The sequence below is a fragment of the Rutidosis leptorrhynchoides genome, chromosome 11, assembly GCF_046630445.1.
Source record: "Rutidosis leptorrhynchoides isolate AG116_Rl617_1_P2 chromosome 11, CSIRO_AGI_Rlap_v1, whole genome shotgun sequence".
In the NCBI taxonomy this organism is placed as follows: domain Eukaryota; kingdom Viridiplantae; phylum Streptophyta; class Magnoliopsida; order Asterales; family Asteraceae; genus Rutidosis; species Rutidosis leptorrhynchoides.
The window spans coordinates 404,142,072-404,214,160 of record NC_092343.1 but is presented as its reverse complement, the minus strand read 5'-3'; the positions used below and the strand labels follow the sequence as shown (position 1 = coordinate 404,214,160).

The window sequence follows — 72,089 nt, the reverse complement described above, 5'->3', positions numbered from 1 at the left end:
AAATGAAGAAGGTACTCCATATCACGAGCCGAACTTACCACCTAACGTCGAAGTGCTCGACCCGCTCACCGGCGAACCTGTTCGCAACACCGTTTATACCCTTTTTGCAAGAATTTTTCGTCTTGAGGCTACCATTAACGGAACTAGAGAAGATATCCGACCTTTACCTCACACTGATAACCAACCAGGGTTAGTAGAAGAAGTTAAAGAACTCCGAGCTCGAGTGTTAACTTTAGAGAGCACGGTACACAATTTGCAAGCACCAGCAGTATCACCAACACCAGTAACATCACCAGCTTCAGCACCAACGGTACCAGTACCACCAATAACCCAAGTTTCAACAATCCATGCCTCACCATCTCATTCTGCACCTCGAGTATAATCATCGTTCTACGAATCGTTCTACATCGATTATCTTCGCTCGACATGGCGATTATGTAATTTCTAAAGTTTTAGAGATTATGTAATCTAGTATTAACGGTAAATCAAATGAGTTTAATATCTTATTGACTCATTAAATCCATGATTACATCTGAAGAAAATATATATGCAAGTATATTTTCATAAAGATTGTAATTAAAATTCTTTTGTACAAACTGTTAATGGTGAAAATATTTTAACGGGTAGGTAATACCCGAGGAATATTTAGATTTCACATTAATCAGCTACACGGTACATTCTTCGAATCTGATTCAACGGTCATTTACTATCCTACTTACAATCACCGATATACATATCCGTTCATCACAGAATAACCATTTCCATTCAAATTTCATATTTGGATTTTTACCTATCCGAATCCAACAAGTGGCATAAAGAAGAAACATTGGACAAATTAAAAATTGTTAGAAACACACGAATTAACTAATTGAAAATCTGTTAAGGATTTCACGCTAACTGTTCCGGCTAACTGTTCCCAGCTAACTAATTAACATTTAATTTATCGCAATTTACATTCTCGCAATTTTTATTTCTGCACTGTCGGGACACATGTACAACAATACGTCGGATTAATTCTGAGACAACACGTTGTATAATGGGTCATGATATACATTTATTTATTTTACGCACTTTAAATAACGGGACACGTATACAAGGTTTCGACTTATCATATCGACCCATCTATACATATATTTCGGAACGACCATAGACACTCAATAGTTGACTATACAGGGTTGAGGTGGATTCCAAAATATATATATGGTTTGAGTTGTGATCAATACTGAGACCGGTGCACGGGTCACGATATGTATTAATTAATTCAAATATTATATATTTAATTTATATATGAATCTATTGGACCATTGGACAATCGAACTATGAGACTGCTAACTTTGGACAATTAAAATGAATCAAAAAGTTGATTATAACATATGAAACTAAACAATTCTTCAAGTTTGCCACTTGATTTCATCCTAAACCTCATTTGTACCTCGACAGTTACAATCCGCGTTCAAATCTTTCATAATCCTTGAAAATACCTCGGTCAAAAGGATGAACCAACCACATTTCATCTACGGAAGAAAAGATGTATACACCTGAAAAACTCTCGAACCCAAATTCATAATTTAACATGTATCCGTGTTGAATCTTTTACCATTTATTAGCAAAAACAACCTTAAGATTCCTTTCAAAGTAGCCAATTTTGTCACAGCTCCAACAAGTTAACCTCGACTTTTCAGAAAGGTTAGTCTCGATATATATATATACGTTATTCTTTCGCTGTCGTTACCGGAGAACCTTTTATATTCCACTATATTACCATCAGCGTTTAATCATCTACAAACACAAATCTCCTAAAACCACCTCGGTTTGATAACCGATGACCTAGATCCGTTAACTTTGAAAATGCTGACAAAGCAGCATGTTGTAGATGGTCTTAATGACCAAAAGTTGATGATAAAAGAAGGAAGTGTTAGGAACGCTCGATAGAAAATTTGGTACTGAAAACCGGATTGAGCAAACTGTGAATAAGACTCTGAACAAATTACAAGGACTAAACTTGTACATAAAGAATCATGACGATTCTGTAGCAACCACCTTGCTTCTGAATCTAAACCCTTACGAGTCAATCTTCATCATCATCCTTCGACATTAGAAATTCCAAGATATTACCATATCTTTCATTATAAATATCCTCAATATTTCTGAAGATATTTTCACAACTATCCTTATCTGAAATCATTTATCTCTTCGTAATATCTGCGTTACAATATAAATGAAACTGTGTTAGTTTCTAAATCCTTCGAGTTTAAAATAGGAATGTACTGAAGCAGTGTTGGGAACTGATGCATGAATTAGTATAATATAATGAAACTTGATCAACTTCATTATATTACAGTAAGTCATGTTAAGTTTCTAATGGAATGTGATGATTCACAGTACCATCATCATGTGCCATGTTACACGGCTTTTACATTCTATCTAATCTCCAAACATATCAGGAACAGGTCATCTTGGTAGTTCTATCTTTTTCAAGATATTTTGGTAATTTGACAAATCAAAATCATTCCAATACCATTTCTTTCTTAAAGCATTAGCTATGTTCATTCCAAATTTCATATCTACGAATTCCGGACCATTACTCGCTTGACTCGAAGTCGGGAAGAGAAAATGAAAGCATGAAGCTCCGAAAAATAATGAAGGATATAAAACCCAACAACCTCCCAGAAATTACAAACCGTGTATATTAATACGTATTGCAACGTAAAGACACGGGAAAATTAAAAACATTATAATTCCAAGGAAATAGTAGAAGTGAATAGATTCTTTTGGCGGCAGATGAAAGAGAAGAATGAAAGATATAAAAGTTAGAAGTATAACAAGAATCAGAACGGGATGGAGCATACTGACGAATGTTTTAAAGTATGGAGTGAGGGGGAAAGAATAGAAGGTGTGAGCTGTGAAAATAAAGAAACAAAGGGAACGGATTTATAGTGAAATGTCCGACAGAGAAATCGAAACAGATTGGCGCATTAAATCAAAGAAGATCATAATTTCCTTATTCGCCGAAGAATCAAATCTTTTAGATTTCCAAGATTTTCTTTTAAATCCCTTAAATTCCGGAAATTCACTGTGACTGCGTCAAAAGTTAAATCTCTATCTCAATCTCTTGCGACAGCTTCACTCGTACGCTTCACATAATCGAATTGTTTTACCACTATTACTAAATGGTGATAAAACTCTAGTTATCAATTCATATTCGTCATGAAAACATTCCTATTGTTAATTATGACAACCTCTGCCAAATTTCGGGGACGAAATTTCTTTAACGGTGGGTACTGTAACGACCCGGAAATTTCCGACCAAATTTAAACCTTAAACTCTATATGTTTTCGACACGATAAGCAAAAACCTTAATGTTGAGTCTAGAAAGTCTGAAATCTATATTTGGATGATTAGTTACCCTTTTGACAAAGCCTGACGATTCACGAACTATTATTTGCAAATAAGTGTGTAAGCATATAAATATAAATATAAACAGAAACATAGATATAAATATATATATATAATAACTTGAAATATATTAAAATGTATTATTATTAATATATAGATATTATATTAGATACATTTTATTTGTTATATTATTCTTACTACTATTATATTATTATAAATCATTATTATAATTAATTATAATGTTTAAGAGTATTATTAATAAAAGTATAGTTATTAAAAAGATTGATTATATAATAATAATAAAAAAATAGATATATATATACTGTTATATATAATAAAAGTACATACAGATATAAATATTATGAAACCGATTTTTTTTAGATAGATTATGTGAATTGTTTATTTATATGTCACCATTTGATTTTCTTTTATCTATTGTGCTATTAAACCCGTGAATTTGAAAACGCACAATATTATTGTATTAAGTTACTATGGTTGTTGGATAGTGTGTTTTGTTTGATCACAACTAAATCATACGGATATAGAATCCATTAAATATCATCAACTTGATATCATCTCTTTCTTTATATATTTATATATATATTAGGTACAAAAACCAAACACCCACATATATCAACACCCATTTTCCTCCTACAAATTAGATGAACCATCACCCATCTTCATGCTCTATTAATTTTATTTTTATCTCAATAACACGAACCCACAATGGTCTCTAAATTCCTCTTTCGTGAACCCACTTCTCCTTACACGATCATAACCCCAACAGAAAAACCACCAACACTCTACGATCACCCTAATCCATCATCATTGGCCATCTTGATCAACACCCATCTCCTTTCTCTCTTTCTCCTCCTTCGTGAAACCTCAATCACCACCACTGCATCCAACACCATCATTGGACGCAAGACCATTGCCTTCTGTTCCACAACAGTCTGAACAACATGCTACTACCTACACGTTCATTTTTTTTTTATCTGATCGAACTATTTATAACCTATTGCTACAACAGCCATTTATTCTTGTTTCCCGTCCAAAATGAAACCCACAAACCATTTAAAAATCTACAGCTGCGTATTTTATCTTGTGTATTTTTGAAACCGCTGCTAGTTTCGTTATATGTTCCTGTTCAACCTCAACCCAATTGCAACCTACATCATCACCTGGTATCATTACGTTTTATTCAAACACCATGACTACGACAACCATCGTGAACCCATCAACACCATCTAAACCGCCACCCATAACACCACTTGATATCTAACTCGATCACTAGCTATCCTATACTTTCTTTTTTTTCTTCTTTCGTGAAATCTTAAACCCAATTAAATAATCACCATAAACCACCGCTCTTCACCTTGAAAACCATGATCACTTCGAGCATCATTTAAAATCGTTAACACCACCTCTCCGCCATTACTGTTGTTGCACCATCATCGAAACCACAATAGTTTCTGCTTCCTGTTGCGAGCAGAATCTATCCAAAGCGCCACCTTTCGGTCATCGGTGCATTCAAAACAACCCAGAAACCAATATCTTTGTCACCGTTATTTATTCTTTGTTTTCCTATTCGACCACCACAAAAATCAAACACCAATGAAGAACCTGCAAATATACTGTTACTCTTTTTGTTTTAATACCGAACGATGGTGATTAAATAACGAAGGAAGATAGATTATGCTACAAATAGTGATGATTAAAAAAAATACCGAATGACGATGATGAATACGAATAGGAGACGATTAAGATTCTGAATAGATAGATATTAATGTTTAGCGAAAGTGTTGGACAGGATGTATACAGATAGGGTTTAACAACGACATCTGTTGTCCACTTGCAACATTTGATTTCTTTATTTATTCCATACACCGACACCTTCATACCCATATCATTCTACTTAGGCTTCCCGGGCCATGAAATAATCATCATCATAAACCTTTATGGGCCGTAAACCTTTTTGATGTAAATTGGGCTGAATCCTTTCATGTTTCTGTTGGGCCAAGATAATTAGAACGGGATATGTATATAACTGTGTTGCGGATAATATGGAAAAGCAGCTATGGTTTGATGGTTTGTGAGGGTGTGAGGGTAACAAAAGCACTCAGGATCGAATCTGGGCGTGGACTGTTCTTTTTGGACATTTTTCCTTGAGGTAGTCTATAGTTATTATTATTATTATTATTATTATTATTATTATTATTATTATTATTATTATTATTATTATTATTATTATTATAATTATTATGATCATAATAGTTAAAATTATAAGAAATATCAATTTCTATTAAAACTAATATTTTTATTATCATTTTTATTAAAATTATTAGTAGTAATAAAATTATCATTTTCATTATTAAAATTATCATTTATTATTATTATTAAAATTATTATTTTTATTAAACACATCATTATTATTAGGAATATCATTAATTTTATTACTACTATCATTATTTTAGTATTAACAAACAAATAATGTTTTGTTTTTATAAAACTATATTTAGTATATACATATATCATATTACATACTAATATGTTAAAATTAAAATATTATTATTATTTAAGTTACATGTAATATATGAAAATATTTTAATATAATCATATATATATAAACTTTGATACATTATATATTTTAATTGAACCATTTTAATATGAATCTAATATATAAACTTTAAGTATTTATCTAATTAGATGTAACTAAGTTATTTATTAATATATGAACTTGTTTAAATGATATTATATGTATTAATATATACATACAAATAATATAGGTTCGTGAATCTGAGGCCAACCTTATACGTGTTCAATGATGTTATATGTATTTTGACTACAAAATACAATATGGTGAGTATATAGTCCCACTTTTAAACTCTAAATATTTCGGGATGAGAATACATGTATTTTATGCTTTACGATATGGACACAAGTAACTAAAAAATATATTCTACGTTGAGTTGTACCACTGGCATACTTCCCTGTAGCTTGGTAACTACTATTTACAGCGGTATTGTAAACGCGAATCCTGTTGATAGATCTATCGGGCCTGACAACCCCAACCGGACTGGACGACCAGTATTCAACGGTTGCACAGTACTTCGTTTCAGTGACTACACTTGGTACGGTGTAGTAAGATTTCATAATAAAGGGAATATGCGACGTGATTAAATGTTAAGTATGGTTACCAAGTGCTCAACAACTTAGAATATTTTTATTAAAATATTTACATATGAAATCTTGTGGTCCATAGTTATAACGCTGCTAGCATCAAACCTATATATCTCACCAACTTTATGTTGACGTTTTAAAGCATGTTTATTCTCAGGTACGTATAGAATCTTCCGCTGTGCATTTGCTCATGTTAAGGACATTACTTGGAGTCGATCATCGCAATGGAACCAAATGTTGATGATTTCGTCCAGGGGATAAGGACGGGTTATTACATAATATTACTATCATTATTATAATTATAATTATTAGTAAAATCATGATTTTTATTATTATTATGATTATTATCATTATTATTTTATTATTATTATTAATAACATTATTAGTATCATTATCATCAAAACTATCATTTTAACAAATAAATATTTTGTACATTAAATATACTTATACTAGAATTATATTAATATTTCATATAACTATATATCAAAAACATTAACATTACTTATATAAATACTTACATATAACAAACTAATGATATTTTTTAATATATACATATACATATTTATTCTCAGGTCTGAAAGAAATCTTCCGCTGTGCATTTGCTCATTTTAAAGATATTACATGGAGTCGTTCATGGCATATAGAGGTCAATACCTCGCAATGGAACCAGCTGTTGAAGATTTCGTCCAGATGGATTAGGATGGGTCACTACAGGTGGTATCGGAGCGGTGGTCTTAGTGAACCAGGTCTTGCATTAGTGTGTCTAACTGATTTTTGATAAGATGCATTAGCGAGTCTGGACTTCGACCTAGTCTGCATGTCAAAAGTTTTGCTTATCATTTCTTGTCAGAAAATATCTACTTATCATTTTCAGTCTCGACACATCTTATTGCAATTATTGCATAGATGGTGTACAGACAAATTCATATTCTATCATATTAGACCTTGTCTGACACGTTTCCTTAATTCCCTCCGTAATCTACGGGATCTTTTGTACTATATATAGGTATTCTATGTAATTAGAATATCATCCGATATCCGAAAATCATTTTTATCTCCAAAAATCCTTATGTGACCGTGTAAGATATATCATGCACAAAGTTCGAGTTCCGAAGGTGATTCTGAAGACTCTGAAGGTAGTGTGACCAAAGTGGCCTTACTGGTTGACTGCACTTCTTTCTGAAGGAGATGGGGATGGGTTCGAGACTTATTATTATTATTATTATTATTATTATTATTATTATTATTATTATTATTATTATTATTATTATTATTATTATTATTATTTAGTTAATTAGTTTGCATGGAGAAGGCTTTCAAGATTGCAGGTGTTAAAAATGGGGTTTTGTAAACATAGAGAAAGGAGATGGAAAAGGAGATGGAAAGAAAGAAGAAGGAACACCTGAAATACCTAAAATACCCTCGTTTGTTTTTCTTTCAGGTTAAAAGGTTTAGTGTGTTTATATTAGTACATAACTTGAAAGTTTATGACCTACAATAGTATTTATTTGGGTATATAGCCTACATTGGGACTAAAATGAAAGTATATAGCCTATTTATAGTTTTAACCCATTTAGATATTTACAGGAAGATCAGTAGTAGGTGTGATAATTAATCATTATAGCAAAAAAGATTAAAGGGATATGTTCGTGTTTCTGTGGGTAAATCAGAACAAAGACGTTGCTTCTTATTTGCGTTTCTAAAACTGTTGGTAACTCAAATGGGTTTGGAATATAACTTGATTGCACTGGAATTATAAAACTCAAATGAAATGTCACCATAGACTATTTGTGATAATGAAGTGATACTTGAAATATTCTTAAACGGATTATTTCAAACCTACTTGTGAGATGCTTTTATTACACCAATCGATTTAAATACATCGTTATTAGGATTTTAATTTCATAATTCTGAGAATTCGCCGGTATTAAACATACTAATATGTATGTTAATTTGTAGACATGATTATCTAAATTGGAACACAAAGTGACACAACTTAACAAGGAAATACAATTAAAAATGAGCTTTCTAAAGCAGGTACTTTGAATAACTATATATTTTATGTGATATATAACAACTATATGACATCGTGTATTTGATTATTGAGTTGTTATTAAGTCCGTTACTTTAATTTGAACATCATTTTTTTACATTTGAACTTTAGAAATATCATATTGATTATTTGTGGTATCATGGTTAAATAGTCTTAAAATTTCATCATTTCATAAAATTAGCGAAACCGCGGGTCTTTAACTATACATTAAAATCATTAAAATGTATAGGGTTTAGAGTTTAGGTTTAGGGTTTAGGTTAGGGTTTAGATTTAGATTTTAGAGTTTAGGTTTAGGGTTTAGGTTAGGGTTTAGGGTTTAGATTCTAGGGTGTAAGGTTTAGATTTAGAGTTTAGATTTAGGGTTTAGGGTTTATATTTTAGGGTTTAGGGTTAGTGTTTAGAGTTTTTAGGGTTTAGGGTTTAGATTTAGGGTTTAGATTTAGGGTGTATGGTTTAGAGTATAGGTTTAGGGTTTTGGGTTTAGATTTAGGGTTTAGGGTTTAGTTTAAGGTTTAGGGTTTAGATTTAGGGTTTAGATTTTAGGGTTTATAGTTTAGGTTTAGGCTTTTGGGTTTAGATTTATGGTTTAGGTTAAGGGTTTAGATATGGGGCTTAGGGTTTTGGGTTAGGGTTTAGATTTATTTTTTTAAATCAAATGATTTAGAAGATTTAGGGTTTAAGGTGTAGGGTTTAGATTTTAGGGTGTAAGGTGTAAGGTTTAGATTTTATGGTTTAGATTATACAGTATTGTTTAGGGTTTAGGTTTGGGTTACCTAATAATCTGTAATCTTGTAATCTGTACATTAATTTAACTAATTAAATCTGTAATATGTATATCATGTATATTATGATGTATATCATGTAATCTATAATTAATATTATTTAGATTATGATGTATATCAAGCGAATTATCCCTTGGACATGTATATATTCGTATAAGCGAGGGGGGAAACATGTCAACTTATCACAAGTTGCACATAGTGTATTTTGTAATGCCTTATCATGAAATTCGTAAATTACCATTGGAATGATAAAAAAAAATTATAAAATTATTAGTTTTATTTGTCATACGAATTAGTTATAAACATGTTAACGATAGAGTGTTTTAAATCATCCTAATATAACATATTTACTCGATCCGCCCATTTTATCATCTATGTTAGCATTCTTCTAATATTTATTTTTTTGTGAAATACCCAGTAATTTTAGTTTGGAGATCTCAATTACAGATTAAACATGGAAATAGATTTAGCTAGGGAACTTATCAAGAGGCATTATTGGACTGCACTTCAAGAGTTTGATCGGCTGCGAATAGAATTAAAAGACGATGTAGTGTTTCAAGAGTGGAGATAAGAGAACATCGAATTCTCACCACTTATAAGCCCTCCATATTTAATTGCAACTGCTACTCGGGTACCCTTTCTAGCATAACAGGAGAAAAGCAAAGGACACCAGCATGGTATGCACATTATATATACATACGTCATTAATGTCAGTACGGTAATTAGATTCAAACAAATTATGTCTGGCCATCAGATAAGCAATTATGTGAGGTAACTCTTTTAAGAAAAGAAAATAATTGTTTATTGAGAATGCTTATTAATTTGTGTTTATAGGATTATTTGGGTAATTCAAAATGTATTGGTTGTGTTTACCCTTACTACAACTTTAATGTCAGGTTTTTTTTTTTTTTTTTTTGGTTACCTATTAGCAATTGTTAACAAATACTCTATCAAATTCCATCATTTCATAAAACCCGCGAAATCGCGGGTCTTTAACTAGTTTAATCAAGAAACGGATGTAGGGGTTTTTAGAAAGAGACTTTAATTTGTTAGAGAAATTGTTTTTCTTATTGTGAGTGATTATGGTTTATGCTTATGGAGATAAATGAAGGTGGTTAATGTGCAAATAGAGGAGGCATGGGAAAACGAAATGGTAATGGTAAGAGGATAAAAATATCATAGGTGTTAGATATGTGAGGGGACTTAACGGATAAATTTAATTAATTATTGACGAAGAGCTTATCCACACAAAAAGTTGCAAACCTTGAGGACTACTGATGCAATTAAATAAGTTTACTGACTATATCTGAAAAATTTGGAAAAACCACATGGATTATATCAACGTAATTATGTCTAACTATTAAACAGATTCATGTTTCGAAGAAGGTGTGGAAGAGGATTGAGGTTCTTTAGCAATAACTGATAGAAGACGTTGATGTAGAGCTAGAAATCTTTGAATTCTCAGGGGATGTGAAAGTTGATGGCACACGCTGAAGCCACAACCTTGATGAATTGTTGCTATTCAAAAGTTATGGGGATTTATATGAATTTAAGAAGGTTTAGGGATAAATCGATTGAAATAGAAATCTAATCAATCTTGCTTGTGTTTATGCTGTTACTGATCCGTTACAAGATAGAAACGACACAACGATCTTGCAAGGATGTAATTATTAGAAGTGTTTATGTTCGCTTGTAACAAACATACGAGGAAGAAATAATAATAGAAGAACAATAACAATGGAAGTGGCGTAATACTTGATGTATTATTTCTCTCTCTTAGTTTACATACACTGGAAATAAACTAGAGGCTATCCCCTCTCTCTAACTTTGCATCAATTTATCTTAAATGTAAAGATAGGCAATTTCTATCTACTATTCGTTTACAGATACAAATGTAGAGGCTAATCTATATTCTCCCAACTACTCACTATTTATAAAGTAAAATAATGTAAGTAATGGGGCCACTATCATACACGTCTATTTCCAACATGTATGTCATCATGGGATTATTTGCATGTGGTGATGTGGTGACGAGAATAATGGAAAAATCAACCGCTTCAATTGACTTCCTCTACACCACCTTGCTTCTCGGATATAGAAGGAGATCGTCCCGGATCATACCTCCTCTTCTTCGGCAAGACGAGCAACTCCCGTTGCTCATAGTATTTTGATGATTCTTCTCTCAAATTGAAACTCCCCGCGTTGTGTGGATTGCTTTCTAATTTGAGGCTTCTTCACCGTTTTTTTTTTTTCCATCTTCTTTTATGAACGAAAAGAAGATGCATTTCTCCATGTTTTTCCAATACAATTTTTTTTTCATGGGATCATGGGATTCTCTTCCACTAAGTAGAAGGCCTTTTTTTCCCCATATTTTTCTCAAGAATATTTTTTTCACTGGGATTATGGGCAATTTTTTTTCTTCCTTTTATTGAAAAAGGAAAAAAGTTGTTCTCATGTTTAACATTTTTTTTTCTAAAAATGTAAACATGGCAAATAGTTGGATTTTTTTCATACCCACCTTTTTTTTTCTTGTCTTCTTTTCTTCCTGTTTTTCTTCTTTTTCTTCTTCTTCGTGGCCATTCCTAAGAAATTTTGGACAAACTTGCGGAAACTTTTTTTTTTTAGTTTGTCACACAAGGGAACGAACCTCTCTGATACCTTTGATCCGTTACAAGATAGAAACGACACAACGATCTTGCAAGGATGTAATTATTAGAAGTATTTATGTTCGCTTGTAACAAACATATGAGGAAGAAATAATAATAGAAGAACAATAACAATGGAAGTGGGGTAATACTTGATGTATTATTTCTCTCTCTTAGTTTACATACACCGGAAATAAACTAGAGGCTATCCCCTGATTCCCCTCTCTCTAACTTTACATCAATTTATCTTAAATGTAAAGATAGGCAATTTCTATCTACTATTCGTTTACAGATACAAATGTAGAGGCTAATCTATATTCTCCCAACTACTCACTATTTATAAAGTAAAATAATGTAAGTAATGGGGCCACTATCATACACGTCTATTTCCAACATGTATGTCATCATGGGATTATTTGCATGTGGTGATGTGGTGACGAGAATAATGGAAAAATCAACCGCTTCAATTGACTTCCTCTACACCACCTTGTTTCTCGGATATGGAAGGAGATCGTCCCGGATCAGTTACCGAGTCTGTCCAGAATGGTTGAAGAGCGGTGGTGCCCCACCCTGTTTGTGGTGGCCACTGGGAGGTGCGTTTCTAATGGGGATCCTTGTCCACTGTGGTTTTGTTTGGTGTGCCTATACCTCGTTGGTGGTGGTATACGATGGCTGATGGTGGGGGTAATGGCGGGTTTTTCCGTTGACGAGGTGGTGTGGACTTCCACGTTGGAGATGTCGTGGTTTTCTTGTCTGGTTCTGTCCTATCCGGTTGCACCTTCGGGGTTGGGCCATGCGATGATCTCCATGTTAGAGATCTGGTTTCTTCCTTGGGGGTGGGATGGGTGTTTTGTGGACAGTTTCATCTTCGTGGCTTTTTGAAGCTTGCGGCAGCCGGGCTTCCTTTGTTCCTGATTTTTGGCATTACAACGATTTTTGGCGTTCTTCCGAAAGGCTCGGTGTTTTGCCGAAAATGGTTTAGAATAATTGTTTGTCGATGTGGCGGGTGGTTCTCCTGTCCTTTATCGTTGCTTAGTTATTTTCTTTTTAGTGCAATCAATTTGTTAGGTTTTTACTATATTGTAGATTGTTTCAGTTTATTTTCATAGTAAAGGGTTTTTTCCATCGTGTTGGCGGGAATGTTTGTTAGGTTACGTTTAGTTATGTCACTTGGTTGGTTTGGTTTTCCTTTTGAATTGGTTGTAGTTGTTAGATCTCCGGATCCGTTAATGGTATTATGTTTTTTTTTTTTTTTTAAAGGAAAAAATCAAGAGAAGAAGGTGTTATATGAAATGTTTATATTTTGGTCTTTCCTATTCATCTTCAAAAGATATTCATCTACAACCTCTTTAATTGTAATTATATAATTATATTATATTTATCGTTATAATAGAAAAGGAATTTCTAGGTGAATGTTGAGAAAAACTTAATAATTTAGAGGAAGACAATATGATGAAAAGACCAAATAACTTATGACTCATGTTTCGTATAATTATTATTGAAAAATAAGAATTGGTGTATTTTATTATAACCCAAAAGGGCTATCGGTGTAACTTTTTATTTTCTAAAAAAATGTTTTTCTTATATCCTATATTTATAGTCCGTTATTCTATTTTGAGTTCTCCCTATATTAATAGTCTACTTCCACGTCCATACTCACAAATAGATGATAATAATAATAATAATAATAATAATTATTATTATTATTATTATTATTATTATTATTATTATTATAAAAAACTTAAAAGTTTTAAAACTTACAAAAAAATTAGTGGGAAGCCTAGAGACAATCTGGGCCCCCACACCTCTAGCAATAGCAAAACCTATCCTATTAAAAATATGAGCAGCAGCACCGGTACCAATATCTTGCGCCATCGAACTCTTCTGAACCCGCTTTAGCAAAGAAACAGCCTCCTTCTCTAATTCCCCCAGGGAAGAAAATGAGAAAGGAATGAAACCATAACCAATCGTCTGACAGCTAGATTCGTACTTGACCCGCTTCCGACGAGCCGCATCAACCACAGCACGTCCAGGGACAAAGTCAGAAAGCCCAGACTGCGTCAAAGGAGAAGACCCTGTCAAGTCAACACAAACATCGCGACCACAATCCCAGGAATAAAGTAACACATCTGCAGGTCTGAGGGCCCTGTCGTTCCCTCCAGACAACCCAATGTCAACCTCATTTCTCGCTGAAATCCCAGATCGATAACAAACATCAACAAGGGAATCCCGAACAATATTATGTCGATGCTTAATACCCACCATACCAGCACAAGACACGGCGTGATCCCCGAAAATATCCCCAGTAAAAACCCTTGAACAGGCAGAGCATGCCATCGAGATAGAGAACAATGGAACACCTAACCGGTAGCACAACACACATCGGTAAGTCTTTGCGTTCATCGTCTGACCCAACCCCAAAATAGGGACTGCCCTTAGCCAAGCAGAGGTGTGATCACCCTGCTGTAATTTCCATAAGGCCAATTGTCGGAGAGATAACGAAAAAGTGGATTCTGCAGAAGCGGTAACCTTTTTGAAATAAACATCTGCCAATTTCTTCATGAGTATTTGGGCAGCGACCTCACTCGGATTACCTAAAATATCAAACCCAACCGTATTATTAAACAGACCCAATGCATCTTCAAAAGCACGACCAAGACCAACAATACCCGTATGACGTAAGAGCTTGGTCTGCAACCCAGCAGACTGTAATCGAGAAGCCAGAAAAGCATACTGACGAACATCTCCCGCAGAATAAACACCAAGCCCTCCAAATGCAAATGGCAAGGTGGCAAGCCGCCACTGCCAATCACCAAACCCAGGCCCTGAAGCAGTAACAATACGCTCCAAGGAAGATCGAAGGGCTCCATTAAAGTGCGTTGAGCCGCCTCAAATATACTAGGAGGACAAGTACGCAAGGTAAAGTAGAGTTTAGAAACTCCCGTACATGCCCTAAGCAACAACAACTCACACTGAGGATCATCAAGCTTAGCAACCTTATCCATAAGCGCAATGGACTTGGTCACCCTTTGCATCACCAGTTCACTACAAAAACCAGGATCGGAAGTTGCGAGGGCCCCAAGCAACTTAACACCATTTAAAGGCCGAGCAATATTAGGAGGAAAGACACCTACTTGCCTGCTGCGAGGATCCTCCGTAGGCCAGAAAATTTCTGTTTTTTCAACGTTGAGATGTAGCCCAAAACGAGGCCCATCGTCCATAATCAAATGCAAAACCTTCCCCACCACCAAAGTGTCCCCAATAATAGTGCCATCATCCAAATACCACGCCTGAAGACAAACCTCAAAATTAACTCTGATTTTAGAAACCAAGGGTTGTAAGACCAAAGCAAAAAGCAGCGGACCAAGGGGATCACCCTGTTGCACCCCCTGAGAAGACCATAAGGTGTGGTTCCCATAATACAATCTGGCTGGATTAGAGTAGCAAAATTCAACCCACCGAGAAATGCTCGGACAAAGGCGGCGAACTTCACGTAACATGACCGTACGATCAACCAGATTGAAGGCATTTTGAACATCAACTAATAACATAGAGAGGCCAACATCAGAGCCACGATCCTCAATCAACCGATTCACAGCATGAAGAATTGCCTCACCACCTGAAGAAACACCAACACCAAATTGAAGACCATCGAAGTAACTTCCCAAAGACTGGCCAACCATAGCAGCGCCAACCTTCGAAACAAGACGTCGCCAAACAGTACCCACAGCTATAGGACGAGGACCACCGCCGGGCTTGACAAGCGTTGTGAGGGGAGCACTAGCTATATACTCTCCTAATTCCATAGGGCACCTTCCAGCTAGAAAGAGATTAACGACCCCGGTAATAGAGCCAACCAACTCATCCGAGACTGCCACAGCAGCACCACTCAAGCAATCCATAAGGTGTTGTGCACGTAAACCATCCCTACCGCAAGAAGTGCCCCGAGGAAAACTTTTTATCTGGCCCAAAACAATAGCAGAAGTCGTAACGAGGTGAAGGTGATCAACCGTCATATCAGGCAAGGATGGAGCTATAGAAGAAGGGTGCTTAGACAGCAAGTCCGCCAGTGTGGCGTCATTATAAGGAGCAACGCCTGATGAAGAAAGAACACGAGCTGCAGCGGTGTAATGGCCATCACAAATCTTCCTACGACACTGCCTAATATTACGCTCTTCCAAATCAAGGACCTCATCATCAACCACTGACAACATAGGAGAATCATCTGCCAAATACTCACTCACAAGCTGTAAACTTCCACCCGCTGTCCCCCAAGAGCAAATAGCACGGGAAATATTCTCTTCCTGATGCCGACACTTTATCGAAGACCTGGACTCACGACTACTCCGTGGCCGAAAGGTTTTAAGGGTACAAAGGGGTAACACCAACAAAGAGACCCAACAAGAAATGTCATCAGGCTTAGAGATCACCTTATCAAGAGCACCTTTCAAAACCCGAGAAAACCCCAAACGACACTTGGGAGGGATAGACTTAACCGTGCGAAACCCCTTAGAGAACAACCGATCAAGGAGAGCCACGTCAAAACCATCGTAATGATCACGCACCGAACCATCCTCAATACAAAGTCGAGCAGGAGAAGAGGGAGCTAGTGGCTTGGAAAAATTATGAAGCACAAAACGAACAACACCATTTCCCTCATCGGGGGGCGGCACATCCGGGCCCCTACCATGACGGCACTTAGCACGTAGCGTGTGTGTTTTGAAGCAAACACCACATAACCAAATCCCCATACGCCTAAAAGTAACATCAGCCTCAGTATAAACACCCAAATTAGAAGTAAGAGAATGTCGAGTGATATCCCGCGCATCGATACCACAATGACGATCACTAAGATGCTTGATAAGAGAACTTCTAACTTGCCCATTTCCACTCCCATTTTGACAGCCATTAAGACCCACAAAGGGACAATGAAACTTCACAGCGGCATGCGACATAGCTACACACAACCTTTAGTTGAAGCGCATAGCTAAAATGACAGATACAAAATCCCCATACACCAATATAATTATAATCAAGAAGCCAAGGAAAAACTCACTGGGGACTTTTAACAAACACCTGGTGGGCACCCCAATAACTATTCTAAATAAATACAGTATGGAGATTAAGCACCCCAATCCCATTCTGTCTGCGTTTCATCATGTTAAAATTCACACTCTCCATTTTCTATCTATTCCCCAATGTATTAGCTCTTCTTAATAATACCACATAAGAATCAAATCTCAAAGGCAGTAGCAGCATAGGAGATGTATCAAATTATGAAAGAGTAAAGAGCAATCAGAAAAAGAAACACAACCCGTGAGAAATTCCGGTGGCCAGCTCATGTGCAATGCAAGCCAGATAATAATAATAAAGCACAATCAACTAAATCATGTGATTTGTTCAAAGGAAGTTGGATTATGGATCGATCCAATTCCATCCATTTTCTATCTATTCCCCAATTATTATTATTATTATTATTATTATTATTATTATTATTATTATTCCAATAATTAATAATAATAATAATAATAATAATAATAATAATAATAATAAATTAAAGTTCTTTTATACTTTTAACTTTTGTATTATATATATAAGATAAAAATATAGGAAAAAAAGTAAGAGGTAAACAGTAAAACAAAGAAAAAGTTGTAACGATAACGCTTTTTAAATATATTTTTTATCTACTTAGACCTGATATCCTATGCTGATTTCATCTCCATTCTCCGTCTCCATTTACTTGAAAATGTTGATGTAACCTTTGAGAAGTTGTACAATAATGTTGGGCCCGACAAAAATACATTAAGCCCATGACTAATATCACTTGTTAAGGAGAGAGTGGGTTTAAAACTTCAAAATGCCCAGAGCGCCCCTAGTGAGGCGATTTGTGAGCAGCAACACAAGTATAAGTGATTGTGGATTTGTGGGCCACACAATGTATTAATTAAACATAACAATGTTAACAATTAACAAAAAAAATGATTCATCATGGAAAGTACATAACATTTTAATGTGAAACTTACAACTTAAGGCATACACGTACAGAGAACCAATTATGAAACTTACAACTTAAGGCATCAGACGTGGGGGTATTCATAGTAAAGAATATGTCTTCTAGGCTTGAAGAGGTACCTAGAACGATATGTTGAGCGTATTACATCGAAAAACAAACCATATTGTACCGTTACATATAGGAGGATCGGCATCACAGCAAATACACTGATAAGGATTGGAATCCATGATAAACCCTTCCGGTAAAGTACAAAGAAACTGGCACTGAAAGCGAGCACCATGGTTACTAAAGAAAGGAGAAGAGTAGATTGACCTAAAACCAGCTTTCGTGGTATCGATTCCAAAAAATCACTTTCAACATAGCGAGACGTGTTAATTAATAAGAACATGAGAATTGAAGCTATAGATGAAATTAGAGACACCGCATCCGCTAGAATGAAAACTAAAAATGTTTCATCATTTATAAAGAAGGGAATACCGGTATTTTGGTTATAACCACCTGGAACGGTAAAAGCGGCAGCAAATGCTACGGTTGCAACAAGAGCTGCCACAACCATAGATTGGCTAGTAGTTTCTTTAATCCATTTCTCACCTTTTGCGACAAGTTCTTTGTGGTCTTCCACGAATAACTCATATGGTGTTAGACCATCTATGTTCACATGTTCTCTATAAGAAGATGGAATCATACCCTCTACTTCCTACATTACAAAAAGGTGGAATAGTTATAAAATAGTTTATGGTTGTAGAGTTATACTGAAGAAAGAAATAACATCATAAATTCTAGAAGCATGGAAGGGAATGTATATACCTGGAACCATAGTAGTTCACGTTGCATCTGTAAAGCAGCTCCGGATACATTCTGAAGTCTCCTTTTCATTAGAATCTTCGCAACTAAATGCAACATATTGTTATCATTTTCGTCTTTGAGAAGAGTTATCATATCCTTCATTGAGCCCAGTTCGTACAATAAGTTGTAGATACCTTCATGGCGCTGCTTCACAGCAATGTGAAAGATAGTGATATTGTTATCGTTTTGATTCCATATAAGATCGGGATATTGACGGATGAGCTCAACTAAAAAAATAGTATTTCCTACTTCTGCAGCAATGAAAAGTACCCGAGACGAGTATGTAACCTTTTTATACTTTGAGTTTATTTCCTGACTTCGTATATTCATCTCGTCAACATATTTATAAATGACTTCCGTTAGTTTCTGAACTAACAGATCCTCATTTTTAATTTTCTTGATTATATCTTGGGTTTCTTCATGCATGCTTACAATATGTGTGGATATCAGGCTGATTAGTTCTCGTGCTTGATGTTCCTTACTCATGATTACCTTATCGGTTTCATCATGAATGTCCTCGAGGTATTTAATAACGAGATTTTGTAACCGAATAGCTTGACTACTCAATTCTGGTGGCCCACTTATTATGTTATTGGTTTCAACTTTCATTTTGGCAAGATGTTTACATATGAGTATTTGTAGCCGCGCAGCTTGAACGGACCATGAATTTTTGTTTTGTTTATTAGTCGAATCTGGTGGCCCTCTAAGTATACTATCAATTTCCTCCTTGGGTTTTTTCGCGATTTGTTCCCAAATCTTCCTTAGCAACTGCAATGCCTTTCCTTCCGTTTCAACAACTCTCATTTTCGAACCAAAGAATGGAAAGACTGAAATAAAAATTACAATCGAGTCAAATCGACCACTCAAAGCAAGGCGTTAAAATCAAATATGACGGTGACTTGGATTTTTGAACTTGGTAACGCCCAAAGCGAAGCGTCAAAATTGACGCTCCTGACGAGTCAATTTTAATTGCAACTGTCAAGTTTGAAATTTTGGAGGTGACGTGACACATTTAATTGGACGGTCATATACCTGATTAAACAGTAACTTCTAAAAAACATGAAAATACCTAATATTATTATCTGTTACTCCTAATACATTATATTTTTTTCTATAAACTCACACCCAATCATCATTTTTTTTTCTATAAATAAAAATATTTATGATTTGATAAATGATTAAAAAATTATTCAACCAAGTTTATTAGTTTAGGTACTCAAATTTTCTTTTTGGTTTAAGAAATTTCCACTTTGATGATAATCTCTCTCTTAATAAACATAAATTTTACAAAGCAAATTTTACAAATAAAATATATACTCCGTATTTGGGTTTGGCCAACTGATACCATAAAAACACAAAATAAACAACAACAACAACAACAACATTCAATCCCGTATATGCGATGTATGAAGGAGGTAAGATGTAGACAACTCTTCCACTACCCTAGAATAGAAGAGAAGACTTTTCTACGCCCCACGTGTAGAGAAAGGATTCTTCACTCGTGGGAAGATAAAGTCATCCCTGATAACGACCCTAATTTAACCGTTACTGTTTCTGTAAATCCTTTAACGTCAGTTAGTTGACTTCTTAGTTACTAATAATTTTTATGATAACTTTTAAGTTATAATTATTTATAAATATTATTTGTAATATTTATGTGATAATTTGAAATAATAAGAATTCCTATTCTTGGTTAATTATGCGTAACGACCGTAAACTGATTTCTGAGTCACGCTTCGAAGTAATAATATTTTTATATTATTAATTGTTAATAAATATTATCCTTAATATTTATTTGAGACTAAAAGTATTTTAAGAATTCTTATTCTTAATTTAATTGATTAAAACCAAGCGACCGTTGGAACCGTTAACCGTTTCGCGTTTAGAGACCATTAACCGTTAGACTTTTACATGTGCGTGTTTAAAATATGAAAAATAAAAGTCCTGGGTCTCTTTTTCTTGCCTTGTCCGATTGGCTCCCCGATCATTAAATCGTTTATATATTCACGATCTACGCATTCTCCTCTGCACATCTAACCTTTCAATTTGGCGATTTAGGTAAATTCTCATAACCCTAGATTTTTGTATTTCTAATTTTTATCAATTATGATAATGTAACCATGTCTAGTACTCGAGTCATTGTGTGTATGCATGATTTTACTCGTGAATTTGATCGTTTGATGATTTGTTGTAAATTCACGAATTTGATATGTATGACTTATATTCAATATATAATATGTACATAGTTGTATTTCTCTATAAAAAGTTAATTACTTTTCATTTAGATATCGCATGATTTCGATTTACAGATTGAAAGTTAGGGTTAATTAGATTTCGGTATGAAATTCGTGCTTGAATATGCTATTATGGAAATATATGGATTAGAACCAAGTCATGAGAGGTTTATAATTGTATTCCTCTCGAAAAGAAAATAACTTTTCAATTAGATATTGTGCGTTTTCGTTGTATGGATATTAAGTTATGATTATAACTTGTGTTACGAAAAACTAATCTGACCTTTGCTTGCTCGGTTTGTGATTGTGATAAATTGGTAAGATGATTTTTCATTATCTTCTGGAAAATATTCAATTACATGTATGGGAAGTTACTCCAATTTGCGGTAACATGATTTGAGTCGTTATGTGGTATGTGTGTTGCGTGTAAAAAAGTGTTTCATTTTTTATGTCAAATCTGTCAATTTCGACTTTAACGAACAAACTATACAAATTGACTAAACCATTTTCTTTCAAAACTCGACATAATGTAGTTTAACTTTTTATTTAAATGCTTCGATTGGACTTTCATCATCTTGAATTTTTATGATTTTTCTATAATTATTTTAGTTTGACTGCGCATGATGAAAACAACGTTGTGAAACTTGAGTGTATCTTGAGTTTTTTACATGTTTAGATAACATGATAAGACTTTTTAAAAATCTTATTATATGATGCTTTTATCTACAATTTTTCATGATTCCATGATTCTCTTGCTATGAGATTTGACTGATTCTTTACGATTATCATGATATTTTTAGTGATTAAACGGTGAAAACATGTATGGATTGATAGATGGATTGAAAGAGCTTATCTCGTTGATTTGATGAAAAAGTTAAGAGGAGAGAGATGATGCATCTAATGAAGATTTTTCATCCTCCTCGGATTCGGATTTGGACTCAGACTCGGAGCCGAACTCGGATTCGAACTCTTATAAGTCTTTATTGGGTCGTGGTTGTTTCGTCTTTCCAGTTTTTGTGTAATATTTTTGTTTCAGCCTTTATCGTGCTTCGGATGTTGTTTTTTCGTTAGGTTTTGGTGGGTTGAGACTTTCGAGTTTCTTAAGAGTGTAGTCGTGTTTTGTTTTTCTTCTCGTGGTTTGGGCTATGTCGAGCTTTGTTTTCATGAGTGTTTGTTTCGTGTTCTCGATGTCTTAACTAGCTTCTTCCTATGTGTACTTTTTCTTTCATTTGTATAATACTTGCCTTTCGTAAAAAACATTCTACTTTGAGTATGAACAAAAAAATATCCCCTTAGTTTGGTAATTGTTAACTGCTAGTTTCTAAAAGAGTGGGCGCGAATCTTAATTACAGATCAGTAGAGTTTGACAACTCCCACATGGGATAGTCGCGCTAGCATTCAACGGGTATTTAGTAGGCTTAAGACACTTGATTCGGTGTAAAATTATTTAAAAGGGTATTTATTATAGTATGTTAAGTTTGGTTACCGGACGCTCAACAAGTAGTAGAATGCTTTTATTATATTTTTTCAAACATGAAATCTTGTGGTCTATTTTAATTATCGTTTGTAATAAACCTATAACTCACCAACATTCGTGTTGACTTTTTAAATCATGTTTATTCTCAGGTTTTTAAAGTGCTTCCACTGGTTGTTTTGCTAAGGTGTTGCATGAAGTCATTCATGTCATATTTTTGAAAGATTATTGCATTCACATTAAAACTAATTTATGTGGGTTATCGTATGATTTGACCTCTAAGTAAACTTTCTATATTTGAATACTTTCTAATTTTTGAAATTTACTTATTTTGAGAACTTTCTATTTGTAGAAAGCTACTTTAAAAGTGAATGTAATATTTATTAAGACTTATCATATAGAGGGCAGGTGAGGTCTTTTTTTAGGATTCGGTGATCTAGGCGGCGGTTACTTCAATGAAGCAGCAACTTCGTGTTCTTTTCTTGTTTGTGTAGGGTTTTCCCGAGTTTGTTAGTGTTTCGTTTTCGTCATGTCAATGTGTATTCAATTCTAGTGTAGGTGGTCAAGCAATTTCAATTACGCCACTTATCAATTCATGTAACGCCCTAGATCATAAGATCTATTTTTTTATTTATTTATAATATATCGTTTTTTCGCCAAAAAAAAAGTGGGCATAACCTCGCTCTGAGACTTAAGTCAATGTACCGTGTTGGCAGGTCATTACATACCTCTTTCTACCAAAATAAACCTCAATAAATAAAAATAAAATTTTCTAAACTTAACATAAAATTCATTTAATAAACTCAATAGTGTATATATATATATATATATATATATATATATATATATATATATATATATATATATAGTTCACATCGTTTACGGTAATTTTAGTTCAATAAATGCCCTTTAACGTATGTCGTAAGACCCTTTTTAACGCAGCGTGTTACCACCATTGTTCACCCAACACACACACACACAGATATATATATATATATATATATATATATATATATATATATATATATATATATATATATATATATATATATATATATATATATATATATATATATATATAGTTCACATCTTTTACGGTAATTTTAGTTCAATAAATGCCCTTTAACGTATGTCGTAAGACCCTTTTTAACGCAGCGTGTTACCACCATTGTTCACCCAACACGTAGGCAGTACGCCACTAGCGCGGCGTGCTGGAAGGTCGAAGAAGTCGACGTGCTGGCTCCAGGCATGAGTTCGTTTGTTCACGTGTTGGTTGATGAAGGCGATGTAGCTTCGTGCTATTGGATGCATGACTTGACCGTTGCACAATTCAAACACATACATATACATTGCATTAAATATATATTTTAACAATGAATTTGTATAAAATTTTATCTATATATACACTTCTCTCGACGTTTCATCCATTTTTTCTCCTATTTTTTATAATTTCAACTCTCATTCAAAATTCATTCAACTTCCCCAACTTCATCATGACTCTGTGTTTCATTACATTTGACGTTCGTTATGATGAATTTTTTTAGCAAAGACATGAGAGAGTATCACGGTGGTGGGAAAAAACGTTAGGAGATGTTGACATTACCGGCTATTATTTAGGGGCTTTGTTCGATATGTTAAGACAATAACTTGATCTCGATGCTTCAGAGTTGGCATATTATGATGAAGACTGTGAAGAACTCCGTTTTTTTAAAACGAAAAAATGGTATGAAATAGTCAGGAAAGAAAGCTGTGATACACTCGGAAAGAATTGATTTGTACACTAAGAGTATATTTGACGACCTTCCTCAGGCCAGTGATGAGGAATACCACAACGATTAATTTTTGTACTCGTAGTTTTTGTTATGTAATCGTATTTTTATTTATTTACGTAATCGTAATGTATATGACGTTTTAAAAAAATGTAACCGTAATGTTTAGGGATTTTAAATTAATGTAATCGTATTATTAATTTTAATTTTAGTGTATTATATTAATTTAATTTGTTTTTATAATTATGAAATAATAATCTAATCTAACTAATTAAACAAAATAAAAACTAAAATAAATTATACATTAACAAAAATGAAAAAGAAAATAAAAATACCCACCCCTATCCGTCCCCCAACACGTCACTCACCAAGACATTCTATTATTTATCAATTTACCAGCAACGTCAAGCACCTCACCCCTACCCCAACACGTCACTTTTCCCCATTACCATTAAAAAATTGTTTAAATAGCATAAGTTACAACAACAACAACAACAACAACAACAACAAAACTAAAACTTACAAAAGTGGGATATGGGGAGATAAGATGTAGACAATCCTTCTCCTATCCTAGAATAAAGAGATATCATTTCCCTACCCAGACTGAAATACCCCAAAAGTAAAGAAAGTCCGTTCATGTTTTATGGATAGAGAGATTGCTTCCGACTAGACCTCCGGTCAATAACTAGGTTAAAAAAAGTGTGAAACGTCATAAAAATTTTAAGGTTTTAGGCTTGTCTGAAGTTCAATTTTTACTTTAAGCGACAGTCAAATCACCAATAAATACACGTTTTTTATTGACTCCATTAATACAACCAAAATAGCATAAGTTAGTTTTTCTCTATTTATGAAAAATGTTAATGACAAGCCTTAGGATTGTCATTAAGAAGTTTAAACATGCACAAACTACTCGTACTTTAATAAAAATCAACTACCTTCTATAAAATAACTTCTCCATGTACTACTAATTTTTGCAATAATTTATTTCTTAAGTTGTCATTAACATTTTCCTTATATTTAACGTTTATTTTCTTTGTTATATAACAATGATCCCAGTCCGCGAAGTAACGATCTCAAACGCAAGAATTTTTTTCACGGACCACAAGGATATAATGGTGTTAAGTTTAAGACAAAATTTCATTTCTCGACCCTGAATTTTACATCAAATTTGACTCCTCATCCTTTTTCTTTTTTCTTTTTTTTTGTGCAACCCTCGTCCCTAATATATCACAATTCTACATCCCTCGTCCTCCCGTCTATTTTCTATCAATTTCAGCCGTTTGTTCAGTCATGTGCAAAGCATGTGAGGGTACTTTAGTCATTTTATTTTATTTCTTTTCTTTATTATTTAACTTATATTTTCACCCTCATCCTCATCATCTCATGTTCATCATTCACAAATTAAAAACCCTAGTTTTACACTTTTATAAAATCAACAAATCAAATTATAAATGTATATATAAACTTATCATTATCTCATCTTCAACACAAAGTAATCCACCATCATCGTCATCATTTTTTTCACTAGATTCATCATCATCTTCATCATTTATTTCACCAAAAAATCAAAATTTGATTTCACCATTAGAACTTGAAATTGAAGCTAGATCTAGTATCCTTATCAACACACGAATCTGAAACAATCCTCAAAACGTATTTACAGTCCCTGAAATTTCCGGAAAGTGAATCGATTTCAACTGTATAGGAGATGCGGGAACTGTTGGTTATAGTTTTGGTTAGAAGATGAATATGGTTGCTAGCTATATTGGTAAAATGGATGTTATCCCACATAGGTGGGAGGAAGAACTTGGAAAGGGGTGACTTAGTTATAAAAGGAGTGTTAAGCCTCACTTCCAAATTGCACCAATCAATACACTTTAAGTATTTGATTATTTCTTTCTTTCTTACCCTTGTTTGAGAGTTGTATTAGTTAAATATTTTGGAGAGTGTAGTTGGCTTAAGAGAGTCGTCTATATCATTGTAACAATTTGTGATATAGTGTATTTCTCTCTTTGGGGGCCGGTGGTTTTTCTCCTGTTTTGGAGTTTCCACGTTAAATCTTGTGTTGTGTATTGTTCATATTTCTTTACTATTATTGTTGGGCTGGGTGGTGGGAATTAGTGAGACCGTAATTTCTCAACAACTGGTATCAGAGCGTCAGGTTTGACGGGGGTCTCGGTTATAGGAGTCGGAGTATGCTCTGTGGTTGCCACGGGAGTGGATCGTCCACATCAGAAACGAGTTCTATCGATCGTATAGGGTATCTGGTTAGACAATATTTTTTCTGATTCGTAGTAATAGTTGGATTTGTTAGTGGCGAGTTGTGGATTTTCGATTTAAAGGGTCCTGGCTACCTGCTACATCTTTTGGCTATTCGAAACGTGAGCAAAATCAGAGAAAGTGTTGTTTATAGGATACAGATACGATGTCGAAGTTCAGTCCAATGAGGTTTGATGTAGAGAAATTTGATGGGAGGATCAATTTTGGCTTATGGCAGGTTCAAGTCAAGGATGTGTTGATTCAGTCCGGTTTACACAAGGCTTTGAAGGGTAAACCCACCCTTGTTCCGGGCAGTGATTCTAGCAGTAAGTTCGATGAAGAAGAATGGGATGATATGGATTTGAGGGCAGCAAGTGCAATTCGTTTGTGTCTTGCAAAGAACGTGCTTGCAAATGTGCACGGGTTATCAACGGCAAAGGAGCTTTGGGTTAAACTAGAGCAGTTGTACCAGGGCAAGGGCATCTCAAATCGGTTGTGTCTTAAAGAACAATTTCATACTCTGCGTATGGATGGGGGTTCAAATATTTCAGATCATCTAAGTATTCTTAACGGTATTGTTTCAGAACTAGAGGCTATTGGAGTTAAAACGGATGATGAAGATAAAGCTTTGAGGTTGATATTATCTTTATCATCGTCCTATGAGCACATGAAACCTATTCTAATGTACGGGAAAGAAACGTTGAAGTTTGAAGATGTTACTAGCAAGCTCCTGTCCGAGGAGAAAAGATTGGAAGGTAACGGAGTCTCGTCATCAGAAGCTACGGTACTGTTGTGTTCGGATAGGCAGAAGAGAAACTCTAGAAAGAATCTGACATGTTGGAAGTGCGGGAAGACTGGGCATGTAAGGGTTAATTGTCCAGGTGGAGCTAATCCGGCAAATGGCTCCAAAGATGCTAACATTGTCTCCGTCGTTACGGAGAGTGACGAATTCTTCTGAAGTCACATCATCCTCATGGTGTGTCCGCGCCACCATGGAAAGGGATGTTCGTTAGCGGTTCCACAAATTGTACATGGGCATTGGTTTGGCGTTGATGCAAGGTGTGTGGTGGAAACTGATGTCGTAGCTGATGAAACTTCCAGGGAAAGCCAAACAGGAAGTTGCACCATAACTGTTCAGCTGGTTATACAACATGTGCCGAGGTGAAATGCTTGAAATGCGATATTCTAAGTGCTATACTCTTTATGGTGGAGTATGATAATTCTGTTAAGAGTTATGATTGTCTGTTATGACAATGATTGTCGGGTCTTGACAATATTCGATGAAGATGCAAATTTTATTTCTTGGGTTAGAGATAATGTCAGCGGCATGAAGATGAGGATCTTGAAGTTGTCGTCAAGGAAGCATCTACGTAGGTTATCCTTGCAATATGGAAGCATGGTTATCTTCTTCTATCCAAAAGGTGGAGATTTGTTGGTTATAGTTTTGGTTAGAAGATGAATATGGTTGCTAGCTATATTAGTAAAATGGATGTTATCCCACATAGGTGGGAGGAAGAACTTGGAAGGGGGTGACTTAGTTATAAAAGGAGTGTTAAGCCTCACTTTCAAATTGCACCAATCAATACACTTTAAGTATTTGATTATTTCTTTCTTTCTTTCTTACCCTTGTTTGAGAGTTGTATTAGTTAAATATTTTGGAGAGTGTAGTTGGCTTAAGAGAGTCGTCTATATCATTATAACAATTTGTGATATAGTGTATTTCTCTCTTTGGGGACCGGTGGTTTTTCTCCTGTTTTGGAGTTTCCACGTTAAATCTTGTGTTGTATATTGTTCTTATTTCTTTACTATTATTGTTGGGCTGGATGGTGGGAATTAGTGAGACCGTAATTTCCCAACAGGAACAACAGCTGGCGGCGGCAGTCTGTCCTCTGTGTCCGGATAGTCTTCTTTTGGATTTTTGACACTGGTTCACACTTAGTGGGCCCCGCAATCCCAACATCCTTAAGGTTGCACTTTACATCTCTGTTTCCAAATAAGCTACTACTACTTTCGACCACAAATCTATATGCTGACTGGGCACTAGCCTTGTTTGTGTAAACCACCCGACAAGTGAATGTTTTCCAGAATATACGAGTAGCTGAATGATCCATTTGTCCAACACTCCATGTATTCTGTATATAGAGTATTACAAGAAGATAGGATTTTATTTTCTTTATATGTTTTCCAGAATATACGAGAAGTCAAAAATGGAGAAAAAAAAGTTGTTATTTTTAATAATACTTGCTATTTTTATTGAATTAAGAAATTAGGGTTTATGTTCTGAGTTGAATGAGGGAGATTTCGAAATGGAGAAAAAAGGTAAAGTGCAAACCCCCAAACGAAACCGGTTTTTTTAGAAACCCCTAAAAACGGGTTTGGAAAGTGAATCCGAACCGGTTTTAAAAAAGAAGGAAACGCGGAACCGGTTTTTACAAAAAACCGGTCTCAAAAGTACACTTTGCAAACCTGTTATTTTAAAAAACCGGTTTTAGACTATAGAAACCGGTTGTTTTGTAAAACCGGTTTGAATAACCAAAAAATATTAGGGGGAGTATGTACAACAGCGGGACTAGATGAAAAAAAAAATCAATTCTCTTCCAAATTAAACCTAATTCACTTCATCCCACCATCGCCACTCACATTATCACCACCACCATCGTCGCTACTCACAACCGCCACCTCTTCCACCATCGTCGTTACTCACCACCGCCACCTCTTCCACCATCGTCACTACTGACCACCGATTCAGCATCATTCGTGCTCAATTTCAAACTTGCTTCAACATCATTCTTGCTCAATTAACATGTAATTTTGTTTTATTAATTTGTAAAAATTAATGTTAGGGTTTAATTGTTGTGTAGCTCTTTTAATTGCTTTAGTTATGAGTTTATGCTATTAAAGTTCTCATTTAGGAAATACTAGCTGATATTGGAATATTGCATTGTGAGTTTATGATGTTAATGCTTTGGTATTTTTTAGACCCTATGTTCATGGCTTAAACAGTTTATTATATGATTCTTTATGTTGTAATAATCACTTGAAAATCCATTTCCGAGCAAGTGAAAAAGAAAAAAAGAAACTGGAAATTGAATTGTAATAATCACTTGAAAGTCACATCATTGTTGTCTTGCAGGTGATTACACCGTTTCACATCATTGTTTCTTTTTCTGTAAACGTGTGTTCTAGTTTGACAATAATATTGCAAATGGTTCATGAACTGTTTCTCACAAGCACTTTTTTCTTTTTAGGTATTTGAGGATGCTTACAAGTCAACACTTAGCATTATAGTTCTTGATGATATTGAAAGGTAAGTAGTTTGCTGATTTTCATATATACAAGCTATTTATTATTCAAATATGTATATGTGGATGATTCCATTAGTTGACTAATTCAGGCTACTAGAATGTGTGTTGGCAACATATCTCTTTCATGTTCTATCAAGGTATTACATATTCACATACGTTTGCTCTGTCTATATCTCTTACACTATTTCATAAACCTTTCTTAATTTCCTTAGAACCTGAAAGCATCTTTATGTTTTTGTGTGGAACTAGAAAATATGGAATGAAGTAGGAGAGCCTGAAAAAAACAGAGATATGATGCTTTTTGATTTGGAACAAGAGTGTTTGGAGGCATATCGAAAAAAAAGTGGATCAAGCGAGTCGTTTTAGATCTCAACTTCGCTTAGCTGTTGTTGACTCAGCATCAAAGCTTGCACATCTATGTGCTTCGTTGGGAGAACAATCTTTACCTATGAAACAGGTGTGTAAAACTTACATTTTTTTTCACCATTAAGCCAATTAGTTTGTTAAATTAATTCATTTGTATGTTAAACATGTGCAGGCTAAGCGGCCAATTAGTTCAAAGAAAGAGCTTTCAACTATTTTGCCACAACTAGAAACAATGCAGAACAAGAAAAGTGATGAAGCAAGGTTCTAATATTGCACAAGGTTATGTAGATGATGAGCAAAAACGGGTTGATAATATGAGCATTTCTTATAGTGTTCTTCATTAGGTACATTACTTCATACATGTTTTATGTAATATAACTTAGTGCATTTCTTGATCGATTATGCTTATCTATACTATGAGTTTATATCTTCTGGATCTTGATGTATTTCTTGCTTCTTGATAAATGGTAGTTTAGTTAGATTCTGTGATGATGGTGTATTTTTCTGCTTGTTTGACTTTTTTGTGTCAAATCTATACATTGCCACAAAATTACCTACTATTGTTGTTGCTGCTCTCTTTAGTTTTTGCATGTTACTATGTCTGTATTGTGCAAGTCAACGAAGGTCAAAGATTGAAGATTTGGACGATATGAAGATTTTGAAGGTTAAAGAGTACAAGGATAATGGTATGAAGATTAAAGATTATGAAGACATAAAGATTAGAAGATATGAATAGTCATGTACTTATTGAACATATCAATTGTTGACGTTTAAATAAAACAAGTTTAACATTGTTTGATGTATATATGTTTATTAATATGAGTATTTATTTTGTACTAGGTTGTGGCCTAAATTATGAATATATAGCAAGTTTATTTGTATTTTGTGTTTGTATTGTGGTTATAATAAATTTAGTAAATATACTATTATTAATAAAATGGCAAAAAAAAAAAAAAAAAAAAAAAAAAAAAAACATTACAAACCGGTTTTGTTAGAAAACAGGTTCCCAAACCCCCCTTTGCAAACCGGTTTTGTTAGAAAACAGGTTCCCAAACCCCCCTTTGCAAACCTGTTTTTTTAAAAAACCGGTTCCGAAACCCCCCTTTGCAAACCTGTTTTAAAACCGGTCTGAACTTTCTAAACCCCTCCCTTTGCAAACCTGTTTTAAAACCGGTTTGGAAAGCCTAAAAAACCGGTTTGGAAACTCTTTTTTTGTAGTAGTGACTCTATGTATTCTGTATATAGAGTATTACAAGAAGATAGGATTTTATTTTCTTTATATGTTTTCCAGAATATACGAGAAGTCAAAAATGGAGAAAAAAAGGTTGTTATTTTTAATAATACTTGTTATTTTTATTGAATTAAGAAATTAGGGTTTATGTTCTGAGTTGAATGAGGGAGATTTCAAAATGGAGAAAAAAAGTAAAAAGAAGAAAATGATACAATGACTAAAATACCCTCACATGTTCTGCACGTGATGGAGTTAACGGTCAAAATTGACAGAATCTAGACGGGAGGACGAGGGATGTAGAATTGTGATATATTAGGGATGAGGGTTGCACAAAAAAAAAAAAAAAAAAAAAGGATGAGTAGTCAAATTTGATGTAAAGTTCAGGAACGAGGTGTGAAATTTTGTCTAAGTTTAATCCGATTAGGAAACTAATTTTCTTTTATGCCTATATAATATAAATTACATTGTCTCTAACCCTAATCACTTTAATATCAAAATTACGCTCTTTATGTAGCTTTGACTAAACCAATCACCCTAATTGGATATAACACATAATATTTTGTGTCATTTATTTTTCACATGTTTAATTTTTTTTGTTTGTTATTTATGAGATCACAATTTATTTAATGATGGTTATTGTTTGGATCCATAAATCCTCACTCCATTCGTCCCAATTATATTGTTCCTATATAATAAATACATAGTTTAATAAATGTTATTATTATATTATACATTTTGTTTACTTTTTAGTTTTATCATTACTTTTAATCTAACTTTTTATCTTAAATGCAACTTTCTAAGAATAAAAAGGAACTTTATTTTTATTATTCTTATTCTTATATATTTATAAAAGTAGATGATTAATTTGAAACATCGTAGTAAAAAAGAACACTAAATAATTTGGGACAGAAGGAGTACATTGCTACATGTTCAACTTCTCCCTGTCCATATCTACTTGTTTATGTTTCAAAATTTACCTGTTAAATACATATAATATGAAATGTAAAAAAATCCATACACAATAATAATAAAATTGTTCTCACAAGATTTTGAAGTTTAGAACCAAGGGAAAGAGATGTTTACCCCTAATGACGAATCTGATGATATTGAAGTTTTGTAAGGTAAAGGCTTGAGGCTTGCTGGCCAAAGTTACAAGTGCATTACCTTTAATTGCAACTTCCGGGTGTTTTTCCATTATACTTAGTGCGATATCTAAAAGATATTTAAAAATATCACCAACAAAGTGAAAGAATGTACGTTATATAATCTTTAATAAAAGTGTATGTACTAGAAAGTGCAAGTGTATTGAATTTAATTTGCTGTTGAAAAACTTAAGTTTTTGATATATATATATATATATATATATATATATATATATATATATATATATATAGGGGCAGGATCAATGGGTAAGTAACCAATCGGGGGGAAGCAAATTTTTTTTTTTCGTTTTTCTGAATTTTTTTTCCGGCATCAAGATCACACGAAAATATGAACATTTAAAAGAGACACTTCGTGATGAATGTTATTATTTAGGCGGGAAAACGATCGACAAAAATAACATTCAAGATAATATTGTTCGTGAAGAATATGAACGTTTTTTTTCCATGTTTTGTGAAGTAAAATTTAGCCCGGTTTAGAGTTTAGGGTTTAGGGTTTAGGGTTTGGTGTTTTGGGTTTATTCCATAAACCCAAAACACCAAACCCTAAACCCTAAACCCTAAACTCTAAACCGTTCGTGTTAAAAACTCTATCTAAATTCTAAATCTAAACCCTAAACCCTAAATTTCTAAACTCTAATATCTAAACCCTATAAACCCTAATATCTAAACCCTAATATCTAAACCCCAATAGCTAAAACCACAAAATATGCTCGAAAAACACGATAATTGTTATATATTACTTCTTCGAGCATTTTTCCGCCAAAATAAAAAAATTTATCACAAAAGGTCTCTACTAAATGTTCATATTTTCATCTCATCTATAATGTTCGTGAACAAAGTTTTTTCAAAAAGCGAAAAAAAAAATTTGCTTCCCCCAGAATGGTTGCTTCCCTCTTGATCCTATATATATATATATATATATATATATATATATATATATATATATATATATATATATATATATATATATATATATATATATATATATATGAGCAGGATCAATGGAGAAGTAACCAATCGGGGGAAGCGGGGGAAGAAATTTTTTTTTTTTTTCGTTTTTTTGGATTTTCTTTTTCAGGCATCAAGATCACACGAAAATATGAACATTTAGAAAAGACACTTCGTGATGAATGTTATTATTTAGGCGGGAAACGATCGACAAAAAAAACATTCAAGATAATATTGTTCGTGAAGAATGTTAACGTTTTTTTTTTCTTCATGTTTTGTGAAGTAAAATTTAGCCCGATTTAGAGTTTAGGGTTTATGGTTTAGGGTTTGGTGTTTTGTGTTTATTCCATAAACCTAAAACACTAAACCCTAAACCCTAAACCGTTCGTGTTAAAAACTCAATCTAAATCCTAAATCTAAACCCTAAACCCTAAATTTCTAAACCCTAATATCTAAACCCTATAAACCCTAATATCTAAACCCTAATATCTAAAACCTCAACATACGCTCGAAAAACACGATAATTGTTAAATATTAGTTCTTCGAGCGTTTTCCCGCCAAAATAAAAACATTTATCACAAAGTGTCTTTATTAAATGTTCATATTTTCATCCAATCTATAATGTTCGTAAACAAAGTTTTTTCAAAAAACAAAAAAAAAGAAAAAAAAGATTTTGCTGGTTACTTCCCCTTGATCCTATTCCTACCACTATATTAAAAACCTTATGGTCATATTAAACAAGAAAAAAAAAAAAACACGACGTGTATAGCTGTAAAATATGTAAAAGAAAAAAAATGTTTACCAAACATATCATTCTTAACGCATTGCTCGAAAAGCTTAACACGGTTTTGATCTGTCCAGCAATCGTCATCCAAATTGTAATTTCCGTACAAATACTCGACTACATCATAATGTTCAAATAAAACAGCGGCATATAATGGCAACATCTCTCCTGCTGCACCAGCAATTGTCAGCAACACTCTGTTCTTTCCCATCAATATCTTAACCATTTCAAGGTTTCCACCAGCAGCTGCTAAGTAGAGAGCAGTGTTGTGATCTTTATTTTGCAACTCCAATTCTGTTTTACTCATCATATTAACCACACTTTCCACAAAATTCAGCATCGATCTGCGGTAGCCTTTTGCGGATGCAGCAACATGAAGTGCAGTTTCTCCATTTTCAGTGATACTATACGTCACCAATTCAGGTTGGTTAACCAGAATACGGTTAGCAGCTTTCCAATCACATTTGATCGATGCTTCATACAGAGGAACGCCAATTTTGAGGTAATCCAACCTGAATCCTTTATTGTATAATTCCAATGCAAATAGTTAGTATTATATTGTACCCTTAATATTATTTTTTCATAAATAAATCATAACATTTCATAAATATTTGGTTAATAAGGCCGCATGAATGATGGAAATTATCGGAATATTTTTTACCTTGAATTAAATCCATACGAGGCAGATTAGCTGGCTGTGTAGTATGCGGATTCATCTTGATCTACAAGATTTAAACGGATATTATATGGAGTAACTATGTGTGAATTATTATTATTATTAATTATTAATTTTAATTATTAATACTGTATGAAATATGAATGGATGAAAATTGAAATACCTTGAAATGTGAGAGTATTTGGATCTGCAAGTCTACTAGTATTATTTATATATAGCGTCTTACTTGCCTAATTCAAGGTCAACGACTGTAGTTACATAATTACATTAGTTGATATCAATAATTACATAATTAGATAACCGAGGCAGGTAGTATCTGAAGAACACGTGATCGTGTTTGTTAGAGAAGTTTAGTACTATTAAAAAAAAAATGCTTTACTTAGATCAAAGTGTAAATGTAAATATTTTTGGACTAAGTAAACCAAAATACATAAAGTGTAAAACGTAAATCGTAATTTCTAAACGTAAAACATAACTATATAACGTATTCATAAAATGTAAATTTTATATTTTTAGCAATGAATTAGAACTACAGTTAAAAGTAAATAAACATAACTATTAGAGTTTTTTTTTTTTTTTTTTTTTTTTTGAAAGACAAACTCACACATACATTACACGAATATTTACAATAATCTACGAAATATGTCTACAACGAGACTTAAACCCGCAACATCTTGGTTAAAAGGGTCATCACGATCGCCATGCCAATAGTCCTTTGGTCATAATTATTAGAGTTGACTTGATATATCAAGTGAAAAAATGGTATTTAGCCCATTGCAAAAAGTAATTAATAAATAATTCATCACAAAATAAGTGTTCATTTTACCGTTTGTATGTTTCAAAAATAATATTTTTTTCACTTATAAAAAAATAACTATTAAATATCACTAAAATTTATTAATGTACAGTCATTTATTACATTAAATCATTTATATCTTAAATCTTAAATAAAGATAGTTAAACATATATTAAATAGAAGGACAAAACTGATATTTATCACATCTATTTTTAATTTAACAAAAAATTGAAAATTACACTTTTGTGGGACGAAAGGAATAAGTATTATCTTTTTTTTTTTCTTGGCTAAAACCATGATAACATATAATCGAATCTCTTCATCAAGCGATGAAAAAGACGAACAAAATACAATCGAAACAGACGCAAATCAAGGCTCGGAAGCAGTAAACGATCCCTAAAACTAAACGAAGCGAATAAGTATCATCATACATGCTAATAGAGTAATAGTAAAGTGGGTATGTTAGGTTGTAATTGATAGAATATTGCAAGAGGGAATTAAATAAATAAATAAATAAATAAGGTTGCAGGGGAGCTTCTCATAGTAATCGGCATCCAAGATGAGTCGTCTTGATCGTGTTCTTATTTATTCTTCCGCAGGTGATGTTTTAGCTGATTACAAGTTGGTGGCCCTTCCGAGAGGTTTATCCGATCACTTACCTATTTTATTTGCTAATAATAAAGTAGACTTTGGTCCATTACCTTTTAAATTCTTTAATTCTTGGATGTCGCATGATGAATTTGGTAATGTGATAAAAGATGTAGCGAATGAAGTGATGGGTAATTTGGATGTTTCTTTTTGTTATAAGTTGAAACAATTAAAACAGGCGATAAAGAGTTGGGTGACGAACCTCAGGATTCATAATATATCCAGAAAAGTGGCGGTAGGAAACCGTGTAAATGAAATCGAGTCTTTATTGGACTCAGGTGCTTCTAACGATGTTTTATTATCGGAACGTGCTAATCTGTTGCAGGAATTAGCGTCTATTAACAGAAGCGAAGACATGGATATTGTGCAAAAAGCAAGGATTAAATGGGATGCAGAAGGTGACGAGAACTCCAAGTTTTTTCATAGTATTTTGAGGCATCGCCGCAACAAACAAATGATTCAGGGTATCTCGGTTAACGGGTCGTGGCTCACCGATCCAGTATCTATTAAAAGGGAATTTTTCAAGTTTTATGAAGCTAAGTTTGATGGTGATTCTTTAGTGTGGAACCCTCCTAAGTTGAATCCCGAGGTTATTATCTCACATGAAGAATCTGCTTCTTTAGAATGTGATGTGAGTGTTCAAGAAATTCGAGATGCGGTTTGGGATTGTGGAAGCAATAAAGCTCCAGGGCCGGACGGGTTTAATTTCTTGTTCATTAAAAAATTTTGGGACATTCTGCATGTTGATCTATGTGCCACGGTGCAGAAAGCTTTCAGAGATAAACGAATGCCACCTGGGTCTTTATCAGCTTTTATTACATTGATTCCGAAAGTAAATAACCCGTCTTTTATTAAAGATTACAGGCCTATATCGTTAGGCCTATATCGTTGATAGGAGTGATATATAAAATCGTCTCCAAAATTCTTGCTAATCGATTAGTGAAGGTGATTGATAAAATCATTAGTAAGGAACAGTCGGCGTTTATCTCCGGGAGACAGATTTTAGATGGTCCTATGATTTTGAACGAAGTTATGGAGTGGTACAAGAAGAAAAAACAGAAATTGTTGATTTTTAAAGTTGATTTTGAAAAAGCATATGATTCAGTTAATTGGAATTTCTTGGATTTTATGCTTGCTAAGCTGGGGTTCGGTTTTAGGTGGAGAGCTTGGATTAAAATGTGTTTATTCTCGGCTCGTACTTCAATTTTAATTAATGGTAGCCCTACTGATGAGTTTCCCATAAAACGTGATCTCCGACAAGGAGACCCGCTGAGCTCGTTTTTATTTTTAATCGTCATGGAGGGATTACATTTGTTAATGAAAGAGAATGTATTGGCGGGTCGATTCAGTGGCGCTAACATCGGCAATCCCCCGTTTAATGTTTCGCACCTATTTTATGCAGACGATGCGATCTTTGTATCGAATTGGAGTGCTTCAAATCTTAATAATTTGCTGCAGATTCTTGAAGAATTCTATGGTCATTCGGGTTTGCGTATTAATGTAGCAAAATCTCGAATTTTTGGAATTGAAACATCAGGTGCAAAGATCGACTCAATGGTACGTATTTCTGGTTGTTCTAAAGGAACCTTTCCATTTGTATACTTGGGTTTGCCTGTAGGTGGAAACATGAAAAGAATAGCTAATTGGGACGATCTTATATCTAAGTACACGAAAAAGTTGTCATCATGGAAGGCGAATTTATTGTCATTTGGTGGGCGTTTGACTCTCATTAAAGCGGTGCTTGGTAGTCTTGGCATTTATTATTTCTCCATTTATAAATGCCCGGAAACTGTAGTTGATAAAATTGAGAGTCTCTGAGCTAGATTTTTTTGGGGTTGTTCCGGTAATGACACAAAGCTTCACTGGATAAAATGGGAACAAGTTCTAGCATCCCGAGAATGTGGCGGTTTAGATATTGGAAGTCTACGCGCATTCAATAACGCTCTTTTACTCAAATGGATATGGCGCTTTTGTACTATCCAAGATTCGATGTGGGCTATGGTCATTAGAGCTGTGTATGGCTCAGATGGGGGTATTTACAACACTGTTAAGAGTAGTGGAAATAGCTCGTGGCTTTCGGTTGTTAATTGTTTTCAAAAGGCGAGAGCGAGTAACATGATTCCACAAAACTCTCTAAGGGTAAAGATCGGTGATGGTCGCTCAGTTAAATTCTGGACGGACAATTGGTTAGGTGATGGGACTCTAAAGTCAAAATACTCCCGTTTGTTTCATTTAGCTGTCGATAAAGAGTGTAGCGTAGCTGAGATGATGCAAAACGGTACATGGGTTTGGAATTGGTCACGAGACATTGGGCCAAGAAATGAAGCCCATCTGAATGAGTTATCGACCCATATAGGCGACATGGTTCTTTCCGATTCGCGTGACACTTGGGAATGGTCTATTGGTATCGATGGTGATTTTCAGGTTAACTCAACACGCTCATACATCGACGAGGAAACTCTGCCGAACTCAGAGCTGATCACGAGATGGTCAAAGTTTATTCCTCGAAAAGTCAATGTTTTTATTTGGAGAATAGCTTGGGATTGGCTTCCGACTAGGCTAAATCTTTCAAAACGAGGTTTGGAGATCGAGAGGATAGGGTGCATTACATGCAGCTACTGGGTTGAATCTGTTGATTATCTATTTTTTTCGTGTCCTATCGCTCTAGCTTTATGGAGCAAGATTAAGGTTTGGATTGATTTGCAATTCCCTACGTTTAATTCTTGGTCTGATTGTATGGAGTGGTTCGATCTTTTGACAATCCCGTCAAAGTCGAAAGATATTATTTTCGTCATCATCACGAATATGCTATGGCATATTTGGAGGTTCCGGAACGACGTGCTTTTCGCCAATAATGCGATGAGGAGGAGTTTTTTATTCGATTCAATCAAGCTGGAATCTTTTATTTGGTGTCGTAGTAAGAGTTCATTTAATTTTCGTTGGGAAAATTGGCTCATGAAGCCTTTGTAATTTGTATATTGTTTTTGTTTTCCGCTCCTCTCTAGCTCCTTGCTAGGGTGAAGTAGGTTGGTTTTTAATAAAATTTTAGTTGTTCCAAAAAAAAAGATTGGTGTTGATCTCGAATTGTTTCATTCAAGATCAGTTGTGGTTAAAATGAGTCTTAAAATGAGTCTCGAATTGCACAAGAATCATGTTGCTTTGAAAATTTGCAGTGATATGGTCTTGATCAATTATCAACCATAATACTTTTACTTCCTAATGAAGAATCTGAGTACCATGTTTATCATGAAAAAGTGGTTGATACAACAAATTTAAATCAAAATTACATGGATATGAAATTACGAAGTACAAGATCGCCCGATAAGCGTTAAAGTACATGGTAAATAGACAAATAGTAATGTAACTCCTGGAAGAACAAGGTAACGAGGTAATCAACTATTCACTTGAGAAATCATGGAATGGTTGGTTTTCTAGAGCTTATTTCTAATATATTTTTGATGCTGAAAATAATAATAATAATCTAGATGAAAGGTATAGGCTTTTCTTTTCTTAACAGATTATGCGAATTCAATGCGATTAACAGAAATATATAGTTGGATATTTAATTAGGTTGATAAAATTAGACTCTGACCAACATCAACGTTGTTTAGTTTACACTTTCAAAACCTTGTAACTATAATGACAGATCAATCATTGGACCGACTCCAAATAAAAGTTTGCAATACATTTCTCAACTAGTTAAGTTTTAGCACATTAGAACACGTAACTACAAATAAACGGGTTAATTTTTCCACCTTCATGGTATCGGAGAAGCCGCATATCTTCATTCATGTACGCAGCATAACCACATTATTCCATGATCCCTGACCCTTTGTTGGCCACATGAAGAACTCGAAACTACAATTAAATGAACAAAAAAGTTACAAATTTAAGCTTAATATGTAACATCCCTTATAAGTAACTTTGAGTCCCTTATAAGGTAACTTCCGTCTTTACTAGACACAGCACGTTTTAGGCCTACAAGCACAGCAGATCTCATTAATAATCTGCAGTTAAGCGTGCTCGAGCGGGAGTAGTACTAGGATGGGTGACCTCCTGGGAAATCCTCGTGTGGTCACCAAGAAAAAACCATGCACCTACGGGCAAAGCGGACAATATTGTTGTCAGTAAGGAGGGATGTTACATAATAATTATTCATTTTACTACCAACAGAGCCTCTAAAACACATTACATGTTGCAAATCAACTGTTCCAAACACAAAAGATACAGAGATTTTATGACGTTCATCATAATAATCTCCAAATATAACAACTAACAATAATGACAATAATAGAACCTAATGCCTTCATTTCCTAAGGTCAACGATAAAGTCAACCTTCAAATTAACAACATTTGTGTTTCCTTGTGAATAACTTGCACAAACTTTTTCTCCTAATTCTCAAAAACTATGATTAGTAGACTTTATCTCCTAATTCACATATTGTTAAAAGTCAACAACAAATAATAACAATGGTGTACTACTCCAAAACAAAAACACCATCCTCTTGTTTTCCCTTGTTTGACTTATCTTGACCATCAGAAGATCAATCTTCCATTGCCACATCAGCATTGGTAGTCCCATTTGCTGGCCTGGCGTCATGCTGAGGTGGACTTGCAGTTGCCACATCACCATTGTTCTTCACATTTTCATTTGCAGGGGTTAGAATTTTGGTTACTTCTTGATGTATCGTTTCAAGCGGTTGAAGATTCTTTTTAAACTTAAAACCCGCGGGTTTGTTGGCTAAATATGCCTCAACCGAATCAAGCGCGTTTTCTTCTACTACCTTGCACATCTGAAAGATGTAACAATTAAAACATTATAAAACCCTTCAATAATATAACGATCCAACAAATTTAAGATTATTTGGCAAAAGTGAATAGTTACCTCGTTATAAAGACGGGCTGTTGCCAAACGATCTGTTTTATCGTCACACGCAGCCGCTGATATTTCTTCAGGAGCTATTCATATATACATACAAACACATAAATATAATCAAATAAAGACAAAATAGCATATTGTCTTGAATGATTATAGTCAAACACTTACAGAGAATGTCGATTTTAGGCAGTTGACCAATCATTTGCGAAGATGTTTCGTTATGATTTGTTGTTATTTTGTCTACAACTTTTTCTTCAGTCTCCATATCATCGTTTCGAATTTCACTAGGTTTCTCGTCACCCTGTTATCACGTTTAACATAAAAACCATATGAGCAACCAACAAAATAGAAAATCAGTATACTTGGTAAATGTGACCATATGGGCGGGGCAGGTGGGTTGGCATTTGACAGCGGGTCAAAATGGAAGGTTTACCCAAAAAACATTTTGTTAAGATAATTTATAAAATAAGCATTCATAGAGAATGTTCAATGAAACTATATTATTTTATAAAAATATATCTATTCATCGAAAGGATGTAAGAGATTTAATGCACAAAAATGTGAGTCGTTTGCTTATGAGACAAACAAATAAAAAGCATACACGTTGCATAAAAAGGCTTCAAATATATTATATTGCATAAAACAAAACAAATATTTAAAAAAGTAAAACGTTTAAGAACCGACTTACAAAGAATATTTTTTGATATTCGGCATTAAGTCCTTTTTCAAGGAGAATGACGCGTTTCTTGACGAATTCAACCACTCTTCTTTGCATCTCTCTGAACTGATACAACGCATTATTTGATGCCGCGGTATCTAACGGTTGCGTACCGCCCGAATTCGCCGTTTGACCATCAAGACCGCCGCTCGTTGCGGCAGTAAAATTTACACCGGGGAGATTCAACTCTTGACAAATGACGTCTTGAACCCTCAACTCCTTATCATCAACAATAGCTTGCCATCTTCCATAACCATGCCTATATATACAAGAAAAATTAACAAAAAAAAAAAAAAAAAAAAAAAAAAAAAAAAAAAAATTAATTGAAAAAAAACCATTTTTTTCTATTACCAAATGTAATTTAGTTTATTGGTTTTATTATTACTAGTTTTAATTTAATACACGACTTCACGGAATAATTAATATTAATTAATTAATTATTTATTTATTAAAAATAAAAAGTAGTTTTTATTTGAATTATCAAATCAATGGTTGAAATTCAAGATAATGGGTGAACTTCATATCATATGTATAAATAAATTAATCAATGGTTTAAATGAAAGACAATTATGACATCATCATCATCATCATCATCCAAATCAATGGCTAAAATTCGAAGTTATAAACTCATCTAAAGGTTGAAATTCAATCTTTTGAAAAAATATGACTTAGTAATGACTTTCTTTTATAAGAAGATTATTATTTTTCAAAATGGTTCCATATAAAAATTAATATATATTATTATATGTAAATAAATGAAAAGGTTAAATTACTTTAAGACAGCACGGAGTAAGGTCCGATCATGCTCGTCCTTCCAGAATTTTAAACCTCGCAGTCCCGGATACCGATGTACGATGTCATCGGTGAAAAGGGGTGCAGATGAACTATTTGAAGAACACTTCACCTGTGGTATAAATTAAGGCTCAGAACAAATATGATAATAGAAAAACAACAAATATGATAATAGAAAAACAACAAATATGATAATAGAAAAGTAGACAACAAAAAAAAAACACATTAAAAAACATAAATTCATATAATTTACGTTACTCGAAGGCTGGGACTTACTTTATCTCTTATGAGAAGCAAGACTGCAATCCTGACAAGTACGTCTTCTATTCTTAGCCCTTCTTTCGGAACACCGTCTGCATTAAAGATTGAAGATAAATTATAAAAAACGAATCAGTTTTATAAAGTATAAAAAAAGAATAAGTATAGTTTTATGATAAAAATAAAATCCAAATTTATGCTTGTAAGCATAAAAGTCACCTGAAAAAGTCGTTGCATCTGTAATATCTTCAGATATGTGTGACATGAAAAGAGCTCCATAACTGCATAATATGTCAATTATAAACCAAAAAAAACAATTTCAAAATCTCACTCAATAAAGAAAAACCTGAGCAAAAATATAAAGCTTTCAATTATAATTTTTCAGATTTCAGATCAGAATAAATTATTTGAGATTTGAATGTCTCAAAGTATATTACTAGCAAGATACGATGTGCATAACTTTAAGCCACAATAAAAACAACTTTAAAACCCATTAAAACAGTCAAAAGTCAAATAACGAAATTTTAGTAGATATAAAGAGATTAGATGAATTTTGAGTAAATTTTGAGTCTGAGTTAATTCTCACGCTTTAATTTCTTCATAACTCTTCTGCTTCAAACGTGAAGTAAATTCGACCCAATCGAAGTCTCCAGCCCCAAATCTGCAACACAACATACATAGTGGAGTACCATCACAAAAGGTGTAAATACGTCATATATCATTAAATTATATCTTTTAATATCTGTCATTTTATCATTTATCAGAACAAAACAATACTACCTCATCAAGATCTGAACAAATTGAGCCCGTTGACTTTGATTAAATCCGAGGACTCTGAAGTTTTTCCCTTCACCTTCCATAAGAGGATGTAGTTCAGCATTGTCAACTGTTAAACGAAGAATCAAAAGAACCAATCATCAAATGTTCTTGACCAAGTTGACTGTTAACGGGTCAAAGTCGGGTCAAAGTAGGTCAAAGTCAAAGATGGGTCAAAATGTGTACCACGTGTTTTCTTCTTGTTGGACTTTCTCACGGGCGCTGTTCCACCTGAATTTTCACCATCAGATAACTCGGCTTCATAATTATCATCAGCATCAGAACTTACATCTTCCAAGCCTGCAAGATCATCGTCTTCAACAGACATCATCTGTTCATTAAAAAAAACAATTATCAAAATTTATCAGTAGATAACTTAATCATCCTGGATTATTTGAAAAAAAAAAAAAAAAAAAAAAAAAAAAAAAAACAACTTATGAAAGTTAATTAAAAAAAACAATTATCAACATTTATTAATATAATAACTCAATCATCCAGGATTAATTGGAAAAAAAAACCTTTATGAAAGTTCATTAAAAAACAATTATCAATATTTATCAATAAAATCACTCAATCATCCTGGATTATTTGAAAGAAAAAAAAATAATTATCTTTATGAAAGTTCATTAAAAAACAATTATTAACATTTATCAATAAAATAACTCAATCATCCTGTGGATTATTTGAAAAAACAAAAAATCTTCATGAAAAATAAAATCAACTTGGTTTAATAAGTTATGTTATTTAATTTAATTAGATAGCATAAATGAACAAAAAAAAAACACTATATTATGAAAAAATTCAACTTGGTTTGATAAGTTATTCAATTAAATAGCATAAATGAAATAAAGAACTATATCTTATGAAAAAAAATTGACCTGTTTACGACTTCTTTTTCCTTTACCCATAGAATTAAACTCTTCAACTTTTTGTTCTTCATATCTATCTTTTAACAGCTCTTCCCAATAACTCGATCTTTCTGGATTATTTGCTCCACTTTTGTTCTCTGATAAAGGCTCCATATCATCTTCTGCTTCATCGATGTACTCAAAATTTGCAACCTAATGATAAACAAGACAAATGAATCATAAAGTTACAATCTTTAATCAATTAATGTCAAATTATGATGGAAACAAGAAAAACCTTAAAAGCTTTCAAAAAACCGTCTTCTTCTGCTTCATCCATTGTAGTATTTTCTTCTTCAGTATAATCACGATTAAGCAATCTATCAAAGTTTCAACAAATTAAAAGATTAAAACTAAAAATGAAGAAACAATGAAAAGTATATTAGACCAATAAAACCATTAAATTTTACCTATCAATTGCGACATCATCATAATGAATTTGTCTTGATTTCGTTGCCTCATCGTTCTCATCGGCAAATAATTCCTTCGAGCCATATCTGATGATGTCATCAAGCTCTTCCTACATTGCAAAATGTTCATCCTAAAATGTGTACTGACAAAATCTTATCTTTTTTTATCAAAGCAAAATATGTGAAATTTAAAATGGTGTGTTGTACCTGGTTTATGTTTTGATTTTTGAGCTTGCCAACAACCAAATGCTCTAACACCATCTTCTTCTTGGTCAACTCCATCATCCTTTCTTCAATTGTTCCTCTTGTTATCAGCCTGAATATCATCACCTGAAAACGATGGATTAAAAAAAATAAATAAATAAAAATAAAAAATAAATAAATACACACTATGGGGGGTGTTTAGGTTTAGCACTTTTAAGGGTTTTTTAGCTTTATTTGAGGTAAAAAAAAGAAAAAAGAAAAAAAAAACAAGTTTTGTAGCTTAAAATCTTTTGGCTTTTTAACTTAGTTTAGGTGAAAAGGCCAATTTTATGAAGCTGGAGAAGAAAACTTTTAAAGATGAGCTAATTAAGCATATAATAAGCTAAAAAGCTATAAAGCTATAAAGCTATAAAGCTTAAGCTCAATCTCATTAGCTAAGCCAGCGCCCCTAAAGGTGGCACTTTCAACCCATTCATATATGAACAGGTTTATTTAAGTTGTGGTTAATCTTCAATGGGTCAAATGGGCCAGATAAAAAAATAACCTAGCGAAAGAAGGAACGGGCCAAACAGATTGACTTAAGTTGTGGTTAATCTTCGATGAGTCAAATGAACCAGCTACTAAAAAGTGGACATGTCAAATGGGTCAAACAAAAAGCACACTAGTTTAAGAGAGAAAAAGCCAAACAAAAAATTGTTCTCGTATAGACATAACCAATGCAATAACTACAACAACAACAACAATACCCAATTCCACTAAAGTGGAGTATGGGGAAGGTTAGATGTAGGCAGTCCTTTCCTCTACCCTAAAGTAAAAGGGAAGTCATTCTTCTACCCAGGATACCTATCGGTCCCCAGGTAGAGGAAGTCGTCCCTCCCTATTCTGTAGAGCAGAGAGGCTGCTTCCTAGGGACCTCCGACCAGAAAGAACCATGAAATCCGATATGTGAAGTAAAAATATACAAGTAAAGTTGGCAAAATAGAAGCTTTACCATGAATAATGTATACTCCAATACGATATATATAGGTAAATAAAGCATATAACAATATTGAGTAATATAACATATAATTAAAATATGTGTGTGTCAAATATGCAAGTATAACAAGTCATGTAAGTACAATAAGTATACGTAAACATGTTGGTAAGAAGCATGTAGGTATAATATGCAGTATAAAATAGATGGTATACTATGTAGGCATAGACAAATAAGTATGATATGTTAGCATAAAAACATGTGATATGTAAGTACGTATAAATTAATTGCTATATAATGTAATACAAACATGTAACCATATAGTGCAATAAAGCATGTGAATATGCTACAATAAGTATAGATATATTATATATCCATAAAACATGTCCAACCAATACGTAAAGTCCCACAAAAAAAAAAAAAAAAAAAAAAAAAAAAAAAAAAAAAAAAAACACCAATGCAATAACTATTGTACAATATTAACAAAGAAAATGTTTATGTTTTGGGTCAACCGACCCGTACCATTTCAGCGTGTACTAAAATTGACCCATGTTAAAAATTACCTTATTTTTCTGACCTAAACGATGAGCTCTAGCCATAGCTTGTAAATCAGCATGTGGGTTCCAATCACTATCATAAATAACAACCGTGTCTGCAGTCGCAAGGTTTATACCAAGACCACCGGCTCTAGTCGATAACAAAAAGCAAAACCTAGAAGAATTAGGCGCGTTGAATCTATCGATTCGAACTTGTCTTTCTCCACCACTAACTTTTCCATCTATACGTTCATAAAGCCATTTCTGAAGACAACTTAAAAAAGTCAGAAAAAAGTCAACATAAAAAATTCAAAGTTGTTTATAGTTGGTACCTTGTTATTGCAATAATCTTCAAGCAAATCTAACATGTGCTGAAACTGTGTGTATATTAAAACTCTATGGCCTTGTTCTTTTAGTCTCACCATCATTTTGTCTAATAACTGCAATTTACCAGACGTTTCACATAGTTGTCTGCATAACAATAAATTAGTCCAACTTATAAACTGTTTTTTATCACCAAAAACAAAAATTAAATCTAAATTAGGTAATATATAATAATTAAATATATATATATAATACTTGTAGAACTCATTGGTGTCTTCGGGTTCAACTCCTTCTAGCATGAATGGGTGACAACAGAGCTTACGCAATTCCATAACCACATTAATAAGAGAAATCTGAAAATAGAAAAATAAACATTGAATGTTAATTTTAGTTAGAATTAAAAGTAAAAAAATAAATTCACTATTAAAAATTATGAATTTACCTGAGCACCTCCACGTCTAGTTAATAACTGATAATTACGAGTTAAAATTGCCTTGTAGTATTCTTTTTGCTTGCTACTTAATTCTACACGTAAAATTAGCTCCTTTTTAGGTGGTAGCTTCTTCATTACATCTTTTTTCAGTCCTGCAAATTTTTATAACCGAAAGTAAAAAAAATAATATTATTTTTACGTTTAATTCAAATCAGAAAAACATGCAAAAGTCTCATTTTCGTTCCAAAAAAATCATGCAAACGTTTTCGAGATGTTTACTTCTTAGAAGATGAGGGGCCAACATCTTATGGAGCCTTGAAACCTGCTCTTCTTGATTAATATCTTTAAACTCTTCCTGAAACTCCTCTAAACTTGCAAACTGCAATTTTTTTGTATTTGAATTAGCACAAAAAACCTCTTATATACAGCCATATTCAATGTATAATTGAACATTAAAATTGTTTCAAAATGATGTGAACATTTGGTGTAACATCATTCAACACACCAAATTTTTGTTAAAGAAATTGTGTGTAAATAACTAACTTAGGAAACATTTAACTCATGAGAAAACTCTAGTGACAGAACAGCATTGTTTAACCTTTTTTTTTATTTATCAATCTATGCTTATTATTGGTATTAGTAGTCATGTTATGTAATTAAAAAAAAGTTGCAAATTTAAAGTATAATTGGAGAAGCTTTAATCTTGCAAACAATCGGTGCTAAAAGGTTGAAGTAAAACTTAACCTTCCCAGCATCAAGAAAGTGCATAAGCATGAACAGCTCATCCAGATTGTTCTAGAAGAAATTATTAACAATATATGACAATATTAAAACCAAGCATAACATACTGAAATTTTATTTATAAAACAGCCTTAAAAAGAATGAATGATGATAAAATAAAACAAACCTGAAGGGGTGTTCCAGTCAATAACGTACGGTGTCTGGTGTCGAACTGCTTCAATGCAGAAAACAACTTTGAATCCTTATTCTTAAGGCGATGGCCTTCATCCACTATCTACAATTTTTATATAAGAAAAGAGAGTAAATAAACAGGCAGATATTATACCTGGCATCAAGACCCATACTTCAAAAAATGGGTCCATTGGGTCATTCATTTGGGTCCAACGGGTCTCGAGAAAACAAAGGGAATGGGTCCAATATGAATCCATCTTTACTCCATTAATATATTGAAAGGTCCATCTAGACCCATTGAAACCCATTTCCAACCCATTTCACAATGAAAAAATAAAAGAACTTTAAAAAAAACAAAAACTTAAAAATCAAAAAATAAAGAAAATAAAAAATATATCATCCTAAAATTTTATAAAAAAATGGGTCCCGACCCAACCCGTTTAGACCCGACCCGTTTGAAAATCGAGACCCGTTCGACCCATGACCCGTTTTGACCCAAACCGTTTGAGTCTCGACCCAACCCAGCCCGTTTGCCAGGCATAATGCAGATGATCTTAGCATTGAGTAATAAAAGTCAAATACGTACCATGGTCTCCCAACTTATTGCCTTCAATGACCCGTTATCTATGTTGATCATTTCATAAGATGTCAATAACACGTCGAATTTAATCCTATCTTGCTTACTTTCACCCGACTTTTTCTTCTTGTCCTTTTTTTGAGACCTTGGGAAATAAAATTCATATTCTTTTATGACATTACGAGCAGCAAGGGTTCCAACATACATAACCTACAAATGGGATCTTATTAAACCAAATATATAATGACATAACATAATAACATAACTAATTGTTTAAAAAAATTAAAAGATTGTGTGACTTACGACATTCATATGAGGTGCCCATGTGGCGAATTCACGCTCCCAGTTCCGCAACGTAGAAAGCGGTGCTACTACTAAATGTGGGGACACATTTTCTTCATACAAAGAAGCTAAAAAGGCAATACTTTGTATTGTTTTTCCTGAAATTTTTAAATGATAATTAATTATTGAATTTAATGTAAAAAGATCAGATTTTGAAGACAAATATATACATACATACCAAGACCCATCTCGTCTGCAAGTATCACGTGTGTTTGTTTAGACCATGAAAACCGTAAAAAGTTTAATCCTTCAAGCTGATATGGATGGAGCACACCTACGATTACACCATAAACACTTACCAAAAATTTTAAAAAAATAATAATAATTTGAAATAGTAACAACAGAATTACAAAATTAGTAAATTTTGTATACCTCCGGGAAGAAATTCAGGGCTTTTTTCAAATTGCTGAAATTCTTTGGACTTCTTTTTCGGGTCAACGGCATCACGAGCGTTAATTTTTTGTTTCTTTAATTTGCGATGTTTAGACTGAAGCCTATTAAAATTCTCGATTTGTTGTTGAAATGATGAGATATCTGACTCCGATTCCCAATAACATTCATCATAGTTAAGACCTACCCATTTTACCAAATATTCCTTTTCCTCATCGTCTTGCCTAATTCATCAAAATTCATACATTTTTAGACGAAGCGTTAAATAAACAAGATTCTTAAATATTAATAAATATATATGATACCTGCAAGCAAGAACACGATCAACCATTGTATATTCAGGCCTGATTGCAACAAAATCATCTTCTAAGCTATTTCCTACAGGCATATGCTTGCGAAAATTGTTAACTCTTGTCCTTAAACGAGGCAGTTCTTTGTAAGATTTTATAAACTCCTTTTCAGGCACCCTAAAATACAGGACGATTTTATAAAATGTAAAAACGTCCTAGTTAAATTTAGTTTTTTTAAAGAAACCTTAATAAACATGTAAAGTTTAACAAGATATACCATGTGCAGTGGAGATACGATAGTCCTTTCCATTTAACAAGATATTGTTTTACAAAATTCTGCTTCGAACCAACCTTAGATGCATCACTATCATCGGCAACCGTGGGCCGCATTTCACAGTCCAAAATCTTTTCTATATCATTCAGAGGATTAACCTACATATACAATACATTAACATAATGAAAAATATAGTACTGAAATGTGAAACACAAACTGTTTATATTTAGTGATATTATTCAATACATACACATTTTGGACACCTCCATGTAGTAGGAAAAGGAGCTTTCAGATGTGGTACTAAGCACTTCGGGTGGTATTCGTATGTGCATGTTTCACAAACGAGTAGATTCCCAGATTCACCACACTCGTTACATGAATCTTCGTTCTAAAAATGACAACACCACATACATATACACAATTATTATCTACATATATATACATACATGCAAGTGTAATAAGTATGAGACGTGTGTGATCTGAACTAAAGAAAATTACCGAATCATCTCTGACAATCTTTTCATATGTTCTCTTGGATTTATCGTGCAACAGATCTGAGTCATCGTCAGATTCATCAAGACTATAACGTGGCTTTGAATCTGATCTAACACGCAGTCTCTCGACTAAACTACTCATCCTGTTGAGATTCAGATCATATTTTCACAATAAATAATCTGTAGAACATAAAAAATGTACGCCAAAAATATGTGTTTCTGAAAAAGGACAAACAGGCAACTAATACCAAATACTCCACCATAAAATGACTGCCCTCAAAGTGTAAAAGGAAAACCCATGACGATTGAAGCCTTTTAAGGTAACCCTAGTTAAAGAAATACAAACCAAATTCTTCTGTATAAGTAAAACTTTACAAAGATACGAACTTTACCTACATTACCTGTAATACTAGTCATTAGGTCACAATATCTTTAATAACAAATTATACCTAAAGTTATATATAGAATTAAAAATTAAAAGATTCCTATGACTAGAAAAATCAAATTGATACCCTAATATGCTAAACTTTGCATTTCTTATGAAAAGTTTTTTGTTTTAAAGCTATCAAATTTATACACAGTTACAAATTCATGAAACAAAAAGTCACTAGGGACCCCAAATGTACAAATAAAATCACGTCTACTATGATTCTCTATACACAACAAACAATTATATATTACTAATTCATGTAATTAGAACAAATGTAGCTAGCTCAACATCTACATTACAAAACCCTAGAAGCAAATAAAATGGGAATCCTTAAATGCATGCAACTTTGAATAATAATAAACATGTCTGAATTTTTCAAGTAAACCTTACCTGAAATTACACCGATCTTGTAAATTTAGGGTTTCAGTTCACAGAACCAAAATTCCGCTATAATTTCACAACCGCGGGAAAATTGGGTGTTAGGGTTTCACTAAATCTGAAATTGATTGGCGAAATAGCGTGCGTGTGTCGGTATGTATGTGAAAAATTATAATTATGGTACACAATAAGCATATAAATGGGGGAGTGATAGACGAGATAAATAGGTACAGAATTTGACCTGACAATGACCAGATTCTGTGTTTGAATCCCACTTAGTTAACGGACTAAAGGGAATGGATGAATTTGGGGAAAACCTTAACGAAAAATAAAGTTACTGTTATTGCTACTGCCGGTCGACGGATACGGATCCTTTATACCCGCAATTTGTCTATAAGATATTTTTTACTCGTTGGAACCCGTTACCCACCCGCGAGTAAAAGGGTTTCGCTAAAGCCCGTAACTTGAAGATACCCGCAACGCGCGAGTAAACATGTGGGTAATAAAAATAAACAACTTAGTTAATGAAAATGAAATAGACAAAAAAAAATTAGTTTTGTTAATTATGAATCTTATCTACAATGTAAAATAACCTGAAAACTAAGAAATTGAATTTAGATACATATCGTGTCTAAATTCAATTCTAATTCCGCCGGAATTTCATTGGATTCGGTGAGCCAAACAGAGTATAAGTATCTTACTAATTATATATAAAGTTATATATATTTAATATTTAATCATAATTTTATTACGAGTAAACTTACTTTAAAAGTTAGTAATTGTATGTTTAAACTCGCGGTAAATCATAAAAAAAAAATCATGGATTAGCGGATCGGGTTTTACCCGCGACGGGTAGTATATGGCCACGCTTCGTCGGCAGGTATAATGTTCTACTTGTACACGTGCTCGCGGGTAAGATATAATGATTTTGACCACTCATCGCGGATCGGGTATCCGCGGTTCACGAGTCTTTTCTCGGACATTGCAATATCTAGTTACTTATTGATGCCTCTTTTTCTTTACACTTGTGTTCTACGGACTTACGGAGTAGTAATTTTAGTTTTGTACTAGTGTACATAGCTAATTTCGCTCATTTAATAATTTTATCTATAAACCCTTATTAACTAGTAGAATCTCATATTTATCCACTTAAATATAGAAATAACGTATTCGCCCATTTTAAACACTTATCCTACAAATTCACATATATATTCACTTAAAATAAGTCCATTTTTAACCCTTAAATTGATCAAATATATTCATTCAATCAATTCTAATATAAAATAAAACCTAAGTAGGTTGTATATGGCGATGATTTTTTTTTGAAAGGCAAGTATTATTAAACCAAACCAAAGGATTACAAAGATCACAAATGGGTTTGCAAAGTTAGCAAACCAAAAACACGAAGCTAATACACGAAAGTTACATTATGCTAAGCTATGTTATGCTAAGGTAGACACTAGGATCATTTATCCAAGTTAGCCAATCTAGTTTCTGCCTTTTCGATCATTTGGAAATCCACTCGAAAGCCTTGACTTGAATTTCGTTCAACGCGACCGGAGGATTCCAACTTTTGTCCCAAAAAACCTTCTCGTTTCTATTTTTTCAAATTAGATATGCGCATACCCATTCGACCGCTTGCCAAAATTTGGAACCATAAGCCGTTGAAAAGGAAGGACTGTTACCACGCAAGAGTTCATTGATACTAAGGTTTGACATATTACCAAAACCCCACCAAGAGAAACCTCGGTCCCAAACATCCATCGCACTTTTACAAAAGATTAGGGAGTGATCCATGGTTTCTAGATCATCGTCACATAGCGGACATCTAACACTATGCAAATCTATACCCCTCTTGTCAAGCTCAGTCCGGACCGGCAATCGTTTTTGAGATGCCCTCCAAACGAAAATTTCGATCTTTTTTGGTACCAAATTGTTCTGCATCGTTTCATTGTTGTTTATTGTTTCTTCAAGTAATTGATTATCAATAAGGAGGGATAAAGATCGAACAGTGAAGATACCGTTATGAGACAACGACCAAGAGCATGTGTCCCTCCCCATGTTGTTGAATTCGAAAGCTGCAACAAGACTAGAGAGATTATCCAGCTCGTTACGCGTTCTGCCATTCTGATCCAATCACCTCAAAGAACAGCATCTCCTAGTCACTGATTTCGACTTTGTTAGTGATGCTGACATGCTTCGATTTTTCCAGCCGGTAGAGACGTGAGAAAACTGCACTCAGCTTGTACCCGTGTAACCAAATAGTGTCCCGGAATGATTTATTTGAATTGCTGCTCATTAATGGAAGATCTTCATCAATCAATAGATTTTCAAGTAGAGCTTTTATGCGATAACCTATCAGCTATACGTCTAGCAGAGAATCCAGTCTTTCATGCAAGAACAAAATATATAGAAGTGCACTATCATTATGTTCGCGAGAAGGTCCTTGAAGGGAAAATCGAGATGGTGCCTACAAAGATAGATGAACAAGTTGCAGATATATTCACCAAGAGTTTAAGTAAACCAAAGTTTGCAAAATTCAGAAAAGCACTTGAAATGGTCTGCAAGTCATCGTTGGAAGAAAATTTGCATTGAGGGGGAGTGTTAAAATACAATGCAAATTTAGAATAATATGAAATTTGTAAATGTGTATGAAAAATATCTAGATATTAATATGTAAAAGAAAAATATCTAGATATTAATATGTAAAAGAAATATCTAGATATTTATATGTAGAAAATTCATCTAGATATTTATATGTAGAAAATTCTAGATATTTATATATCCATGGAAATATCTAGTGTGTAGAAATTTCTATGTAGCAGTATAAATAAGGGTGATGAGTTCATTTGTGTAAGTTGTGAAGTAGAGAAGAAGTGAAGTTGTGAAGAACTAAGAAAAGTGTGAGTGAGTGAAAGAAAGCTTATAAGTATATAAGAGAAATATAGTGTTGTAAGTAAGTAATATTGTAATTGTATTTTGTATTAATAAAAGTGTTCTTTGTTAAGTTTCCCGGTTAAGCCTTAATTTGTGTTTAAGTTCTTTGTGCACTTGTGTTATTTTATTATATGGTTGGCTCTGCCACCTAAGTGATATATGGTCGGTTATACCGCCTGAACGATATATGGTCGACGTTATCGCCTAAGTATTATTGTGCACTAAGGATTCATAAAATTAAAGGCTAACTAACGTCAAAGTGTTGGTGTAGTGAGTATAGTATAATCTAGGTCCTCTATAGTGGGTGTGTTAGGCTCGTCAAATCCTTCAACACGGATAGTTACAAGTGAGTTACCTTTGAAAATGTTCTGTTTTTCATGTATTAAGGTGATTTATTTCCATAAATGATAAGATTTGAAGGAGGATTCTATTCCATTCTACACATACAAGTTACAAAAAAAGAAATGTGACTAGATCATTCTCACTTCTTCTCTCATCATTATTGGAGACTCGGAAAAAAGACAAACAACACCACCACTCTCATGACTCATCTCCACCAAACCTCTCTCTTTACCACCCTCGATGATAACTATCTCGATGGGTTAACACGGCCACCCGAAGTGTAAAGAGGCGGTTCCCCTCACAAATTGCACTCAAGTCAAAACTGGCTTGATCAATCATCAAATTGACATGTTACAACCTTTATAATAAACGTTACAATTTTTAGAAGAATATAATGACTTCACCATAAACTTGTGACGACCCGGAAATTTCCGATCAAATTTAAAACTTAATCTTTATACTATATCGATATGATAAGCAAAGTCTGTAATGATGAAGTCTCAAAAACTTTGAACTGTGTTCCTGTATACATTTGACCTTCGACTGTTCCCGACAATTCACGAACAATTAATTGTAAATAAATATGTATATATAAATAATAGTTCAAAATATAATGTGAAGTATTATATGATGTAGTTATAAAAATAAAATTAATAAAATAAAAATAGGATATTATAATAATTTTTATTGTTACCATCATTAACACAATTAAATATTATTATCATTATTGTTATTACTAGGTATTATGATCATTAATATGATTACGATTATTATTATTATTATTATTTGGAAAATAATACAAATTATTATTATTTTCATTAACATGAGTATTATTGTATTAGCATCATTTTTATTATTATTAGTATTATTATTATTATTAACATAAGTATCATTATTAACAATATCATTTTTATTATTAGTATTATCATTATTAATAAAGTTATTATTATTATTATTATTATTATTATTATTATTATTATTATTATTATTATTATTAGTAACTCATTATTTTCAAAACTATCATTTTAACAAATAAATATTTTGTATATAAAAATATACTTATTACATATACCATAATTATATTATATTACATGTACATTATATATTAAACCTAATAACATTGTTTACAAAAGTATTTACATATAATACTACATTAAATAAGTAATATACATAAACTAGTTTAATTATTATTACATGTTAATTATATGTGTTAATATATATACTTGATATAGGTTCGTGAATCCGAGAACAACCCTGCATTGTTCTGTATCGTTGTATGCATATTTTTACTACAAAATATCGTATTGTGAGTTTCATTTGCTCCCTTTTTAAATGCTTTTGCAATATATATTTTTGGGACTGAGAATACATGCGCTGCTTTATAAATGTTTGACGAAATAGACACAAGTACTTAAAACTACATTCTATGGCTGGATTATTAAACCGAATATGCCCCTTTTTAGTCTGGTAATCAAAGAATTAGGGAACAGACACTCTAATTGACGTGAATCCTAAAGATAGATCTATTGGGCCCAACAAGCCCCATCCAAAGTACCGGATGCTTTAGTACTTCGAATTTATCATGTCCGAAGGGAGTCCCGGGATGATGGGGATATTCTATATGTGTGACGCCCCGTACAAAACCATCGTATACGATTCGTCAACAACATGATCTTCACACGGTCAAACACTATATGCTGTTTGAAAACCAGTTTGCATTCATAAATTATAGCGTTTTACAAAAGATAACGTGCATCCAACGAATAGGAGCATAAACATAAGTATTTGACCCTAATGTCGTTACAAAGCCATTGTTTGAAATTAACATAAACTACGAATGCAACAGAAAAGTTCCATGAATGAGACATCTCTAGTAATGCAGCGGATAACTAATACAGCAGGTCCTTAACAGCAAGACAGCAAATCTAACAGCGGAAGCAAGAAACCTCTAGGCACCTGAGAAATACACGCTTAAAAGTCAACACGAATGTTGGTGAGCTATAGTTTAAGTTGTAACAGTAACGTAAGGTAGGCCACGAGATTTCAGTATAACAAAACAGTATGAAAAGTATATGTATAACCGTGGGCACCCAGTAACTAGACTTAACATTTATAACCCCCTGAAAGTACACTTAGAGAGTGCATATGTTCACGAAGTATTAAACACCCGTTAAATGCTAGCGCGACTAGCCCAAGTGGGGATGTCAAACCCTATGGATCCATATCTAAGATTCGCGTTCACCGGTTCAAAAACCAATGACTAAACGTTACCGTGCTAAAGGGGAATGTTTATGCCGTTGTATAACCCACACACATATAAAGTTTAAGTACTCGTGCCTAGTATGTAAAACATAAAAAGTGCATGTATTCTCAGTCCCAAAATAGTTAAAGTAAAAAAGAGATGCTATAACTCACAGTGATAAAAGCGGTAAAGTCGGTAATGAAAGTACGCAAGTAGTAAGTCGGTCTGAAAGGTCGTCAACCTAAATCAAGGGTTACTAGGTCAGTAGGTTGTCTTTATAAATTCTAATAGTGCATAAAATAAGTTTAAGTGTTATCATCATCATCGTTCATCATCATAAAAGCTAAGTAAGTTTGACAAGAATAGAGATCGGAACAATAGGCTGACTTCGGTCAGTTGCTACGACCTTTATACAAAACGAAAAGACGTGTAATCAGTGGCTATGGCTCCGTATATGAGTCCCCTAACCGCTGACAAATTTTCAGAACCTAACTCGTGTTCGTTTGACCGTGGCGACGGTTTAAGTTCGAGTAGGTCCGAATTTTCAGCACAACGTTACAAAGGAGTATTGACTTTCGGAAGGCCATAGATCCTAAACTGTAACTCGGATTAAGACGAGGCCTAAACGGAAAATCATCTACTCGAACCGAACTAACTGAAAATCAACTTTACAGTAGCCCAGGTTGTAACAACCCTGGATTTTTCAACATTTATTTATTAATAATTATTATTATTAATACGTGTGATTAAACGAATGTATGTTATTACATTTACTTGTTGCCATGAATGCCCGTACTTGACTTTTAATTGCCCGGAACGTCTTTGTGACACACGAAACTTTACGAATAATATTTTAGATATTATTTGCATTCATGATTAATTTTATTAATCATTTTAATTAACTAAAGTTACTAGTTAATTACTTGGGCTTTAATTGGACTTATTTATTAATTACTTAAACTTGGGCCTTATTTAATGTTAATGGACTCTTGAATGTGGACTTATAAGCCCACCCTACATCTTAATGAACTACTTAGCTGTAACGACCCGTCAAAATCGCTATTGACGCGGCACGTTAATCATTGATTCCACAGTGAGGTTTTGACCTCTATATGATACGTTTTGATAAAATATTGCATTCATTAAAATAAGTGACTTTCTTGTAACGACCCGGATTTTTCCGATCATTTTATACTTATGAGATTAATATTTATATAAAATAAACCTTACCAACATGATAAGCAATCCAAACTGTTGAGACTTATGTTTTTGAAAAGAGTTTCACACAACGTTTGACCGTCCAATTTGACCGATGATATCACGAACTATATAACACACGATAATTATACGATTATGTATATGTACATATCTATACATATTTAACATTTCATTGTGAACTAACAACAATGAGTTATAAGTATACTTTGAGACCACTAACTTAAGTTTTCAAAACGATAACTATATGTAACGTTCTTTGACATATATACTTACGATTATGTGGAGTGCACACTTGTTTGAACTTATCTTGATTATGACGGGGATTCGGGGGCAGCACCCCCGATAAGCGGGGTCCAAGGGGTGGCAACCCCTGGCGGGGTCCAAGGGGCAGAGCCCCTGGCTGGGGTCGAGCTGCCAGGTCAGCTTGGAAAATTTTTTTTGGGCTAACATTGCTTTATTAAAAATGTCTTAAAATTTTATTTTGGCCCGGTTTGACCCAAAAATAAAAGCCCAGTTTTGAGCCTCTTTTACAGTTATAAACCCGTCCATATTTGAATTCTCGTTCCGAATCCTCAAAATTTCTACAAGTATATCTAGGATATATGTAACCGTATCATACCCAGCTTCTATACGTATTTACTATTGGTATATACCAACAATAAACTTCAATGATCAGCCACTAGACATGATGTTACATGTGGGAACCAGCCATTTAACCTCATGTGTGACTTTTGTGCAAGAAAACAAACTAAATCTCCTATATATCCATCCCATAATCATGCTATTTTGCACACACACACATACAATTTCATTTCCAATTTTCTTTCAAGTTAATTCACTCCCTAATCTCTCTTCATTTACCTACTCAAGAACGTATCAATATAGTCATCCGATTTCAAGGAGATTACTTCCAATCTTTCAATCCCACTCCACCACTCTTTTGATTCCAAGATTTTTCTTACCTTTTCCAGTAGCTTTGTCCAAGTAACTTGAGGTAGTAACCTTATTCATAACCTTATTCGATTCATATTTATATAGCTATCTTATTTTGTGTTGTAAAATTTTAACAACAAGCACCTAGTTTGAGTGATTTCAAACTTGTTCGCAAACTAAATAGATCCTTCTAATTTGATTTTTAAAAACACTTCAAGACCTGTAATATATCATATTATGACAAAATCAGATTAATCATATCTTGGCTAATTAACATAATATTTAATATATATTTACTTATGATTTGATTTTATATATTTCAGGACCACCCGTAAACAACACGAGAAGATTAATCATAAGACCTCATGATTGTACGCAACACGTCATTTGACAACACGGTACTTTATGTACGCAACACGTCATTTGACAACATGGTACCATGGGTCAAGATTAATTCTGATCAATACGAATACGATGGGGTCTTTATTTATTTTATTTAAGCAACTAATTGTGGACCACTAACATCGGACTGTTAACTACGGACTAAGAAAATATTAAAAGTATTAAAAGTGTATATATATATATATATATATATATATATATATATATATATATATATATATATATATATATAACGATTACTTGAAAAGAAAATATGTTGATATATTATATATATGGTTAGGTTTGTGATATCAATCGGAGACCAAGTCGTGATAAATACCTTCAAGGCAAAAGTGAGTATATAGTCCCACTTTTAACTAAACTTAACGTTATAGTGATAATTACCCCATTCGTTTTAATACACGCAAACCAACGTGTCTTAAACTCAAATAACATACGTCCGTTAAAAGGCTAGCGCTCTAGCTCGGACGTGGATGTCAAGCCCTATGGATCCATATACAATTATTCGCGCCCACCAGTCCATATCCTATGTACTGGCAGCTACTAGTTACCAAAGCTAAGGGATTTTCGGTTTAACTCAGTGTAGAATTTAGTATGTACTTGTGTCTTATCGTGTTTAAAATAAATTGCATGTATTCTCAGCCCAAAAATATTTAAAGTATTTAAAAAGGGAGACTATAAACTCACAGTTCAATATTGAGACTCAATATTGTAGGCAAATTGCGTAGACGTAATGACGGTAGACGACTGTATGGTTGGCCTTGGATTCAAGAACAATACCCCAAACAATACCCAATATTTCCTTAGCTTAAAGCGGTTTGAAACCCGAATTAAAACACCCTCGAATATACTTTATTATTATTAACTTAAATTAAAATTATAATTATAATTATAAATTAAAATTTAAATTACATAAGAAAATATGTTGTGAAGTATATCGTCGAACAAACTGGCCTTTTTATAGTACTTTTCGATTTACTGTAGCTCATGCGATCGCATGAGTTTTCAGTGTTTTTGCCATGCGATCGCATGGCCGCCTTTCCCGTTTTGTTTGCTAGTTCGTCGACATCAAATAGTATTTACTGTAGCAAATAGTGTTTTACTGTAGCAAATAGTGTTTACTGCAGCAAATAGTGTTTTACTGTAGCAAATCACAGTAGCAAAGTCGTTTTCACTGTAGCACTGTAGCAAAATACGGTTTCACTGTAGCAAATAGTGTTTTACTGTAGCAAATAGTGTTTTACTGTAGGAAAGTCGTTTTTACTTGTACATATATATATATACATACATATAATTGTTCATGAATCGTCGAGAGTAGTCAAAGGTAATTGTATATATGAAACAGTTCTAAAATTTTTGAGACTCAATCTAACAGACTTTGTTTAACGTGTCAAAATAATAAATCGTATAGAGAATTGGTTTAAATAAGTCAAAATTTTCCGGGTCATCACATAACCTCCCCGTTAAAGAAAATTTCGTCCCGAAATTTTGAGTAGTACCTGTTTTATGAGCGATATCAGTGAACAAATGTGGATACTTTTGCTTCATTTGATCCTCACGTTCCCAAGTAAACTCGGGTCCTCGTCTAGCGTTCCAACGAACTCTAACTATCGGTATTTTGCTTTGTTTTAATTGTTTGACCTCTCGGTCCATGATTTCAACAGGTTCTTCGACAAAATGGAGTTTATCATTGATTCGTATTTCGTCAAGAGGAATTACGACATCCTCTTTAGCTAAACATTTCTTCAAATTTGACACGTGAAATGTGTCGTGAACACTACTAAGTCTTGCGGTAGCTTTAATCGATAAGCAACTGCTCCAATTCTTTCGGTGATTTCAAAGGGTCCTACGTACCTAGGACTTAGCTTTCCTCGTTTACCGAATCGCACAACACCTTTCCAGGGTGACACTTTCAACATGACTTTGTCGCCCACTTGAAATTCTAGCGATTTTCTTCTTACATCAGCATAACTCTTTTGGCGACTCATGGCCGTTTTCAATCGCTGTTGTATTTGAATGATCTTTTCGGTGGTTTCGTGAATAATTTCTAGTCCAGTAAGTTGTCTTTCTCCTACTTCACTCCAACATATAGGAGATCTGCACTTTCTACCGTAAAGTGCTTCAAATGGCGCTGCGTTGATGCTCGTATGATAGCTGTTATTGTATGAAAATTCTGCCAACAGTAAGTGTCGATCCCAACTGGTTCCAAAGTCAATTACGCATGCCCGTAACATGTCTTCCAATGTTTGTATTGTTCTTTCACTTTGACCATCTGTCTGTGGGTGATAAGTGGTGCTCATATCTAATCGAGTTCCCAATGCTTTTTGTAATGACTGCCAAAAATGTGATGTGAATCGGGTGTCGCGATCAGATATGATGGAGATAGGTACACCATGCCTGGAAACTACTTCCTTCAAATATAGGCGTGCTAATTTCTCCATACTGTCTGTCTCCTTTATTGGTAGAAAGTGAGCTGATTTAGTTAGACGATCAACTATCACCCAAATAGTATCATGACTACTTGTAGTCCTTGGCAATTTCGTAATGAAATCCATGGTTATTCTTTCCCATTTCCACTGCGGAATTTCCGGTTGTTGCAGCATTCCTGACGGCTTTTGGTGCTCAGCTTTGACCTTTGCACACGTCAAACATTTGCTTACATAAGTAGCAATTTCTGTCTTCATATTAGGCCACCAATAAAACTTCTTGAGATCGTGGTACATTTTCCCGTTTCCTGGGTGAATTGAGTACCTTGTTTTGTGTGCTTCATCCAGTACTAGTTGCCTTAGGTTACCATGTTTTGGTACCCATATCCTACCAGCAAAATACAGGGTTCCATCGGCTTTTACTTCAAGTTGTTTTTCTAACCCTTTGCTCATTTCGCCTTTTTCGTTTTCTACTTTTAAAGCTTCTAACTGTGCTGCTTGAATTTACTTTGTGAGATCAGTACGAATTGTAATATTCAAAGCTCGGACCCTAAGAGGTTTTACTCTTTCTTTTCGACTTAAGGCATCAGCTACAACATTAGCCTTTCCGGGGTGGTAACGGATTTCACAATCGTAATCGTTTAACAACTCTGCCCAGCGACGTTGCCTCATATTGAGTTGTTTTTGATCAAAAATATGCTGAAGACTCTTATGGTCAGTGTACACTGTATACTTGGTGCCATATAGATAGTGTCTCCATATTTTGAGTGCAAAAACTACTGCTCCAAGTTCTAAATCATGCGTCGTATAGTTCATTTCATGAATTTTTAGTTGTCGTGAGGCATATGCGATAACTTTTGTGCGTTGCATTAATACACATCCTAAACCTTGGCGCGAAGCGTCATAATAGATCACGAAATCATCATTTCCTTCCGGTAATGACAAAATGGGTGCAGACGTTAACTTCTTCTTTAATAACTGGAATGAGGATTCCTGTTCCGTGGACCAATCATACTTCTTTCCCTTTTGAGTCAATGCAGTTAAGGGTTTGGCGATTCTAGAGAAATCTTGAATGAATCTTCGGTAGTAACCAGCAAGACCTAAGAATTGGCAAATTTGTGTTGGAGTCTTCGGGGTTTCCCATTTACTAATGGCTTCGATCTTGGCGGGGTCAACTTTAATTCCATGTTTACTGACAACATGGCCCAAAAATTGTACTTCTTGTAACCAGAAATCACACTTCAAAAATTTTGCGTACAATTCTTCTTTCTTGAGTATCTCCACTACCAGTCTTAAGTGTTGCTCATGTTCTTCCTTGTTCTTCGAGTAAATCAATATGTCGTCGATAAAAACAATGACAAATTTGTCTAAATACGGTCTACAGATGCGATTCATTAGATCCATGAATACTGCTGGAGCATTAGTTAATCCAAAAGGCATGACTAGAAACTCATAGTGACCGTAACGGGTTCTGAACGCGGTTTTAGGAACATCTTCTTCCTTCACTCTCAGCTGATGATATCCGGAGCGTAGATCAATCTTAGAATAAACACTTGATCCTTGCAATTGATCAAACAAATCATCAATCCTCGGTAATGGGTACCGATTCTTGATCGTTAATTTGTTTAATTCTCGGTAATCTATGCACATTCTCATAGATCCATCCTTCTTCTTGACGAACAGAATAGGAGCACCCCAAGGTGAAAAACTAGGACGAATAAATCCACGGTCTGATAATTCTTGCAACTGGTCTTGTAATTCTTGCATTTCTGAAGGTGCAAGTCTATATGGAGATCGGGCTACAGGTGCAGCTCCTGGTATGAGATCAATATGGAATTCTACACATCTGTGTGGAGGTAGCCCCGGTAATTCTTCTGGAAATACTTCGGGATATTCTCTTACAACCGACATGTCATTAATGCTTCTTTCTTCAGTATCGATCTTCTTTATGTGTGCCAAAATAGCATAACAACCTTTTCTTATAAGTTTCTGGGCCTTCATACAGCTGATAAAGTTCAGCTTTGAGTTGCTCTTCTCCCCATAAATCATTAATGACGTTTCATCCTTACGAGGGATGCGGATTGCTTTCTCAGCGCAAACAACTTCCGCTCTTATTTTGGACATCCAGTCCATGCCAACGATTACGTCAAAACTTCCTAATTCTACGGGTATCAAATCGATTTTGAAGGTTTCACCAGCGAGATTCATTTCGCAACCATGGCAAATTTTATCGGCTTTTATCAGTTTACCATTAGCTAATTCAATAGTATATTTATCGTCTAGAGATAATTATGCACATTTTAGTTTAGAACTAAAGTCTTTACACATATAACTTCTATCAGCGCCCGTATCAACCATAATAGAAGCTAGTTGATTATTAACGGTAAACGTACCCGTGACAAGATTAGGATCCTCACGTGCTTCACTGGTACTAACATTAAATGCCCTTCCACGTGCGGGTTCTTTGTTCTTCTCTTTATTAGGGCATTGATTTATAAAGTGACCAGACTTCCCGCATCCAAAACATTTCTTGACATCGGTCAGTTTTGTCTTTACTTCAGAAACGGTGGCATAACAATCTTTCGCCACATGTCCTTTCTTATTGCACTTATCACAGACCACTTGGCAATAACCTGCATGATGTGTGTAACATATTTTGCAGAACGGATGGGGTCCCTTATAGTTTGGACTTGCAGTTGCCCCATCTTGTTTACCTTTAAAAGTTTCTTGTTTCTTCAGGAGAGTACTTTTGCCCTTATAGTCTTCCCATTTCCTCTTTCCTTCAGTTGTCTTGACTTCGGTAATTGGTGCCTTAATCGAACTCTCTGTGATCTGGTCCATGAGTTAGTGTGCCATTGTCATGGCTTCCTGCATCGTATTCGGTTTGGACGATGTAACATTTCCTTTGATATTGATCGATAAACCGTCAATATACATTTCTATCTTTCGTTTCTCGTTTGGCACCAATTCGGGACACAACAAGGCTAGTTCCATAAAACGCTTTTCATAGTTATTGAGATTCGTGCCGATAACCTTCAGATTACGTAACTCAGATTCCATTTTTCTGATCTCGTTTCGAGGACAGTACTCCTCGATTAGCATCTTTTTTAGTTCTTCCCAAGAGATATCATATGCCGTATCTATTCCTTCTGCTTTAGCATAATTGTTCCACCAAGTAAGTGAACCATCTTGCAACGTGCACGGAGCATATTTTGACTTGTCTCTATTCGCACAATTACTGATTTTGAAAACGGACTCCATCTTTTCAAACCATCGGGTTAGACCGACTGGTCCCTCGGTTCCACTAAACGTCTGTGGTTTGCATCCTTGAAAAGTTTTGTATGAGCATCCATTTCGTGAGTTTGTGTTTACGGCTGCTGCTTTGGCTGCTGCTTCGGCTGTTGCTTTTGCTGCCTCAGCTGCAGCAATTCTTTCATTCACACGTTTCTCGACTAGTTGCTCAAACTCAGCATCCGACATTTGAGACATGTTTCTTCAATAAACACAACAGATATAATTTAATCATATAGCATATTATAGGTAAAATGAGTTGTCAATAGTTAATCGTAGCATATTAATAATATGAACCGATTATTATAAAAGCTTTTTCTTCTTATTAGCATTTTATAATTATTTCTAGGGTATTACCTACCCGTTAAGTTCATACATAATAGCTAGTACAAGGAATTAACTACTAAAATCCTAATAATATTCCACTATGAAAAATTATAGCGAGTTATTACATTATTATGTAATAATAATAATAAGAAGTAGTAATAATACAAATAATCATTCCATGCATTTATTATTAATAAACCAAAATAATACAATACCATACAATACCGATATTTTACATATGCATATTTTACATAACAAGATAGAGTAGCACACATAAGCAATAAAATAGCGCATGGAAGATTTATGGTTGCGAGGTCGTTTATTCAGAACTATCAGAAACTTCTTCCCATTTGGTTCTCTCTGCCAATTGTTTGTGTGCACATGGTCCGACAGACATTCTGGCAGTGTATTTTATTTTTGGTTGGGGTTTTGAGGTACCCGTTGCCTCAATGGGTTTAATACAATAAGGGTGGTTACGGATCGAATGGTCCTGTTCCTTTTTAATAATTAAGGACTTTTTATTATTGTGGTTATTTTTATTATCTATAGCAAGTTGGAATTTCTCCTTAGTGATCTCTTTTATTTCATTAGCGAAATCCTCCTCCTTACTGATCTCGTCTGATGACGAACTGTCTGAGTCATGTGTAGGAGAATATGATGACGAACTGCGAGAATATGTACCGGTGGTCAAGAACCGAAATCTGCCAGGCGTAATCGGCACAACCCGCCCATCGGCGGTATATCTGGACCAATGTCCATATTTGTTTAGAAATGGACGATCCTCGTTTACTCCAGGGATCATGGGTCCATGTCAACGATACTGTGGCTCCGGAAAACTAAAGCTGGGTGGAGCTGGAACCTCCTCTGGGTTTACCGGGAGTTGAGATTCCCCGGCTAACACAATTTCTTCTTTAATAGGTATTGGAACCCCCTTTTCAGTTGTGGATAGAATAGATTCAGTGTCCGATTCCGAGTCGTACAAAATGATAGGATTAGAAGAAGTCATCTATCACATAATTGAAACAACAATTACGTTAGCATATAAATATATCACATATAATGTTTTTGACCAAATAATAAGCAAAAATCAGTAAAAACAGATATGGTCATAGTCCAGACTCACTAATGAATCCTAATAATTACCAGTTAAACACACTAATGTAATTTCTGGTTCCCTACGACCTCAAGCTCGGATACCAACTGTAACGACCCGTCAAAATCGCTATTGACGCGGCACGTTAATCATTGATTCCACAGTGAGGTTTTGACCTCTATATGATACGTTTTGATAAAATATTGCATTCATTAAAATAAGTGACTTTCTAAACATAGAAAGTTATAAACATGTGGGCGAGTGCTTAGGTATAAGCAAAATCCCGAAATACATAAGTCTTTAATTACAGGTTGACATCACAGTCCAGTTATTTATTACACAACGCAGTTTTATTTTGAATGCAATAAACTTTGTACAAAGCATGAGAGACTCCATGCAGGCAACAAGCACATCACAGCGGAAGCATTCTAAGGACCTGAGAATAAAACATGCTAAAAAGTCAACACGAATGTTGGTGAGTTATAGGTTTAATTGCTCGAGTCATAAACATATATAAAGATAGACCACAAGATTTCATCAAAAGTTTATCAATAGATTCTACGTAACAGAGCACCCTGGTAACTAAACTTAACGTTATAGTGATAATTACCCCATTCGTTTTAATACACGCAAACCAACGTGTCTTAAACTCAAATAACATACGTCCGTTAAAAGGCTAGCGCTCTAGCTCGGACGTGGATGTCAAGCCCTATGGATCCATATACAATTATTCGCGCCCACCAGTCCATATCCTATGTACTGGCAGCTACTAGTTACCAAAGCTAAGGGATTTTCGGTTTAACTCAGTGTAGAATTTAGTATGTACTTGTGTCTTATCGTGTTTAAAATAAATTGCATGTATTCTCAGCCCAAAAATATTTAAAGTATTTAAAAAGGGAGACTATAAACTCACAGTTCAATATTGAGACTCAATATTGTAGGCAAATTGCGTAGACGTAATGACGGTAGACGACTGTATGGTTGGCCTTGGATTCAAGAACAATACCCCAAACAATACCCAATATTTCCTTAGCTTAAAGAGGTTTGAAACCCGAATTAAAACACCCTCGAATATACTTTATTATTATTAACTTAAATTAAAATTATAATTATAATTATAAATTAAAATTTAAATTACATAAAATTTAAAATTATAATTATAAATTCCGGTTGTTGCAGTAATCCTGACGGCTTTTGGTGCTCAGCTTTGACCTTTGCACACGTCAAACATTTGCTTACATAAGTAGCAATTTCTGTCTTCATATTAGGCCACCAATAAAACTTCTTGAGATCGTGGTACATTTTCCCGTTTTCTGGGTGAATTGAGTACCTCGTTTTGTGTGCTTCATCCAGTACTAGTTGCCTTAGGTTACCATGTTTTGGTACCCATATCCAACCAGCAAAATACAGGGTTCCATCGGCTTTTACTTCAAGTTGTTTTTCTAACCCTTTGCTCATTTCGCCTTTTTCGTTTTCTTCTTTTAAAGCTTCTAACTGTGCTGCTTGAATTTGCTTTATGAGATCAGTACGAATTGTAATATTCAAAGCTCGGACCCTAAGAGGTTTTACTCTTTCTTTTCGACTTAAGGCATCAGCTACAACATTAGCCTTTCCGGGGTGGTAACGGATTTCACAATCGTAATCGTTTAACAACTCTAGCCAGCGACGTTGCCTCATATTGAGTTGTTTTTGATCAAAAATATGCTGAAGACTCTTATGGTCAGTGTACACTGTACACTTGGTGCCATATAGATAGTGTCTCCATATTTTGTGTGCAAAAACTACTGCTCCAAGTTCTAAATCATGCGTCGTATAGTTCTTTTCATGAATTTTTATTTGTCGTGAGGCATATGCGATAACTTTTGTGCGTTGCATTAATACACATCATAAACCTTGGCGCGAAGCGTCACAATAGATCACGAAATCATCATTTCCTTCCGGTAATGACAAAATGGGTGCAGACGTTAACTTCTTCTTTAATAACTGGAATGAGGATTCCTGTTCCGTGGACCAATCATACTTCTTTCCCTTTTGAGTCAATGCAGTTAAGGGTTTGGCGATTCTAGAGAAATCTTGAATGAATCTTCGGTAGTAACCAGCAAGACCTAAGAATTGGCGAATTTGTGTTGGAGTCTTCGGGGTTTCCCATTTACTAATGGCTTCGATCTTGGCGGGGTCAACTTTAATTCCATGTTTACTGACAACATGGCCCAAAAATTGTACTTCTTGTAACCAGAAATCACACTTCGAAAATTTTGCGTACAATTCTTCTTTCTTGAGTATCTCCAGTACCAGTCTTAAGTGTTGCTCATGTTCTTCCTTGTTCTTCGAGTAAATCAATATGTCGTCGATAAAAACAATGACAAATTTGTCTAAATACGGTCTACAGATGCGATTCATTAGATCCATGAATACTGCTGGAGCATTAGTTAATCCAAAAGGCATGACTTGAAACTCATAGTGACGTAGCAAAATACGGTTTCACTGTAGCAAATAGTGTTTTACTGTAGCAAATAGTGTTTTACTGTAGGAAAGTCATTTTTACTTGTACATATATATATATACATACATATAATTGTTCATGAATCGTCGAGAGTAGTCAAAGGTAATTGTATATATGAAACAGTTCTAAAATTTTTGAGACTCAATCTAACAGACTTTGTTTAACGTGTCAAAATAATAAATCGTATAGAAAATTGGTTTAAATAAGTCGAAATTTTCCGGGTCATCACATTAGCCCATGTCTTTCAAGTGTAAGTATTATTTAGAGATGAACTAGTTAGTTAACACTTATAGAATCTAGTTATCATCTAATCCCCATGCATGACCACCTAATAACCAACCTTTTTAGCTTTTACATGCAAATGACCATTGAACTATTTTCTTCCCCCTCCCCCACATGGAGCCGTTGGTTTTGTAGGCTAGAAGGAAGAGTTTTTGTTTCATTTTCTCATTACTTACTCACTCATTCACTTGTATTTTCTCTCATTCAAACACACACACAAAAACACTTCCAACTCTCTCTCATTTTCTCTAGTTCTTGTAAGTAAACTTGAAGCTTTTTCTTCCTTTCTTTTCTTTGTAAAACCGTAGACCAAACACTCCATCATCATCATCTTTAGTTGTTGTTTGATTTCTTGTTACTTACTTGTAGTTGTTATTGTTGTTTACTTATTATTTTCTAAGAAACAAACTTGTTAGTTTGATTCTTCATCTATCTTGTATTAACAAGAACATACAAGAGCTTAAACTTCCTAGTTATGCTCTACATTTAATGTTTTGAAAGTTTAAAGTTCATAGTTGTAGCTCATACTTGAAGTTCATGAAGTAAACTAAAGTTTACTTTCTAAAGATCAAACTTTGGTTTGAATCTTTAAAGTATGATCAACAATGAACTAAGTTACTTACTTATTTAGTTTATTACTTCATTCTTGCACTTTAATTTCATGTTGGTTAGTTTAAATGGTCAAGTATTACAAGTTAGTCTTGATCTCATAAATCTTGAACAAAAGTTAACTTTACAACTTCAAGAACATAGAAGTTTAACTTACTAGTTATAACTTCAAATACTTTTGTAAGATCTAAGTTATATAGCTTATGGTCTTCTTATTTTTGTCATAAACAAGAGCTTTAAAGCTTACATACACTTTACTAGTTGATAATCAAAGTTTTGTAACTTATGGTTTCACTAAAGTAAAGATTCAAGTGTTTGTACTTATGATTTAACTTAATAACTTTACTTAGACTTGCACTTGGGTTATGATGGTCAAACCATGGTAAAGATGATGTAAACACATCAATGAGTTGTACACTTGAAGCTATAGGTATCAAGGATGAGAACCATGATGAACATCAAGCACCAAACTCACCGGAACCCACTATTTTTCTGCTTTCCTGTTCTCTGCTTACTGTTCTGCTGTTTCTGTAACAGACCAGTAGACCTGGGCTGTTGTGATTATGATTTTCAAATAGATCTTTTCGAGTATATAACTTTTCATATAAGACTCGTCTTAATTCGAGTTACGGTTTAGAATCTATGGCCCTCCGAACGTCACTATGTCCATTTATTTTTCTGTTTCCTGTTTACAGTTTCTATTTTGCTGATTATGTAACAGACCAATAAACCTGGGTTACTGTAACCTTGATTTTCAGATAGCTCAGTTTGCGTAGATAACTTTTCATTTAAGACTAATCTTCATCCGAGTTACGGTTTAGGATTTATGGCCCTCCGATCGTCACTAGGTCCTTTCAACGTTGTGCAGAAATTTCAGACCTACTCGCACTTAAACCGTCACCACGGTTAAACGAAGATGAGTTTGCTTCTGTAAATTTTACCACACTTAAAGGACTCATATATGGAGCCATGGCCACTGGTCTCACCTCTGTTAGGTTTGTTTAGAGGCCGTGGAGACTGACCGATGTCGGCCTTCGTTTTAAACTCCTTACTTGAACAAAACATACTTTGTACCTTTCGTTTGATGATGATTGATGATGACCCTTATGACCTTAATTACATACTTATAAAACTTTTGAGACACCTTACTGACTTAGTACTATTTGACTTAGGTTGAGGACTTTCGGACCGACTACTTGCACACCTTTCCCGACTCAACTTAACCGCTACTTATCATTGTGAGTTATAGCATTCCCTTTTTACTTTAACTTATTTTGGGAACTGAGAATACATGCGGATTTTATGTTTTACATACTAGGCACGAGTACTTAAACTTATATATTTGTGGGTTATACAACGGCATAAACATTCCCTTTAGCTCGGTAACGTTTAATCATTGGTTTTTGAACCGTGAACGCGAATCTTAGATATGGATCCATAGGGTTTGGCATCCCCACTCGGGCTAGTAGCGTTAGCATTTAATGAGTGTTTAATACTTCGTAAACATACGCACTCGCAAAGTGTACTTTCAGGGGGTATTATTATTTAAACGTTAAGTTAGTTATCGAGTGCCCACGGTTG

General features: G+C 34.0%; 2 protein-coding genes and 1 long non-coding RNA gene across 3 annotated transcripts; 1 reads left to right on the top strand and 2 right to left on the bottom strand.

Moving 5' to 3' along the window:
- Positions 1 to 18,101: 18,101 nt before the first annotated feature.
- Positions 18,102 to 35,164, bottom strand: LOC139876157 (uncharacterized). Its single transcript, XM_071863458.1, has 5 exons — positions 35,110 to 35,164; positions 34,467 to 34,967; positions 32,637 to 32,765; positions 18,877 to 19,742; positions 18,102 to 18,766 (listed from the first exon to the last, which is right to left on the bottom strand). Exons 1-5 carry the CDS (start codon positions 35,162 to 35,164, stop codon positions 18,134 to 18,136), a joined length of 2,184 nt encoding a protein of 727 aa, XP_071719559.1. The 3' UTR covers positions 18,102 to 18,133.
- On the top strand, positions 29,957 to 31,069 carry LOC139877389 (uncharacterized). The gene is made up of 3 exons (XR_011768559.1): positions 29,957 to 30,093; positions 30,206 to 30,413; positions 30,495 to 31,069. It is a non-coding gene; the product is annotated as an uncharacterized lncRNA (long non-coding RNA).
- Positions 35,165 to 40,850: 5,686 nt separating the features above from the next.
- LOC139876595 (CHD3-type chromatin-remodeling factor PICKLE-like) lies at positions 40,851 to 52,182 on the bottom strand. Its single transcript, XM_071863936.1, has 30 exons — positions 51,916 to 52,182; positions 51,100 to 51,238; positions 50,852 to 50,989; positions 50,605 to 50,759; positions 50,343 to 50,504; positions 50,020 to 50,261; positions 49,826 to 49,921; positions 49,609 to 49,745; positions 49,315 to 49,515; positions 48,724 to 48,831; positions 48,561 to 48,611; positions 48,096 to 48,195; positions 47,826 to 47,968; positions 47,639 to 47,736; positions 47,392 to 47,530; positions 47,087 to 47,323; positions 45,554 to 45,676; positions 45,347 to 45,456; positions 45,175 to 45,256; positions 44,910 to 45,092; positions 44,218 to 44,362; positions 43,996 to 44,101; positions 43,802 to 43,876; positions 43,435 to 43,496; positions 43,234 to 43,310; positions 42,939 to 43,069; positions 42,136 to 42,424; positions 41,616 to 41,748; positions 41,454 to 41,527; positions 40,851 to 41,361 (listed from the first exon to the last, which is right to left on the bottom strand). The coding sequence occupies exons 2-30, from the start codon at positions 51,235 to 51,237 to the stop codon at positions 41,113 to 41,115; spliced, it is 3,984 nt and encodes a 1,327-aa protein (XP_071720037.1). The 5' UTR covers position 51,238; positions 51,916 to 52,182; the 3' UTR covers positions 40,851 to 41,112.
- Between the last annotated feature and the right edge of the window lie 19,907 nt (positions 52,183 to 72,089).

Excerpts from the sequence above, each read along its gene's own strand:
- LOC139876157 (XM_071863458.1), bottom strand. The coding sequence starts at position 35,164 with ATGAATCCGCATACTACACAGCCAGCTAATCTGCCTCGTATGGATTTA. Across the intron at positions 34,968-35,109 it reads TCGTATGGATTTAATTCAAG|GATTCAGGTTGGATTACCTC; the intron begins GTAAAAAATATT and ends TATACAATAAAG. Across the intron at positions 18,767-18,876 it reads GTGAACTACTATGGTTCCAG|GAAGTAGAGGGTATGATTCC; the intron begins GTATATACATTC and ends TTTGTAATGTAG.
- LOC139876595 (XM_071863936.1), bottom strand. The coding sequence starts at position 51,237 with ATGAGTAGTTTAGTCGAGAGACTGCGTGTTAGATCAGATTCAAAGCCA. Across the intron at positions 49,516-49,608 it reads GGGCACCTCATATGAATGTC|GTTATGTATGTTGGAACCCT; the intron begins GTAAGTCACACA and ends TCCCATTTGTAG. Across the intron at positions 44,363-44,909 it reads GAAAAAGAAGTCGTAAACAG|ATGATGTCTGTTGAAGACGA; the intron begins GTCAATTTTTTT and ends TTTAATGAACAG.